The sequence below is a fragment of the Ornithorhynchus anatinus genome, chromosome 7 (assembly GCF_004115215.2).
Source record: "Ornithorhynchus anatinus isolate Pmale09 chromosome 7, mOrnAna1.pri.v4, whole genome shotgun sequence".
NCBI lineage: Eukaryota > Metazoa > Chordata > Mammalia > Monotremata > Ornithorhynchidae > Ornithorhynchus > Ornithorhynchus anatinus.
In genome coordinates this window covers 57169167-57241255 of record NC_041734.1, presented here as the reverse complement: position 1 = coordinate 57241255, position 72089 = coordinate 57169167, and positions in this window count along the sequence as shown.

Here is a 72089-nt window from a genome sequence, read left to right as displayed (position 1 = left end):
AGGAACGTTTCAGGGCCCATTGCCCCCTCCTCCTCCCTGCTGCCCTAAGGAAGGTCCTTTTCCAAACCATTGGATTCTGGTTGAGATCAATCCTTTCTAGGGTTTCCTCATAGCCAGAGACTCCAGAGATGTCCAGGTCAGAAAGGCCCAGAAGGAAAGCCTGGGAGGCCAAGAGGAAGAGTAAGGGGAGTTAACTGGAACATTTCTAAACATTAAGGTGGATGCCAGGGGGACAACCTTTATATGATTTCTCCAAACATCTGGTTGCCATCGTCAGAAACAGAATATTGGGGTGGATGGGTCCATCGCTCACACCAGTAATGGCACTGTTTATGTTCTTATATTCTTCTGGCCAGTCTGGGGTCAATCCTGGCTGAAGGACTCAAGGAATACTCAGTTATTACTAAACCATCCTCTTCCTTCTGTTTAGGGTCTAGGGGCTTGTTTTAAGGATCCCACAGGAAGTCTGGACTGGGCCCCTTGCAGAAGTGACCCAAATTCATTCATTCATTCAATAGTATTTATTGAGCACTTATTATGTGCAGAGCACTGTACTAAGTGCTTGGAATGTACAATTCGGCAACAGATAGAGACAATCCCTGCCCTGTGATGGGCTCTCTCTGAGCAGCCCATAAAGATCCATCTTCCCAGAGTCTTTGGGATGAGAGGTCAGCTGGTGTCAGGCTAGATCCTTAGGGTCTTCTCCTGACTAACGAGAACCAGCCCTGAAGTTCACATTCCTGAAGTTCAGGTAGAAGTGATGAGGACTACCAGGAGGGAAATATGGGTTTTGCTTCTAGCCTACTTTTTAGCTCTGGTTGAGGATTAGTATAAATTCTCCTAGGGCATATTCTCTTTCTGCTGCTGCTGAAAATGTCTGGGATATTTCAAAATGGAAAGGGAGGGTGGAATTTCACAGTAGCAGAATTTGCCCAAAATCCAAAACAACAAGAAGGTGTTCTAGGAGGTGTGCAAAGAGGGTGGCAATCCCTCTCTTCCTCCGCCCAAGCAACAGATGAGAAATCTCTAGTCTCTTACAGGGGAAGGAGGGAGGTGAGGAGACAAGTCACAGGACTTTGATGTGGAACACTGCCAGCTCCCTGATTCTGGCAGCAAATAGTACGCATTTAGAGCAGGGTCTGGAGAGTTGCAAAGAGAAGAGTCCAGCATTTGAGTGATGTGTCTTAGTGATTCTCCAGGACAATTACCAATCACCCTCTAATTACTTCCAAAAACCCCCAAGGGAGTTGCCTGTTTTCTTAAAACTGCTCAGGGGAAAACACGTTGTCCAGCTTTTCCAAGTCAGAGAGAGAAAAGCAGATCACGGGAGCCAAGCGGGATAAATGTTGATTCCAACCATGTTACTCCCAGACTGTCCTCTGGGAACCAATCAATCAATCAACTACATTTATTGAGCATTTAATTTGTGCAGAACACTGTACTAAGCACATTACAACAGAATTAACAGACACATTCTCTGCCCACAATGAGTATATGGTCTAGAGGGAGCTCACAGTCTAGAGAGGCTAGTAAACATTTTGTATAGTTGGCAGATACTTCCAAGGATGGTTTAAAGAGTATGTTGGGGCCATGCTAGCAGATACAGCACATATTTTTGAGAAATGTTAAGCTGACTGAATGTTCATGTGGAACAGGATTGCCTAATGGATAGAGCAAAGACCTGGGAATCAGAAGGGCCTGGGTTCTATTCCTGGCTCTGCCATTTCTCTGCTTTGTGATTTTGGGTGACTCACTTAACTTCTCTGTGCTTCAGCTACCTCATCTGTAAAATGAGGATTAAGACTATGAGCCCCATGTGGGACATGGACTATGTCCAACATAATTAGCTTGTATCTAATAATAATAATAATGTTGGTATTTGTTAAGCGCTTACTATGTGCAGAGCACTGTTCTAAGCGCTGGGGTAGACACAGGAGAATCAGGTTGTCCCACGTGGGGCTCACAGTATTAATCCCCATTTTACAGATGAGGTAACTGAGGCACAGAGAAGTTAAGTGACTTGCCCACAGTCACACAGCTAACAAGTGGCCAGAGCAGGGATTCGAACCCATGACCTCTGACTCCTAAGCCCGAGCTCTTTCCACTGAGCCACGTTGCTTCTTCATATAGTGTCTGGCATATAGTAAATGCTTGACAAATATCACAAAAAAATGAGCCAGATTGGGGATTGCTTGTTCCTCACTTTCAGTCAATCAGTCATATTTGTTGAACACTTACTGTGTGCAGAGCATCAAACAAGTGCCTGGGAGAGTTCAACACAACAATATAACATACACATTCCCTGCCCACAATGAGCTTACAGTCAGCTGCTACATCTCTATGCCAGATAGTGTTTCCAAATAGCAGTAAAAAAAAAAAAAGCAGTTATGATATTTATTGAGCAGCCACTCGATGCAATACCCTGTTCTAAATGCTTGGGAAAGTATGACAGAAGTATGAGGTGGGAAACCAACCTCTGGCTCCTTCTTCAGTCAGTGCTATTTACTGAGTGCTTACCATGTGCAGAGCAATGGGAGTACAATACAACAGAGTCTGTAGACATGATCCTTGTAAACAATAAGCTTAGGGTCTAGAAAGAAGGTTCCTTCTAGGAGGAAGGAACAGGTGAGATCAGGTGAACCCTGGTGAAAGTGCACTGGCTCCAGGTCCTGTATCCCAAGGATCGTGGGGTTAGGTAATAATAATAATAATTGTGGTATTCACAAAGCACTGTACTAAGCACTGGGGTAAGTACTACATAATCAGGTCCCATGTGGAGCTCTCAGACTAAGTAGGAGGAAGAACTGGTATTGAATCCCCATTTCTCAGATGAGGGAACTGAGGCACAGGGAAGTGAAGTGACTTGCTCAAGGTCACACAGCAGACAAGTGGCAGAGCTGGAATTAGAACCCAGGTCCTCTGACTCTTAGGTCTGTGTGCTTTCCACTAGGCCACACCGCTTCTCTACCACTCTCTTGGAGTGTCCAGTGTCAGCAGCTGCATCAGGCAGAGTGCAGGGCTAAGTGACTTCCACTGCACTTCTGCTGTGTAACTCTACTGGTCCCTAGGCCAAAGAGCCCCCTCCCCTTCCCACAGGAGACCCCATCCGGTCCAGTTCTGGGCCCCAGGATCCCTTCCTCCAGGCCTGGGCTTGGGCTGGGAACAGAAGAGGCTTTTCCAAGGAGAAATGCTCACTTTCCACCGTCGGTGGCTGAGGGGAGCGCCAATGACTAAACGCGGCTGTGGCTGTCACTTGGTTGTTGACTATCTGACGGCTTTCGGCTCTGCACTATAAATAAATTATTTTTAAGGCTTATCTGTTTCCCTCTGTCTGCTCTTCAAGTTATTTTTAGATGGCAAGCAGTTTCTGTGTAAGGAGGGGTGTACATTATTTAAGACCCTGTGTGACTTGTCAAAGGGAAAGAAGGTCAGAAGGACCTGCAGCAGCATTAGGAGAGAGAGAAAGGGCCCTGGCAGGGGGTGAGACAGGTTCAGGAATCCAGGACTGATTTTCTGGTCCACAGCAATGGTGAGCCATCCCCATCTCTTGCTTCAGATGGGTGGGTCTGCGGTTGGGGGGAGGGGGCATTGGGAAAAGAGGTGAGTTGTGAGTCCCCTCGATGTAGGGTCCCAGGGGGATGGGGCTGAAGGAAAGTGAAAAGGATCTCAGTGATATCAAATCAGTTTGTTGTGCAGCTCCTCCCTGAGCCCATCTTCACATTCATGTTAAATTCACACAATCACAGGAAACAGGCTTTCTGCCTGCCAGTCACAAGAGTGACTGGAATGGTGATGAAAGAGAGAGACTAGATGCTCCTTCCTCAGTAGTGAAGAGAGTAAAGAGAGGCAGGAGTGGTAGCAGAAGCATGGACTGCCCACTGTCCTGGGCCATCCCAGTTCAGAAGACACACCCTGACCTATTTGGGGTTTTTTTAATGGTATTTGTTAAACGCTGACACTGTATTAGTAGGAGTAGATATAAGCTAGGTTGACACACTCCATGAACTCACAGCCTCAGTCCTCATTTTACAGATGAGGTAACTGAAACAGAATCAATCAGTCAATCATATTTATTCACCACTTACTCTGTGCGGAGCACTGTATTAAGCGCTTAGGAGAATACAACACAACAATATAACAGACACATTCCCTTTCCACAACAAGCTTACAGTCTAGAGAGGGAGACAGACCATAGAAATAAATGAATTCTGGATATGTACATAAGGGCCATGGGTCTGGAGGGGGCGAGAATAAAGGGATCAAGTCAGGGTGATACAGAAGGGAGGAAAAAGGGAAATGAGAGCTTAGTCAGGGAAGATCTCTTGGAGGAGATGAGCTTCCAAAAAGACTTTGAAGGGGGGAGGGTTGCAGAGAATAATTGCCTATCAGATATGAAAAGGGAAGGCATTTCAGGCCAGAGGCAGGATATGGGGGGGAGGTCAGTGCCAAGATAGATGAGATTGAGGTAGAGTGAGTAGATTAGCATTAGAGGAGTGAAGTGTGTGAGCTGGGTTATAGTAGGAGAGTAATGAGGTGAGATAGGAGAGGTCAAGGTGATTGAGAATTTTAAAGCTGATGGTAAGGAGTTTCTGTTTGAAGCCAAATTGGATGGGTAACCGCTGGAGGTTCTTGAGGAGTGGGGAATGTAGACTGAAAGTTTTTGTAGAAAAATGATCCAGGCAGCCAAATGAAATACAGACTGCAGAGGGGAGAGACAGGAGGCAGGGAGGTCAACAAAAAGGCTGATACAGTAATGAAGACAGGATAGGATAAATATTTGGACTAACGTGGTAGCAGTTTAGATGGAGAGGAAAGGGCAGATTTTAGTGCTGCTGTGAAGGTTGAACCAACAGGATGTAGTGATAAAGTAAATATGTGGGTTAAATGAGAGAGAGGAGTCAAGGATAACACCAAGCTTGTGGGCTTGTGAGTTGGGATGCGTGGTGGTTGTGTCTACAGTGATGGGAAAGTCAAGGAGAGGATAGGGTTTGGATAAAAAGACAATGATTTCTGTTTTGGACAAGTTAAGTTTGAGGTGACTACAGGATATCCAACTAGAGATGTCTTGAAGGCAGGAGGAAATGTGAGACTGCAGAGAGGAAGAGAGATCAGGGCTGGAGAAGTAGATTTGGGAATCATCTACATAGAGGTGGTAGTTGAAATCACAGGAGTCAGTGAGTTCTCTAAAGGAGTAGGTGTAGATGGAGAATAAAAGGGGACCCAGGACTGAACCATGAGGCACATCCACAGCAAGGGGGTGAGAGGCAGAGGAGGAGTATGCAAAAGGGACAGAGAATGATGGCCAGAGAGATAATTAGTCAATTAATCATATTTATTGAGTATTTATTATGTGCAGAGCACTATACTAAGTGCTTGGGAGAGTTCAACACAAGCATATAACATTCCCTGCCCATAACGAACTTTCAGTCTAGAAGAAGGAGAAGAACCAGGAGAAGACAGTGTTAGCAAAGCCAAGGTTGGGATAAAATCTCCAGGAGAAGAGTTGTGGTTGACAGTGTCAAAGGCAGCTGAAAGGTCGAGAAGGATTAGGATGGAGTAGAGGCCGGTGGATCTGGCAAGAAGGAGATAATTTGTGACCTTTGAGAAGGAGGGAGCTTTCTGTGGAATGAAGAGGATGGAAGTCAGATTGGAGGGGGTGGAGGAGAAAATTGGAGAAGGAGGTAGACAACTCACTATAGCCTTAAGAGAGAAATGGTAGGAGAGAGATGGGGTGGTAACTGGAGAGAACTGTGGGGTCAAGGGAGGGTTTTTTTAGGATAGGGGAGACATGAGCACGTTTTAAAGCAGTGGGGAAGAGGCCATTGGAGAGCAAACAGTTGAAGATGGTAGTTAGAGAGGGAAGAAGGAAGGGGCAAGTGTTTCGATAAGGTGTTAAGGGTTGAGGTCATATGCACAGGTGGAGGGGGTGGATTTTGAGAGAGGGTGGGAGATCTCCTCTTGAGATACTGCTGGGAAGAAAAGGAGAGTTGAAGAAGGGGCAGTTGAAGGAGGAGGGAGGGACTGGAGAGCTACAGGGGAGATTTTAGGGAGAAGTTAAGTGAGCTGCCCAAAGTCACACAGCAGACAAGTGATAGAGCAGGGATTAGAAGCCATGTCCTTCTGACTCCCAGGCCTGTGCCCTATAATTAGGCCACGCTGCCAGACCTTCCCAGATCCCTGGCCTCTGAAGCTACCTCAAACCTTCTGATGGTTCCCAGCCTATACCTTTTCTTTAGGGACCTAGGTGGCTGGCAGGTCTTTTGGCATTCAGTTCTCTAGACCCACTACGTCAAAGACTGTAAAGTAGTTGTGGGCAGGGAACATGTCTTCAAACTCAATTATACTGTACTATACTAAGTGCTTAGTATAGTGGCCTGCACACAGTAAGTAACTATAAATTCCTCTGATTGATCAATGAGAAAACTGAGACATGGAGAAGTTAAGTGACTTGCTCAAGGTCATACAGCATACAAGTGGCAAATATGGGATTAGTACTCAGGTCTCCTGGCTCCTGGTCCTGAGCTCCTTCCACTAGACCAGGCTGTTTCTGCTAAATTAAGTTGAGTTGAACTATCCCAGAATAACCCCCAATTGTGCTTTACTTCCACTCTCCCAGTCCTGACTGCCAGAAGGAACTTGAGAGAGCTAGGGTCTTGCTGTTGCTGTCTGGCCTTTTCCTCCATCAGAAAACCTCTCTTCTAAATCAGCCAGGTTTCTTCTGGCAGAGCTCTCTGTTCCTGAGTGCCCAATGTCCCCTCATCAATCTGTCTCCTCTATGCTGCCTCTTCGCCATCTTCACGCCCACCCATAGCTGGATTCAGAAGGACAGTTAATTATTCTCACCTTTCTGCTTTTCACCCTCCACTGGCTGCCAGCAGCTCTGATTAATAATTTTAAACGGTCACCAATTTTGTTCAACCGGAGGCAGTGATGGAGATTTAGATCTGAATTAAAATGTGTTCGTTTAAAAGCATCTGCCTACTAATCACTTCCTAAGCTCTAGTCCTTTCTCACCTGTATCCTAATCACACCCTGGCACCCAGGTCTCTCACATCACCTAGAACCTAGTCTGTTCAGTTCCCTCAAATGCAGTTGACTTGCCAGGCTAGAACTTCTGGGAAATCCTTCTCCATTACCAAACCATTTTGCTGGCAGGTGGCTCATTGCTGCTGTGTGTCTCACGGCTGTGTTTCCATATACAGAGTGACAGGCATGGGACATGCTCTGCCTGGGGGAAATACTGGTGAGGGACAGAAAGAGGGGGAAAGGCTTTGGTGCTAAGATAGTCTCTCTCTGCCTCTGGACAGAGAATCCTTTCTTATCAGACAGCCCTGCCTTGCATCTCTGTCCAAACCCATGGTGATTATAGAATGAAAGAGGATTGCCTCTTCTACTGGCCATGCCTGGCTCAGTCAGTGCTCTACAGCCAACGATATATGTTGATGACAATGACTGTTGTATTTGTTAAGTGCTTACTATGTGCCAGGCCCTGTACTAAGCGCTGGAGAAGATGCAAGATACAGGGCTCACAGTCTTCATCCCCATTTTATAGATGAGGGTACTGAGGCGCAGAAATGTGAAATGACTTGCCCCAGGTCACAGAGCAGCCAGGATTAGAATCCAAGTTCTCCTGCCTCCCAGGCAACTCTCTAAGATGATCACACAGCAGGTGCTATCAGCCCTCACATCACCTAGAAGTAGTATGGTGTGATTCTACTAAGGAAGAATGAGGGAAATCTGTGGGCTTTCTTCATTTGCTTTCAATAAATGTGAACTCTTTTGTGCAACCAGAATGATGGCAGATGGAGGTGGGGCCTTCTGGGAGAGATGTGTCCATGGAGTTGCTATGGGTCAGAGATGACTCAACAGCAAAAGACAAGTTATGCCCTTACAAATGTTGTTTTAATTCTCTCTTCTGAGAGTCCTAACTGCTCTCTTATCCTTCTGGATATTTGATATTCCGAATCTCTGATATTCTGATGTTCCAGAAAGGGAATCTGAGTTGGGCTTTCCAAACAAAAGTGGAAGAACTCTGGGTTCAGAAAGAGAAAGCAACATGGCCTAGTAGAAAGAATATGGGTCTCGGAGTCAGAGGAGCTTTGTTCTATTCCCAGCTCTGTCAGTTGCCTTCTGTGTGACCTCGGTCCAGTCACCTAACTTCCCTGGGCCTCAGTTGATTCATTTGTAAAATGGGGATTCAATACTTGTTCTCCCTCCTACTTAGACCGTGCACCCCATGTGGGTTAAGGATTGTGTCCAATCCGATTAACCTGTCTCTACCCTAGTGTTTAAACCAGTGCTTGCCAAATAGTAAGCGCTCAACATTTATTTCATATTTTATATTATACTTATATTTTATATGTTTTTAATTATAATTATTATTATAAGGAAGCCTGGAAAGAAGGTCTTAAAGTGGGTGCTGATCCACTGCTTTCACTGCCACAAAATCTATTATACTAAAAGGAAAAGCCCTGGAGTGTAGCAGAAAATACTTGAATGACGCACTTAAAAAAAAATTCCAAGCTGCGAGGACAATCCAGCCCTGGATCAGTTCACTGAGGGAGAAATCACAACCAACCCCGTTGGATAGATTAGGGACAGTCTCGCCCAGAGGTGGGAGAGAGCTCTGTTGGGTCTAAATGGGTTAAGAGGGAGGAGCTCTCATTGCAGTAGCCCTCTGGGAGTGTAATCCCACAAGGCAGGCATGAGGAGTCTATCCCTCTAAGACTGTAGCTCATTATGGGCAGAGGATGTGTTGGCTAATTCTGTTGTACTGTTCTCTCTCAAGTGCTTCTTACAGTGCTCTGCCCACAGTGAGTACTCAGTAAATATCATTGATTGAGGCTGTCCAGGTGACCTAAATACACTTCAGCAAGGAAAATGTGACTTTTCTGAGCCAGACAACACTTGTGGGGGAAATCAATCCATCAATCCTACTTATTGACTGCTTACTCTGTGCAGAGCACTGCAGTAAACACTTGGGACAGTACAGTAGTGCAGAGTTGGTAGGCATGTTCCAGGTGCACAAGGAGCTTACAGTCTAGAGAGGAGCTTACAATCTAGAGTCTTGCCAGGCCTGACCCTCAGAGGCCATGGGAGAGCAGCCTATTTTCTGGATCATTTGAAGCCAGTGGAGGAGAGGCTGCTCCACCCCACAGATGGATGGTGCACACAGCACTGGAAGTCCAAGGCCTTGTGGACCCAGCTCAGGCTGTCTATTCATTCATTCATTCATTCATTCATTCATTCAATAGTATTTATTGAGCGCTTACTATGTGCAGAGCACTGTACTAAGCGCTTGGAATGAACAAGTCGGCAACAGGTAGAGACAGTCCCTGCTGTTTGACAGTCCCTTACAGTCTAATCGGGGGAGACAGACAGACAAGAACAATGGCAATAAATAGAGTCAAGGGGAAGAACATCTCGTAAAAACAATGGCAACTAAATAGAATCAAGGAGATGTACATTTCATTAATAAAATAAATAGGGTAATGAAAATATATACAGTTGAGCTGATGAGTACAGTGCTGAGGGGATGGGAAGGGAGAGGGGAAGGAGCAGAGGGAAATGGGGGGAAAAGAGGGTTAAGCTGCGGAGAGGTGAAGGGGGGTGGTAGAGGGAGTAGAGGGAGAAGAGGAGCTCAGTCTGGGATCAGCTATGGGAGCAGGTGGCCACAGAGCAGGACCGTTTTGACTTGTAGAACTGGCCCCTGAATGCAGTTAGCCATGAGCTGCAAAAGTAAACATCATTAAGCCTTGCTGCTTGTGGGGTAGGAGACAGTGCTCTTCATTCCACTTCTTAACAAAACCTAACAGAGAGGATTCATTCATTCATTATTTATTGAGCGCTTACTGTGTGCAGAACACTGTACTAAGCTCTTGGAAAGTACAGTTCAGCAACAGAGACAATCCCTGCCCACAACGGGGTCACAGTCTAGAAGAGGGGAGACAGACATCAAAAGAAGTAAATGGGCATTCAATAGCCTCAATATAAATAAATAGAATTATAGGAATATACACATCATTAATAAAATAAATAGAATTATAAATACGTACATATATACACACAAGTGCTGTGGGGTGGGTGGTAGATCAGAGGGAGGGTGTGGGGGTGATGGGGAGGGGAGGGGGAGCAGAGGAAAAGGGAGGTTTAGTCCGTGAAGGCCTCCTGGAGGAGGTGAGTTTTCAGTAGGGCTTTGAAAGGGGGAAGTGTGTTAGTTTGGTGGATTTGAGGAGGAAGGGCATTCCAGGCCAGAGATAGGATGTGGGCCAGAGGTCGACAGCGGGACAGGTGAGAACAAAGCACAGTGAGAAGGTTAGCACCAGAGGAGCAGAGTGTGCGGGCTGGGATTTAGGAGGGTGCAGGGGGATGGAGAGCTTTGAAGCCAATAATGAGGAGTTTTTGCTTGATATGTAGGTTGGTAGGCAACTACTGGAGATTTTTGAGGAGGGGGGGTGATGTGCCCAGAATATTTCCACAGAAAGATAATCCAGTCAGCAGAGTGAAGTATAGACTGAAGTGGGAAGAGACAGAAGTTTGGGAGATCAGAAAAGATGCTGATGCAGTAATCCAGTCGGGATATGATGAGTGATTGCATTAATGATTGGCCACTGGGAACCTTCCAGGACCAGCCAAGAAGCCTCCCCCCTCCACCAGTTTTCTCTATCAATCAATGGTCTTCATTGAGTGCTTACAGCATGCAGAGCACTGTACTAAACACTTGGGAGAATGTAATACAGCGTGTGATTTTCTAATCTTTAACTCCCCTCAGATGTGCTGAAAGACTCCTCCTTATTCCACACAGAAGGACAACAGCAGAGGACAAGTTGTCCAGGGGTTAAAGCCCCTGGAAGGAAACAGACCATGAGCACCAAAGTCAGCTCTGTCACTCATTGTCCCTTTTCACCATGGAAGCCATATTGAGAACTTCAGTGGTTTGCCAGGAAAAGGGCTCCAACACTGGGGACTGCCGTGGGGTGGGTTTGAGAAGTGAGTCCAGATGGGCCGGCAGGAACAAGAAATCAGTGCAAGCAAAAAACAATGCTGGGTTCCAATATCCGCCTCAGCAGCTGGTGGAAGTTGATACTCACAGTCTATGGAGCAGTGAAAAGTCATAATTCTGCCTTTGATGGGGGTTCTCTGGCAATTGCCTTTATGTGACAGTTTGTTTATGCACACTGCTGTGCATCTATGCATGTGTCTGTGTTGGTTCCACAGATTTCTATTTCATACTTTCCTCCTGTTGAGGAAGGTAGAAGAACCTACAGCTGGGCATCTGAGAAGCCTATGTATCAGGAAATATGTGGAGGAGGACTAATGCCAAAGGGTAGACAGCCACAAGGAAACAATGGACCAACAGTACACCTAGGAGATTCATGGGTTGTAAGATCTTAAATCATCCTGATGAACAAGACTGTCCGGGCTTTGTATTGCAAAGCATGCGACAAGGATGAGGTAGTGAAGGAGCCACATTGAAATGCCTCTGGTCAGATATCTGCCATTTCTACAGGGCTTGCCCGGGGACTTCAAGCTACTCAACCCCACTGTGAGACAGAGAGGAGACAGGAATCACTGCTCCCGTTTTAGAGACGGGAAAATAAAGGCACAGAGAGGGGAAGAGGCATACTCAAGGTCATCCAGAAGATCAGGAAATAGAATCGGAGAGGCCTGATACCCAGTCCAGCATTCGATTCCTCCTAAACAGTGTAGTAGCCAGTGTAATGAGACCTGGGTTCCAATCCCGGTTCTGTTATGGACCCACTCTGTGACCTCTCTGAGACTCAGTGTCCTCATCTGTAAAATGAGGGTGATAATGCTTGCCACTCCTTACCTCGTACCCTTAAAGCTAAGATCATTCATTCCATTGTATTTATTCAGCACTTACTTTATGTAGAACCCTGTACTAAGTGGTTGGGAGGGTACAATTCAACAATAAACGAACACATTCCCTGCCCACAACAAGCTTACAGTCTAGAGGGGCAGACATACATTAATTTACATAAATAGACTACAGATATGTACATAAGTTCTGTGGGGCTCGGAGGAGGTATATATATATATATATATATATATATATATATATACTTAACAAATACATACACATACATACGTAGATGTATGTATTTGTTAAGCACTTACTATGTGCCAGGCACTGTACTAAGTGCTGGGGAGGATACAAACAAATTGGGTTGGACATAGTCCCTGCCCCTCATGGGGCTCACAGTCTCAATCCCCATTTTACAGATGAGGTCACTGAGGCTCAGAGAAGGGAAGTGACTTGCCCAAGGTCACACAGCAGACAAGTGGCAGAGCCAGGATTAGAACCCATGACCTTCTGACTCCCAGGCCAGTGCTCTATTCCACCAGGCCATTCTTCTTCCCCCAGTGAATAAAGAGAGCAAGTCTTTAATGACACAGAGGGGAGTGGGAGAAGAGGAAAGGAGGGCTTAGTCAGGGAAGGCCTCTGGGAGGCAACTCATTTGAAAGTACTTAGGATAAGTTAAATCAAAAGGATTGTTTTCATCTGCTTTCTCCTACCAGCCCCTCCCAACTCCAAATGCCCAGAAAACATATGCTCAGTTTGATATCTCCAGAAATCTCTCCTCCAGGAGGTTTGAGAATGGGCCTGAGAACCATGTCTCACTGTGGCCAAAGGATCCCAGGGAGGAAGGGCAGGTTATAGTCCTTCCAATCTAGTCTTCGTTTTGCACATTTGCATTTATTTCAGTCATGAGCATGCTACAGGAGATTGGTGCTAATCCTTCAGCATGAGGTGTCTTTTTCCCTCTGCACATTTTTACTGACAGTACCTCACTATTTACACATCTCCTGATAAGGAACTTCAGTAGTAAGAGAAGAAGGGTTTTGTTCTTCAGCCTGAGACTTTCTCTCTGTCAGGAAGCCAGCTCTCCACTCTCTGGGCCTGAAAGTCCAGTAAGCTTGTAAACCCAAATAAAATGAAACTGCTTCATTATCTGCTGCAGGAAAATTGATTAAACTGGTCTGTACTGGATCTTGCTAGACTGTCTCTGAACTGCGTCTCCATGATCTCTTTCTGGCTGAATTAAGAAGAAAATATTCATCATCTGTGGAATAATTAACTCCATGGAAAGTTTACACTTTCTCTGAAGGCTGGACCACAGAGAAACGCTCCATCAGGGCCAGAATCTAGACTTGCTATGTTTCTGTCCCTTCCCGGCGAAGCTTCATCATTAGATTTGTAAGTCACCAGTCATTGTGAGTGCAGCCTTTCTTCAGGTTCACTCCTCTGCCCCCAGGAGGGGCATTAGGCTTCCGTCCCCAGCGAAGAGGTGTTTGGCAACTGCGTAGAGGGTCTTTGAGATGTCAATGTGCCTAAGCTGGGTGAAAGAGCCTTGATGAGGGAGAAGAGAATTTATAGAACTAACAGGTCAGCCTATAGCCTGGCCTCATTCTTCTCTTGTCTCCATGCACACCTATTCATTTTTCCACTTCAACGGAAGTCAAACGCCCTGAGAGACTGGCAGAGAATGCTGGGGGACATCACCAAACATCCTCCCTTTTCTCTCTGCTTCCTTTCCAGCTCAGTGAACTCAATAGAATCATAGACCAAAGTCAAAGGCATCCAAACAACAGAGCATCAAACTCTTTCTCCTATGTCATGCCGTGCTTTTAAAGCTCTGCTCCCACATTTGTCATTAACGTTTCTTTTCTTCTCTCCCCACCTTGTCCTTCCCTCCAGTATTTTCTGAAACTGATTTGTTGTTCTCTTTTAAGTTCACCCTGCCAGCACTGGTTACAGTGTCATTAATTGAGAAGAAAAGAACAGTGACTCAGCCATAGTGGCCCCGGTACCTGATTGAAATTCCCGACAGATATTTATTGCATAAACATTTCTCTTTATATAACAATTTAATCAGGCTGAGGTATGATAAGAAGGGAGGTAGCCATTAAACAAGACTGTTAATGCTGTGAAATAGTTTCACATTGATGGATGGCTTAGGTACGACCTTTCATTATACATTAAAGTGGAACCAAAACCTATTTGCTTCCTGGTGGCACGGAGCACTCTTGCTATGGCTTAATGTAGCCATATCCCTACCCTATCGTGCTGACATATGTAAAATCAGCTTCATCTTCTAAGCAGAGTGTAATAATCAGGAAATATCACTTTAATATGTTTTCTCCATGGGCATGGACTCTCGACCCCAAGACTATTGGATTTTCTTGGAAATACTGCCTTGAGGAGACAGTGAGTGAGTGAGAAGAATGTTGAGAGGGAGATGAATGGGCATGTTATGGCTTGGAAAAAAATAGAAATAAAATGGTTGTTCTCATTATATCTCTTGTGGTTGGGATGATTTTCCATTCAATATCTCTTCAGTGATTCCCTCTTTCACAGCCCTCCTGAGATGCCATCCTCTTCTCAAAAGGCATCCTGGAAAAAGTGGGCTTGGGAAGAAGAGCTCCTCCTACTGCAGGCCTCATGAACCACCTCATCTCCTTGGACCAAGGAAAAGGCAGAGGAAACCTGTAATTTGAATAGTGACCTGTCTCATCGCAGCCTTCAACCAGATTGTAAGAACCTGGAGGAAGGGCTCTCTTCTTCTCTGGACTCACATTGGCCCTGAATGGCAGAAGTCTTGATTTAAAAGTGATCACTGGGGGAATTCAAAGTCTTATTTAAAAGCACAGCTCCTCCAAGAGGCCTTCCCTGACCAAGCCTTTATTTCCTCTTCTCCCACTCCCTTTTGTGTACCCTTTTCACTTAGATATGCACCCTTCCCTCAAGCCCACAGCACTTATGTACATATCAGTAATGTATTAATTTATATTTATGTTTATATCTCCCTCTAGTCAGTAAGCTCATTGTGAGTATAGGTCTACCCACTCTGTTATATATTGTACCCTCTCAAACCCTTAGTGCAGTGTTCTGCACACAGTAAGCACTCAATAAATTTGATTGATTGATTGATTGACTGATTGAATTGGAGGCAGTGTGTATATAGGGGTGGAAGTCTCAGGCTCCAGAACCCCAGGCTCCCTTGGGCACCCAAAGTCAGTTCCTGGAAGGAGAAACCTCCTCTCCAGATGATGTTAGTAAAAGTAGAAGACTACATGAGAGACTGCTTGCAAATGCCCAGAGGTTGCATGGCAGAGCCCGAAGGATTTTTCAAGATTGGTATATATTTTGGTGTTCTTGGCACCAGGCCTTGGCGGCTGGTCGAATATCCTTTTGACCTGACTTCCCATAAATTGGGTCATTGCTTCAGGGGACGTCTCTTTAGCGTCCTGGCGATCATGGGAACCCGAGAAACGATCTATCAGAATCTCCTGTGCCCTCACTACCTTCCACTCATCTTCCGAACAACTACGAGTCAGCACCATGGACAGAGAGCCCTGGCCCTACAATCAGTAAATCGTGAAGGTAGTTTCTGGCTCCGTGTATCCAAGGGATTAAATTAGGGATTGGAAAAATGTAAGTGCTTTGAAACTTTAGACATACCCTCCTCTTACCCCCATCCTGGGATCTCTTAAACCATCAGGAGCCCAGTAGAGGCAGTGGCAGTATTACAATATAAGAAAAAATCCAGAGGGTATCGACAGCTAAGCAAAGTCAGACAGAGACTTCAGTCAGTTAATGGGATCTATTGAGCATTTCCTGTGTGAAGAGCCCATGTTCTGTGCACTTGAGAGACTTCAATACAGTACGTTGACCTGGCTACTATCCTCAAGGAATTTATAATCAATTGGGAAGAATACTCCTTCCAGCTAAAAAAAAAATACCATGTTGATCATGACAGTCGATTAGGGTTCAGTTCATCATGCTAGGAACAACAACAGTTCGTTAAGCTAAGCGCGACTTAATTTTCTAATGAATAATCTCTTGGGAACCATATTAAAGAAAAAATTTTAGATCACTTCAGTAAGCTTGCCTCTGTCTTTGAGCCTCTATTTTTCTCCAAATTCTATAAGCCAGATCATTCATTGACAGAGTTGCTAATCTTCAGAAACCTCAAAGCTGAGTTGTAAAAGGATTTCCTACGACTGTGACCTCAAAAATCTTCAGAAGCAGTATGTGATGAGTTGATGAGTTGGAAGAGGGAGGGGTCTCTGCCCACACGGCCCCATTTTGGAAGTCTCTATCACCACTAGGTCACTAGACTGTAAGCTCCTTGAAGGCAGGAGTTGTGACTGCCTACTGTATGTACCAAGCCATCAATATGTTGGTATTTGTTAAGCGCTTACTATGTGCTGAGCACTGTTCTAAGCGCTGGGGTAGACATAGGGGAATCAGGTTGTCCCACGTGGGGCTCACAGTTTTCATCCCTATTTTACAGATGAGGGAACTGAGGCACAGAGAAGTTAAGTGACTTGCCCACAGTCACACAGCCGACAAGTGGCAGAGCTGGGATTCGAACTCATGAGCCCTGACTCCAAAGCCCGTGCTCTTTCCACTGAGCCACGCTGCTTCTCCTAAGATCAACACTCCCTCGAGCCGGAAACGAACCAGCGACCTAAGGATAATACAGTGTTCTGCACATACAGTAAGCATTCAATAAATATCACTCGTTGATTGACTGATTGATTGATTAGAGAAGGTTTCTTGGCAATCTGAGGCCCTGTCTAAAGAAAGATAATTTATATCCTCTTCCTCTGCAGCCAGGATGAGGGGCAGGACAGGCCGGAGGGGGTGTGGGTCTGGGGGAGGATAGGTCCTGGGCTGCGAAGAGTGGGGAATAAGTGGTCAGACAGGCTGGGAACCAGGGAGAAATGTCAATGCTGAGAGCCTTTCCCTGAGCACTGAATCTCACAAATATAATTGTGTGTTTGGCAAAGAAAATCCATCAGGAGGAAGGAGCAAAAGTTAAATGGGAAAAAGAGAGTTCTTTGTGAATCTAGCAATCAAGCAAACAATCAATAGTATTTATTGAACATCTCCTGTACTAAACTCTTGGGAGAGTGCACCTGTAGCAGAATAATAATAATAATAATAATGTTGGTATTTGTTAAGCGCTTACTATGTGCCGAGCACTGTTCTAAGTGCTGGGGTAGACATAGGGGAATCAGGTTGTCCCACGTGGGGCTCACAGTCTTGATCCCCATTTTACAGATGAGGGAACTGAGGCACAGAGAAGTTAAGTGACTTGCCCACAGTCACACAGCCGACAAGTGGCAGAGCTGGGATTCGAACTCGTGAGTCCTGACTCCAAAGCCCATGCTCTTTCCACTGAGCCACGCTGCAGAAAACACAGCCCTGCCCTCAGCCCCAGCCCACTCTAGTGGGGGAGACAGGAAGACCTTAATTATTTACAGAGAAAGGGAGCAGGAAGAGAACCTGGATGTAACATGAATATGTTGGGGTGACATAGCCAAATAACTAATAATTAACTATACAACTGCCTCTACATATATGCTTAATTGCTGAGGATGAAAGCTAAGGGTCTAGACTGTCCCCTGTACTAAGAATCAAGATCTAAGGGGCTGCATCCTTACTGGTGAGCTGCTTCCAAGCTTGTACCTCAGAAATATGAGCTTGCTTAAGAAAGAAGGTTAAAAAATAACAGCCATGACCACCTTACTGCCTTTGAATTTTTCACTGTGAGATTGAGGTTGCTGTGAAAATTATAAGAAGTTGAGGATAAATTTTCAGAAGGACTCAGCCTCAAATAGGCACAGTTCCTGGGCCATGGTAGCTGGTTTTCTGTGGGTCAGAGAGAGCAGGGAGAAGGATGTGGGCATGCTCCTCTTCTTTGAAACTACATTGCCTCTCCTATATTTGTTGTAAATACCATAATAATAATTATTATTTTGGTATTTGTTAAGTGCTTTTTTAAGTGCTTACTCTATGCCTTGCCCTGTACTAAGCACTGGGGTAGATACAAGGAAATAGGGTTGGACATTTCCCCCCTATAGGGAGAGAGAACAGATATTGAATGTCCATTTTACAGATAGCAAACTGAGGCACAGAGAAGTTAAGTGACTTGCCCAAGATCACACAGCAGACAAGTAGTAGAGCCGGGATTAGTACTCGTGACCTCCTGACTCTCAGGCCCATGTTCTATCCACTATGGCATGCTACTTCATGTATCTCACATAGATCCAAAGTTGTAAATGGAGTGGGCCATCCTGGAGGGTACATTCATGCACAGACACCCACATGCACAAACACACATACATATCTGTACATACGCACATATCTGTAACTTATTTATTTATGTTAATGTCTGTCACCCCCTCTAGACTGTAAGCTCACCATGGGCAGGGAATGTGTCTGTTATATTGTACTCTCCCAAGCACTAGTACAGGGCTCTGCACACAGTTAGCACTCAATAAATATTATTGATTGATTAATTGATTCTGATTCCCAGGCCCGTGCTCTACCCACTAGATAACACTGCTTCAGCTCTCCCTGTGGCAATCCCATCGGCAGGCTGCTGTCTCCTCTAGGCCTTGGGCCATGGAGCTCCCTGGATCCATCATCTCTGAGTTGGGCAACACCTTCAGGTGGCAACAAACCATCTTCTCCTTGTGCCAATCCACAGAAATGGAGAAAACCAATTAGCTGGGCCCGTGCGGCAGATGATCTGCTGTCATGTTTGACTGACAAACATACCCCTACCCAGAGATTTCCTTCCTATTAAAAAAATATACTCCTCACAGGAGGGCTTCCTATGAACAGCTGTGGCTGAAAAAAAAAACAAACCCCAAAAATATGCTCCTGGCACTCCATACTAATGACACATAAACAACCCTGCAGAGGCCCAGAATGAGGATACCACCAAGCAGGAGTTTAGGGACTTGTGGAAGAAGAGGACAGTGAGAGGAGAAGGCAGTATAGAGAGAAGGGGATGGGAAAGCAGAAGGGAAAGATATGCATTGAGAGTTTAAGTAGGCCTCTCAGGAATAGGGTGTGTGAGTCACATTTCTATGGAAAAGGGCTAGTCAGTTAATCACTTTTTCTAAAAAAAAATTCAATCTGTGTCTCCCTATCCTCAAAACCTTCTATCTATCTCTGTATCAAGTGGAAACTCCTTACCATCATCCTTAAAGCACTCGATCAGTTCTCTCCCCTTCTACCTTACCTTGCTGGTCTCTCTTTTTAATGGCATTTGTTAAGCGCTTTCTATATGCCAGGCACTGTACTAAGTGCTGGAGGTAGATACGAGTTTATCAGGTTGGACAGAGTCCATGTCCCTCATGGATTCACAGTCTTAATCCCCATTTTCCAGATGAGGTAACTGAGGCACAGAGAAGTGAAGTGACTTGCCCAAGATCATACAGCAGACAAGTAGTGGAGCCAGGATTAGAACCCAGGTCTTTCTGACTCCCAGACCTGTGCTTTGTCTAGTAGGCCTTGCTGCTTCTTAGTCAGGAAAGTCCTCCTTACTTACTATTAATACTATCTTACTACATTACACTACTAGTGATGTAGAAATAGTAATTAGCAGTGTAATAATACTAATACTAATTGGAAAGCAGCAAGTCCTAGTGGAAAGATCACAGGCCTGGGAGTGGACTTGGGTTTTAATCCCAATTCCATCTCTTGCCTGCTATGTGATCTTGGCAAGTCACTAAATTTTCCTGTGCCTCAGTTTCCTCAACTGTAAAATAGAGATTCTATACCTGATCTCTCTCCTACTTAGACTGCGAGGTCCATGTGGAAAAGGGGCTGGGACTAACCTGATTAATTTATATCTGCCCCAGTGCTTAGAATAGTCCTTTATACATAGTAAGCACTTTAAAAATACCATAAATATTAATTATAAGAAGGATTTCTACAAGGAGAGGCCAGACCAATTGTCCTCCCTGTCCCCTGAAAATCTAGCAGGATGAAATGGGTTTAGTTGAGTCAGTAGCATCTGCAGCAACAGGAATTATTGAAAGCCTACAGTGTGCTAAGCACTTTGCTAGTTGCTTAGAAAAATTCTATAGCAGTACTCAGTCCCTGTCCTCATTGCAGTACTAACCCTATTATATTGTACTTTCCCAAGTGCTTAGTACTGTGCTCTCCACACAGTAAGTGCTTGATAAATGCCACTGATTGACTGATTGAACTGATTTACCAGGAAGATGGAAGCCTTAGGCAGGAATGCCTGTTGGTGTCCACATTGGTACTAGGAGTGAGAATTCCACACTCCAAAGTCCTGTTATGATAATAATAATAATGATGACATTTGTTAAGCACTTACTATATGCAAAGCACTGTTTTAAGTGCTGGGGAGGATACAAGGTGATCAGGTTGTCCCTCGTGGGCTCACAGTCTTAATCCCCATTTTACAGATGAGGTAACTGAAGCCCGGAGAAGTGAAGTGACTTGCTCAAAGTCACACAGCTGACAAGTGGTGGAGCCGGGATTAGAACCCACGATCTCCAGCTCCTTAGCCCAGGCTCTTTCCACTAAGCCTCCTATCACAGGAGTTCCCTGCAGTTATTTTCCTTAACCAGGAACTTAACATCGACCCATCTTGATGATTTATATAACAATATACTCTCCCTGCGCTTTGTACAGTGCTCTGCCAACAGTATGTGCTCAGTAAATATGATCGGTTGACTGATTGATTTGATTGCCACTCTTTGAAATATTCAGTGGATGCCTAGCACAAGTTTGGAGCTTATCGATCAATGGTCTGTCTAGCACAGCCTGTCTCGTGATGGCACCTCATCTTTCAAGTCCTACTTCGAGAGGGTGATATAATCAAAGAGATGCCATTATTATATTTAAAGCTTAGGGACATCTGTTCTGTTTTCTGCTTATTTGGTAAGTATTAGTAATTGCAAGCTGACGTCTGGCATCGAGCGGAGGTAAACCATTGATATTTATCTTTCCTCTCGCATGCAGTCAGATGACTTCTTCTTCTTCTATTCAAGCATTACTTCTCCCCTAAGCATTGGAATTTCCTGTGAGGGTCAGTTTACCAGACTCCCTGCTGGACATCAGCACTAGGCTGCTGGCATTTCAGGGATGGGTCAGTGGGTACTGCCTGTAAAACAGTTTTGTGGATTCTTTACAATGGGTTTTGCTCTATACTCTGAACTCACTGTGGGCAGGGATTGTCTCTATTGCTGTATGGTACTTTCCCAAGTGCTTAGTACAGTGCTCTGCACACAGTAAATGCTCAATAAATACAATTGAATGAATGAATGAATGAATGCTGCTGTCTACCCACTTGTTCAGTGCACTGAATGCTCCACTGGGAACACAACAGGCAGGCAAATATTCCTCCTCTTACCTAATCTCACTTCTCCCACTGCAATCCCGTCTATACATTTTGCTATTCTTAACACCAGTCTACTTACTGTACCTCAATCTCATCTCTCTTCTCATCTGCCTCTTGCCCACATTCCCCTTCTGATCTGGAATTCCCTTCCCCAGCTTGTTTCCCACATCCTCCCTCTGGCCTGGAACTCCCTCCTGATCTTCAAAATCTGCCTAAAGTCAGTTCTCCTCCAAGAAGCCTTCCCTGACTAACCTCTCATTTCCCCATCCATTATGTTTTTTGATACTCACCCCACCCCCTGCCCCACAGCACATAAATGTATCCTTATACTCTGCTGCTTCCCCTATCTGTCATTTATTTGAATGTCTCTCTCTACAACTACACTGTAAACCTCTTGAGGTTAGGGATTGTCTACCAACTCTATTGCACTATACCTTTAAGGAACTTAGTACAGGGCTCTGCACCCAGTAAATGCTCATTAAATGCCATGGATTGATTGCTGAGGAAACCCCTAGCACTCTAACAAAAACCTCCTGGCATGATGTCAGTCCTCAGGTTTCCTCATTCTGTAAAATGGGTATTAAATCCCTGTTCTCCCTCCTATTTAGACCACGAATCCCCTGTAGGGCAGGGACAGTGTCTGACTTAATTCTCTTATATGTGCCCCAGTGCTTAGTACAGTGCTTGGCATAGAGCAGCCAGCACTGAACAAATACCACAATGTTTATAATAATTATTGAAGTCTCAGGGCTGAAGCTCATCTACTGTTTCTGCAGGGAGTCTTGTGTATAACTGCAATGAAGCCATGCAGATTTCTATCACCTTTTTTTCTTTTTATGAATGTTTTCTCAGTGTAGGAGCATATGGGCTGGTGATGTGGCGAAACACCTTCTCTTCAGAGGCAAACAGAGGTCATCAGCCAGGCACCATTCCCTCTGGGAACATTTAGGATACTTGAGATTAAGGACGGATGCAAATTCAATGTCTGAAAGGTTTTGCTCTGATAATCTCATATCTATCCTATAATTTAGTACAGTGATGAGTACTGGGAGTTATAAAGTCTAGGTTCTAATCCCAGCTCTGCCATATGTCTGCTGTGTCACCTTGGTCAAGTCACTTAACTTTTCTGTGCCTCAGTTATCTCATCTGCAAAATGGGGATGTGTGTGAGCCCTTTGTGGGACAGGGACTGTGTGCAACCTAACGTGTATCTACCCCAGTGCTTAGAACAGTGCTTGGCACATAATAAGTGCTTAACAAGTACCTTATTATTATTATGCACTTTATTATTATTATTCTAATTATTAAAAGACAGTCATTCTAGCAGAAGATGTTTTCAATATCTGTTTTCAGGAGCTGATTTCATTCTGTGCCTCACGATGTGGACTCTCTCAATGGCTGGTCGTCACGTGCAACAAGGACTATCCTTTCCAGGTGCTTCTCAGCATCCTGAGTTGTCAAACCACAGTTATTTTTTTCCTTTTGATTTGTTCATTTTCTGTTTGTTACACAGCTAACGGCACCTGGGGCCATTCCATCAGTCTGAAAAGCTTCTCTGGATCAGAAGGAAGAAAATAGTTTTTTGGGTTTTTGGGGGGGGAGGGGTGGGGGAGGCAGGGAGAAGGAAGAGGAGAAGGAGGGTGTCTATACTCAGGGCTGCTAACCCCTTAGTGTGCTCCAAGAGCAAGCTCCCCAGATGATAAACTAGGTGCTTGATAGGGATGGGTAGCAGAAAATTTTCTCCCCTTGAGCTGATACTTGTTACTCTGAGCCAGGCCCTGTAATAAGAAGATACAAGATAATCAGGTTGGACAGAGTCCCTGTCCCATATGGGGTTTACAATCTAAGTTGGAAGGAGGAGGATTTAATCCCCATTTTCCAGATGAGGGATCTGAGGCACAGAGAAGTTAAGTGACTTGCCCAACATCACACAGCAGACAAGAGAAAGAGCCGGGACCAGAACCCAACTCCTCTGGCTTTCAGGCCCATGCTCTTTTCACTAGGCCACTCTGCTTCCACAATACTGACAACTATTGAATATTGTTGGCAATTGACTATAATCCAGGCTAGCTAGATAATGATTTTAGACAAACTCCCTGCCACATTCTGGGCTTACCCCGCTACTGCCTTAATGGCTAACTAATAAGCAGTTTCAGAGTATCTGCCAGTATTTGCTAAGGACTGCAGTGCTGTTTGAATTGAGTTACTTGGATTCCCACCAAATTTGTTCATAGGTAAATCCAGTAGGTCTTAGGTCTTTTCAGAACAAGAAGAGCAAGAGGATTTGTCAAGCACACCCACACACATCTTCCCTTCATCAGGGTCAGGGCTGGCATTAGGCAAATTATGGTCACCATCAGACCCTTTCCCCTGGGGCCATGACCAGGGTGGGCCAGGGATGGAGAGGACAGTTGAAGAGCAGACCTACTTTTCTGGTCAGTTGTTCCATTCCTAAACCCACCCTGCAGAACTTCTTACCTCTGGAGGTTCCTCATGGGATTTTTTCCCTGATTGTTGGTCCCCAGAAACTGACATCTGAGATGGGTGAAGCAGGGACTCACCCAGGCCTGGGGTCCTGACAATTTCCCGGTCTGCTCTCTGCATTCTGACCCAGATCCTGGTTCCACCCAGAGAAGCCAGGTTGTTCGGGAAGGAGGCAGAATCCAAAAGAGGAGCTGCCGATCCCTATTTCCCAACTTGCACTTTCTGCTCCTGCGGTCATGTGGATGTGTGCGCATGGGAGAAAAAGAGAGAGAGTGAGAAGTCCAGGGTCCAGAACCAGTGCCAGAGGGGCTGGCTGAAACTTTCAGTGAAGCCCGAGTTGTGGCCAATGTAGTCAGTTCTTATTCTTCCTCCTGTGTGTTGAAAACAACAACCACAACATCAGAGAAGCAGTGTTGCCTAGTGGATAAATCACAGGCCTTGGAGTTAGAAGAACCTGGGTTCTAATACGGGTGTTCTAATCCTGACTCTGCCATGTATCTGCTGTTTGACCTTTGACAAGGCAGACTGTAAGCTCACTGTGGACAGGGAATGTGTCTGCTATTGTTTTCCTTCTTAGTAAGTCTCGGGACATCAGGGTCCAAAAAGAAAGAAAATTCAAGGTGGAAAATACTACCAATACATCCTGCTGACTCACTTCTTTTGGAGCAGAAGCTCTTCAAGGGCAAGGATCATATGCCATTCTGCTCTCTTTGACTCTTATTTAACAATCCCCGAGGCTTTTTGGAAATGGTCCCATTCGATTGATATCGAAAAGTCCAGATGGGAATCAGTGAACCCACCTGTCAGTCAATTATATTTATTGAACACTTAATATATGCAGAGCACTGAACTAAAGCCAAGCCTCCCCTGACCTCTCTGCTAATCCCACTAGAGCTCCAGTCTGTTAAACATAGGTAGCTCCTAAACTCCCATAAATGGGCAAGGTTTCTATTAATAGTAATAATAATAATGGTATTTGTTAAGCTCTTATTATGTGCCAAACACTGGACTAAGCACTGGGGTAGGTACAAGATAATCAAGTCCCACATGGGGTTTACATTCTAAGTAGGTGAAAGCACAGGTATTGAATTTATATTGATGTTATTGATGCCTGTCTAGTTGTTTTGTTTTGTTGTCTGTCTCCCCATTTCTGGACAGTGAGCACGTTGTTGGGTAGGGATTGTCTCTATTTGTTGCCAAATTGTACTTTCCAAGTGCTTAGTACAGTTCTCTGCACACATTAAGAGCTCAATAAATATGATTGAATGAATGAATGAATGAATGCCTATTTTGCAGATGAGACAACTGAGGCACAGAGAAGTGAAGTGACTTGCCCAAGGTCACACAGCAGGTAAGTAGCAGAGCTGGGACCTCTGATTCCCAGGCCCGTGCCCTTTCCATTAGGCCTCACTGCTTCTCTATAATAACCAACCAATATCCTTGCAGAATTAATTGGTGGATGATGGACATGGAAGTGACTAGGAAATGAAACTTCTGTGGATACTCAGTAAATTTTTATCTAGTATTTGGGATACTCCTTTTCTTTAAACTCTGAATCCACTTGGCTCAATTTTTTGAGGAAGTCTGCTCCCTCTCCGAAATGAGGTATTTTTCCCATGGAAGGGGAGCCTTCCTTCATGCTCAGGGACTGCTTGATCCTGGGCAAGGCCGTGGCCTTCTGCCCCCTCCCCAACTCCACAGCCCACAGAACCTTTGACCTGTAGGCTGCCTGAGGCAGTCAGGCATCAATCATATTTTTTGAGCGCTTAGTTTGTGCAGAGTACTGTACAATACAACTATAAAGAGACACATTCCCTGCCCACAATGAGCTTAGTCTAGAGGGATATAATCAGATTGGACACAGTCCATGTCCCACATGGGGCTCACAGTCTTAATTCCCATTTTTCAGATGAGATAACTGAGGCACAGAGAAGTGAAGTGACTTGCCCAAGATCACACAGGAGACAAGTGGCAGAGCCAGGATTAAAACCCAGGTCTTTCTGACTCCCAGGACCATGCTTCTCCACTAGGCCATGAAAGGTCTTCACCAGCATTGCAGGGAAAGAAGATGGAAGCGGGCAGGTGAGGGTCACTGTGTGGGTATAGAGAACATCTGATGATGCAGAGGGAGAGGGAGGGGGGGAGAGAGAGAGCAAGCCTCATAGGATCTTTCAGGAACGACTCCGAGAAAGAGGCCCGGACTCTGATGAATAATCCAAGGCATATCGATTTCCTCTGTCCAGTAGCTTCAATATACAACCCAATCCATCTTCCCAGAAGACAAATGGCTAATGACTGTGTGAACCTTACAGGGCACTGGGTGGAGCAGGAAGTTACTGAACATTGTACAGCATAATTAAGGTATGCAAAGGGAGAGGAAGAGAAGGGGCTAAGAAGACGAGAGGGAGCAGTTGGGATGTCTCTGTCACTGCAGTGGGACATAGCTTGCTCTGGACATCTTAGTTCACTGGCTCAGGCTCAGACTTCTCTCCTGCACTTGGAAGTGGGGAGAAGTTGGGTTTAACCTCTGTGTACTGACCCCTTCCCGGGCTGCAAGTCAGCTGGCTGGTCCACCGGTCCCCCAGGGCCCATTCCTATCCAGTTGTATTTACTGCACTAGACCAGAGAGAGCTGCCAAGATCTAGAAGTGCCTCTGGAAAGAGAAGAAAGACAATTCTTGAATGGCTCTTGCACTCTCTTTTTTTCTTTTTTAGAAAAATTTGACAGAAAAGACCTTTCAGTCGACTAGCATGGAGAAGCAAATGTCTTTGGGGCCCAAGGGATGAGCCAAGCCACACTGGAACACAACTTCAAAGTGTCCAGAGCCACTCAGCCATTTGAGCTCGGCCAGGTGGGCTGCCCCTTAGCCCCAAACCTGAATCCTAGAGTCAGAAGAAGTAGCAGATCAGAGGATAAGCTTTCAACACTGTTTGTGTTGGCAAGAAAAACCCAGTCCCTCAGGGCTACTGCCCTCAACAGCTCCCCGGGGAGATAACTGATCATCCCCTCTGTTTTAAGAGGCTACCCTCTCTTAAGCTCATTTTCCTCACAAGCAGCTGCAGGATTAATTAAAGATGTCCAGAGTATTTAAAAGCTGTGAAAGAAAAACCGGGACATATGTTTAGACTAGCCACATGCAAAAAAATTAAATAAGTCCCGAGAAAGTGTCTAATAAAGTTGACATTTTTAACAGGCATATTGGAATTTTCCTCACGTGGTGGTGACAATGATAATAATTTAATGCATACAGGATAGAAGTCTATTAAAAATAGAAATTGTAGCTAAAGCTGTCAAAATTTTACTTCTGATTTTTAAAAATTGCAATGAACTTGAATGACTATTACATTTCATCACTCAGTTCCTGGTGCAACCTCACTTGATTGGGGTGTTTGCGGTTCAGAAAGGAGCATTGAGAAGGATCACATCTCCCCTGAGAATAGGAAATAGGTGGGTAAGGATTCCTGGGAGGGGTGCTCCATCCCAGGAGAGTCTTCTACTGCGGCACTCTTGGCACCCTTTTACCGGGAGCATTCAAATCAGTGGTCAATACCAGTTTGACTAAGCACCTACACCCAATGTTCAACACCAGTCCAGATGGGTGGCCAACACCCAATGCTCAGCACCAATCCAGATGGGTAACCAATGCCAATCCACAGTACCCACATACAGAAGTGGGATAGTTCCCTCTCCCTATTACCAACTGGCTACCTGTTTCTTCCCTTGTACTTTCCCAATCACTTAGTACAGTATCCTGCACATAGGAAGTGCTCAATAAATACCAATGGTTGACTGATTGATTCCCTCTAATCCCATTACTTCTACGTCTACAAATCATGCTTCTATATAATGTTATGTCTGCTGGATTCCACTGTCAGATGTAAACTCCTTGAGGCCAGGGACCATGTTTTTTTCTTTCTAGTGTACCCTCTCAAAAACTTAGAAAAGTTCATTGTGCACAATACTCAATAGATATTATTGATAATGATGGCAAGCCCTTATTTTCCAGTTCTCTTGATGAGTAGGACCTTCCTCTGAATGCCAATATTGAATTCAGATCTGTCCAAACACATAAAGACCCCACCGATCTGAAATTCTGGTTGACACATCAATAGAAATCTAGTCTGTGTAGTTCAGGAGAGTGGTTAAACTTATGAGGAACTTCCCAATGGCCCGGGGTGCTGGACATGGGAATCAGTTATGAAGGGAAGCAGGGAAGAATTCTCCAACAGGAGAGCTTCCACTTGTTGGAGATGGGTCATGGGGATGAACAGTGTAGCCTAGTGGATAGAGCAAGGACCTGGGAGTCAGAAGGACCTGGGTTCTAATTCCAGCACCGCCACTTCTCTGTCGTGTGACCTTGGGCAAGTCACTTCACTTCCCTGTGCCTCAATTCCCTCATCTGTAAAATGGGGGCTAAAACTGTGAGTTCCATACTGGACATGGACTGTGTCCAACCTAATTAACTTGTATCTACTCCAGTGCTTAGTACAGTGCCTGGCACAAAGTAAGTGCTTAACAAATACCATAAAAAAAAACAAGTGAAGAATAATCCTGAACTTTTCAAGTCAGTTCTTTGGGGTAGATGCACTGACTGGAAACATCCTTGCCTAAATCTTGGGTTAAACTTCTGAAATCTGAGTCTAATTTGATTTGTCTTTCTTGTCATCTTTAGAAATTATGGTCACCGTGACTTCATTTTTTCTATTACAGGGTGCAGAATGCACAGTTGCACAAGAGTACTTTATCAGTCAATCAACCAGTGGTATTTACTGAGTGCTTTCTGTGTGCAGAGCACTGTACTAAACACTTAGATGAGTACAATACAATAGAGTTTGTAGGCCCATTCCCTGTCCACAATAAACTTAAAGTCTAGAGGACTTTAGTGTCATTGGTCTCAGAACTGAAGAGTTACTCTCCACCTCCTCGTTCCCCTCCCCCCAAGCCTGGGAACCAGCCATGTGAGCCAGTTGCTTGAAAGCCAGTGTTACCCAGAGAGTAATCCAGAATTTTAGGATTAGATGATTATTTGTGAGCAACTGCGTATAATTTCCCCCATCCAATTACTGGCAACAACATGTACTTGCAGGTTATTTTATCAACTAAGTCTGGACAGCAAGTTACCATGGAAATCAAAAAAGTAATTTGGTGATATTTGTGTCCTGAAAATAAAGTGAGAACCAAGCTGCAAAATCACCATAGAAAAAGGAGAGAAAAGAAGAGAGTTGAAGCTTTTATTATGGAAGTCAACAGCTCATCTAGGGGTTATCAACAAAGACAGGCAGTGTTAGTGACGGGGGAGAAGTTGGCATTTTCTCTCTTCAGCCAAATAAAAAGGACAAATCCTAGAGGAAAAGACAACAAAGCTGGGAACAGGGTTAAACACCAGCCCGGATCTGCAGCTGCCCAGGCAGGAGCCAGAGTCACGAGCCTTCCTTCCTTCCTTCCTGGGCAAATCCAAGGTCACGACAAGGGCTTCCATGTGGGCAATTTATCATTTAATGAAGATAAAAAACAGCAATTAAGTTGGGTCTGGCAATCTGACTCATTAGCATATATCTTCAGTGGAGCCAGGAGGGGATTATGTTTGGGGAAAGCTGGACTCATGGATCATTTTAGCATTAACAAACCCAGGAGAAAATGATTCTCTAATTTGAGAGAATTGATGGATGATTTTATTGATAGTTTTCTGTGAGGAACGATAGGGGGGAGAGTGACAGTTCCTTGAAAGGTTGGCTCTGTTCCGCTCTTGGAAGAGATCCCAAAGTTACCTAACAATAGAGTAAACTTCAACCTAGCCCGGACCCCTGCTGCCGACTTGTTCATCTCAAGCACTTAGTACAGTGCTCTGCACATAGTAAGCGCTCAATAAATACTATTGAATGAATGACTAAAAACCGTTCCCCTCTAGACTGTAAACTTGTTGCAGGCAGGGAACGTGTCTACCAATTCTGTCATACTGTACTTTCCCAAGTACTTAGTACTGTGCTCTGAACAGTAAGTGCTCAATAAATATGATTGACTGATGGATTGCTGGCCTTTTCCACACCTCATCACCTCCTTGCCCTACCCTCTTCAGTTTCTCTGGCCTGCAGCTTTCCTGCCACCCCTCCCTCACCCCCCACCTCCCGCCTCCCCACTCCGCCAAACTGATTCTCTTTCCCTCTTCAAAACCTTACTTAAAAATCACCTCCTCCAAGAGGCCTTCCCAGACTGAGCTCCTCTTCCCCCTCTACTCCCTCTGCCATCCCCCCTTTACCTCTCCGCAGCTAAAGCCTCATTTTCCCCTTTTCCCTCTGCCCCTCCACCTCTCCCTTCCCATCCCCACAGCACTGTACTCGTCCGCTCAACTGTATATATTTTCGTTACCCTATTTATTTTGTTAATGAATTGTACATCGCCTTGATCCTATTTAGTTGCCATTGTTTTTACGAGATGTTCTTCCCCTTGACGCTGTTTAGTGCCATTGTTCTTGTCTGTCCGTCTCCCCCGATTAGACTGTAAGCCCGTCAAACGGCAGGGACTGTCTCTATCTGTTGCCGTCTTGTTCATCCCAAGCGCTTAGTACAGTGCTCTGCACATAGTAAGCGCTCAATAAATACTATTGAATGAATGAATCCTCCTTTGCCTTCCTTGAGCTCCTTTTTCCAGAGTGACTTTTCTTAAACCTTTGCTATTTCTTAAACCGCACTCCTGCTGCTGCCATCACCACTGCTAGAATCCCTGGGGACCCCTTCCCCAGATTACACGCCTTGCCTTTGGGAGAAGCTATATGGTCTAGTGGATAGAGCACGGGCCTGGGAGTCAGAAGGACCGGGGCTCTAATCCCAGCTCTGTCTTCTGTCTGCTGTGTGACCTTGAGCAAGTCACTTCACATCTCTGTCTCTCAATTCTCTCATTTGTAAAATGGGGATTAAGACTGTGAGCCCCATTTGGGACAGGGACTGTGTCCAACCCAATTTGCTTGTACCCATCCCATCACTTAGTACAGTGCCTGGCTTATGCTAAGCACTTAACAAGTACCACAGTGATTATTATTATTATTATTTAGGGGTTGCAACTCTGGGGGTATGGGGCTGCATCAGGGTGCATAGGAAGAGAGCAGGTGGTCGGAATGGAGGAGACTGTGAATGCAAGTTTTCTCCTCCATGGCCCTCCTCCCCTGGGGTCCCTGCCACCTAACCTTTCCCCACCCAACCCTGGTCTAGCCTTGTCCCCAGCTGCACAACTCCGAAAGGTGGGAACTGCAAATCAAGGCAAATGTCTGTGGTAGCAACAGCAAGACTGTTTAAAACATGGAAAAATTTCAATAATAGAAAAGCCATAGGTGAAATGTGTGTGTGGGTGGGTGGGGGGGATATACAGGGACTGCGTGGGGTGGGGGTGAGTCAAGGTGCGAGGATGGGAGATGGGAAAACAATGAGCTGAGAATCTGGTATTAAGGTAGACTTACTTGCCTGGTAAATCCCACAAACCCCAGGCTGTCTTGGAACCAAACCTGCAGAGTCCCCTGCTTCTACGTGGGCCTGGAAAGGTGACCCTACATCAGACCAATGAGCCCCAACCCTCCCCATGAGCAGCAGCATGTAGTCTGCAAAACTACCGTACACACCATGACAAGACCTCTGCTTCCCATTCTTCAGATGCAGCAGGTGTAAGTGCAAAGGAATTACGCACTATGCTAGAAGGTGACATTCTCAGACTCACTTCAAGACCTGGCACTGGATCTCTGGTCTGGAAAATGCCTCAGGAGGTTAACTGGACAAATCACTTTCTCTCCTTTTCTTAAAAATTTTAGGGAAAGAGATTCTATAACCTTCCCAAAGTTCTTCCAACTCTCTAGCCTTACGCTCTCCTGGTGTTGTTCAAACTCATTCGCTCTTGTCTTTATCAAGGAGCGCCCAGTGTCCCCCTAGACAGGGGCGCTGAGAAAGGATCAAGGAGAATCGGTCCCTCCTGGTGGATGAAATGAGGTGCCGTTGCTGGTGGGTAGGTGGGATGCAGCGGGGACCCACATGAGAAGGGGCATGGCCTAGTGGCAAGAGCACAGGCTTGGGAGTCAGAGGACTTGGGTTCGAATCCCATCTCCACCACATTTGTCTTCTGGGTGACCTCAGGCAAGTCACTTCACTTCTCGGTGCCTCAATTACATCCTCAATAAAATGGGTATTAAGACTGTGAGCTCTATGTGGGACAGGAACTAGGTCCATCCGATTACCTTGTATCTACCCCACCTCTTAGTGCAATGCCTGGAACATAGTAAGCACTTTATAAATACCCTTAAAAAAATGTGAGGCACTGGGGTTGGCCACCAGGTAGTAGGATGGGAAGGGGTTAATATTCTAGAAGGCAGCTCTACGGTCAGAGTCAATAATCGTATCCAAGCGTTTTTCCCTTTCCCCATTGCTCACCAGAGCTATGCTGCTGGGAACTTACACTTGCGGATGATTTGACAATGCGCAGAACAGTTTAAAGTTTTATTTTACAAAATAGAATAAATTAAAAATGCATTAGGAATGAGGCCCTGACTTAAATATGGAGTATGCTAATGTCTTACCAGCTTGTGTGCTGGGCTCACTAGTACTTTCAGCACTTAATGACTTTGCTTTAATGTATTTTATTTCTTGAAAAACAATCCCATAAGCACTCGGTTTAGTAGCAAAAACATTTCTAAAATCATTAGACCGCTGCACAGTAAATATTCATCACAACTGCAGTTACCACCTGCTTTTGATGAGAGCATTGATTTTCTTTTCTTCCTTTTTTTTTCCCGAGACCTTAAGCAATGTTTGTGGTTGTTCCCTCCACTGAGATTGTTCTCCAGTGAATGGGAGGGAGAGCTGCTCTGTAATTCAGCTCTGACAGTTGAAGGCGGCTATACTGCTAGTGGAAATGACTGAGGGAGTTGGGAAAGAGCCTAAGAGGGTGGGGTGAAGCTGGGCCAGGCCAAGGTCCCTGTGCGTTTGAGTTTATGCTATTCCTAGGGGCAACCCATCCCCCCACCAAACTAGCTGCTAACTGGCAATGCCTTGATTCCTACTGGGAGACAGTTGTTAAAGGGCTGGAAAGTTGCAGCCCCTTTCTGCAAAATGATTTCTGAAGAAGTTGTTGGACTTGTTGGACTTGTTGGACTAACTGTAGCTAAGATGCCTGCTCATTGCCCAGATGATAGTAATTGTGGAATTGGTAAAGTGTTTACTATGTGCTAAGAACTGCTCAGCACTGGTGTAGACATAAGATAATCAAATGGGACACGATTCCTCTCCCACATGAAGCTCACCTTCTAAGGGGATAGGGAGAACAGTTGTTGAAACTCCAGATGAGGAAACAGGCACAGAGAAGTTAAGTGACTTGACCAAGGTCGCACAGCAAGTGGTGGAGTGGTGGCTCCCGGGCCTGTGTGCATTTTTGTTTTTTTGAAATGGTATTTTTTTAAGCGATTATTGTGTGGCAAACACTGTACTAAGTTCTGAGATTGATAGGAGCTAATCAGGTTGGACAGAGTCCACGTCCCATATAGGGCTTTCAGTCTTAATCCCCGTTTTATAGGACGAGGTATCTGAGGCCCGGAGAAGTGAAGCAACTTAACCAAGGACACCTTGCAGACAAATGGTGGCACCAAGATTAGAACCCAGGTCTTTTGGATTTCCAGGCCCGTGGTCTTTCCCCTAGACTGCTTCAAGGCTGGGAGCAGTTGATAGGGTGAAGAAGGAGCTAGGGGAAGGCAGGTGGGAAGTGACCCTCTCCATGGGATCCGGGCTGCAAGTGTCAAGGGAAGCCTGCAGGCCCAGATATGACATAGGACTGTAGAGATAGACTGAGTGGCTACCTCAATATGGGAGGTCGAAACTCCCAACAGCCCCTCTGCAGCTTTCATCACAAACTCGGGTGTGTGATGCCCTGGAGAACCTGCAACAGGAATAGTTTGGATTATGAAGGTTAAAATCACATGGCCTTGTAGAAAGAGCACTGGCCTGGAAGTCAAAGGCTCCGGGTTCTAATCCCAGCTTCTCCTGCTGTGTGCGACCTTGGGCAAGCTACTTAACTTCTCTGTGCCTCGGTTCCCTCTTCTATAAAATGATGATTCATTACCTTCCTCCCTCTCTCTTAGATTGTGAGCCTTATGGGGGATGAGGACTTTGTCCATCCTGATTATCTTGTATCTACCACAGTGCTCGGTGCATCGTTAGCCCTTACCAAATACCACAATTATCGGTTAGGAGCAGTCTTTCCATTTACGAGGAGGGAAAAGTCAATCTCATTGAGATAATCCCTTGTGGTCAGCAGGAAGCCGATGGGAAAGGCAATTCGGTTCTGAAGCAAAGACATCCTGGATGCAGCCCTTCTCCTCCAGGGCCCTGCCAGGCCCTACCACACTCTGGCCCTCTGCTGGGAACTAACTAGGGGCTGGGAATCTGGGGGAGAGAGTGTCCACCTTGGTTACCAGCAAGCTGACCGACTGACTGACCACACTGCTGCAGACCAGAGCATGGGGGAGTGGAGAGAGGAGAGGCGTAGCAGTCTGTGAATTGCATGCAGAGGGAAAGGAGCTGAGGAAATCTGGTTTGGGTGACTGCAGTAAAGAAGCAGAGACGTAGGTCCCCAAATTTTTGGCTCAGCTCCTGTTTCGTGCACTTTGTCTCTCACAGGCCTATTTCACTGTTGCAAAAACTTAGAACTCTCTGGGAGGGGGACTCAGAGAGACCCCAGATCCTGTCTTTTAAAAGGCCAAGTCATTTCTCCAGCAGCGGGGGAGGCCACAGAGCCTTGGTTTCTAAAAATTGTTCTGTCATCGGGCCAGAGGAACAGGCAAGCTCTGAGCACTACACTCCAATTCAGACCTGGAGGGGGATAAGGGAAACTAAGCAACACATTCCCCTTTGGGCTGAACTTCTAGGGGAATCTGACTTCATTCCCAGGTATGCTGTGCCAACTTTGGAGGATGGTTTTGGAGCAGGTGTGTGTGTGTGTGGGGGGGTGTGTATTGAGAGTTCTGGGGGGAAAGAACGAGTTCGTATCTCTACCATTCTCTGAGACTGTCTTCCAACTCTGCTAGATAGTAAAGCATTTAGTACGGTGCTCTGCACACAGTAAACACTCAGTAAATACCCCTGAGGGCAGGGATTGTGTCTTCTAAACAGTGTTCTCTCCCAACTACTAGGCACCCAATAAATACTATCAATTGATCTCAGATATTGTGCCCTTTCAGAACCAGATGTACTGGTGTATTAGAGGTCAGTCTCTTCTGATCAGTCAGTCAATCAATGGTATTTACTGAGTGCTTACTGTGTGCAGAGCACTGTACTAAGCACTTGGGAGAGTACAAGACAGTAGAGTTGATCAGCTTAGTCTGGACAAAGAAGGTAATATTGAGAGGAACTCAGGTCAAGGGAGCAGGAGAGACAGGCACTATTTCTGCCTCCCTCAGAACCTGCTTATTTCCACCCCTCACACACAAAGGAAATGGAGAGATGGATTTGATTGCCTCAGAATCTGGAATTTCACCCTGATCATTATTTATCTGTAGAGTTTCCTTCCATTTGGAGACAACACAGCTAACAGTGAGATTGCCTCTGTAAGCCCGTCAAAGGGCAGGGACTGTCTCTATCTTTTACCGATTTGTACATTCCAAGAGCTTAGTACAGTGCTTTGCACATAGTAAGCACTCAATAAATACTATTGAATGGAGGTGAGTGCCATCCTGAGAGTCTTCCGCAAACTGTGCCCAGAAAAACTGCAGGGTAACTGTCTGATTCCTGCTGTTCTGAGTGAGCTCTGCTCAGAGATCAAGGGTTAAGAGGGGAAAGATGTGCCTTAGCACAAGCAGGACTCGCCCTAGAGTGGTTTTTGCAGTGATGATCTGCACTGAGCCATTCACAATCTCTGATCTGGTCCCCCTATGCCCACTGGCACATGAATGATGGCCGGCGGGGACTTAGGGGCATACTGAGGTCAAAGAAAAGAATACCTCTGACTTTGACAGCAGTGGGCAACTCTGTGCCCTCACTTACTCTGTAAACTGACACTCAAAAGTAGTGGTCACCATTGTGTCCTCATCCTCTCTGTAAACAATCATTAAATCTGATACTCTGAGTGGCTAGTAAAGGTCAAAACAAGTAAAGGGGAGAAACAAAGACCAAGAAATGGAAAACAAAACAATGAACAACATCAGTCACGGAAAGCGCATAGTTGTCGACCACTAGAAAGCTGCATAAACATCAGAACGTGGCAAAGCCTGTTGAACCCAAAGAGTAGTACAGCATCACCAGACAATTATTATTATTATTTTCTAATAAAATCATTTTACTATTAATAATATGGCATTTGTTAAGCACTTACTATGTTGAAGCACTGTATTAAGCACTGAGGTAGATACAAGATAATCGGGTTGGACACAGTCCTTGCCCCGTATGGATCTCACAGTCTTAATCCACATTTTACAGATGAGGGACCCGAGGGACAGAGAAGTGAAGTGACTTGCTCAAGGTCACAGCAGTCAAGTGGTGGAGCTGGGATTAGAACCCAGGTCCTCTGACTCCCAGGCCCATGCTCTTTCCACACTGCTTCGATTATAATAATATTTGTTAAGCACTCACTAAGTGCCAAGCACTATATAAGCAGTAGGATAGATAGAACATAAATAGATTGGACACAGTCTCCTTCCCACATGGGGTTCACAGCCTAGGTAGGAGGGAGAATAGGCATTGAATGCCCATTTTACAGGTAGGAAACTGAGGCTCAGAGAAGTTAAGTAATTCACCCAAGGCCACATAGCAGGCAAGTAGCAGAGGAGATTTGGAACCCAGGGCCTCTGACTCCTAGGCTCTTTCCATCAGGTCACACTGTTTCTTTCTGCAAAGCCCTTTCACTGAAACCTCTGCTCCGATGAGGAAAGGCCTCTCCAAAACAAGATGTCTCCCACCTCTGCCTCCTTGAGCCATCCTTCATCAGGTCTCAGAGCTTCACTAGTACTGAGACAGTAACTCCACACCCTGCCAGCCCAGGTGCCATGATTGATGCCATCCTTTCAGGGTGTTGACTGTCCTCATCAGTCACAGCCCTGATTGGAAGTGGCATGATATGGAAGTGGCACTTGGTGATAGCAAAGGGGTAAGGAAGAAAAAATTAAAATCCTTAAAATAATAAAAGACCCCCTACCCTGGGGAAGGCCCAAGAAGGTACACATCCAAGAGAAATAGCTTATCCCACTTATCCCCAACTGATGACTGAACCCGCTATGCACCCTATTGCCCAGTGAGACTCCCATACCCGCTGACAGAAAGGAAGTAATTTTGGAAGTGCCTGGAGACAGAAAAATCAGTCACTTAATTAGTGGTATTTATTGAGTACTTACTTGGTGCAGGGCACTGTACTATGTGTTTGGGAGGGTACAATAGAGTGAGTAGCCATGACCCCTGCCCTCAAGGAGTCTACCAGATAGCAGTAGAGACATACATTAAAATAAATAACAGGTAGAGAGAGCAACCGAGTAGAGGGATACATTCCTAAGCGCTTGGTAGGTGGTACCTAAATGCTTAGGGGCATGGGCTCAGGAAGAGGTGACATGGAAGAGAGATAAAGTATGGGGGGGGGGAGAATGAATTAGTCAGGAAGGCTTCCTGGAGGAGATGTGATTTTAGTAGGGCTTTGAAGATGGGGAGAGTGCTGATCTGTCAGCTATGAAGGGGGTGGGAACCCTAGGCAGGAGCGAGGACCTGAAAAAGAGGTCAGGGACAGAAGACACCAGGGCAAGTCACATTGAGTAGTTTGGTATTAGAGGAGCGAACTGTGTGGGCTGGGTTGTAGATGGACTACATCCCAGCCTGCCTGCTTTGCTCCTCTAGTGCTAATCTTCTGACTGTGCCTCCAACTCGCCTGTCTCACTGCCGACCCCTAGCCCACATCCTACCTCTGGCCTGGAATGCCCTCCCTCCTCAAATCCAACAGACAATTACTCTCCCTGCCTTCAAAGCCTTACTGAAGGCACATCTCCTCCAAGAGGACTTACCAGACTAAGCCCTACCTTTCCTCATCTCCCACTCCCTTTTGTATCACCCTGACTTCCTCCCTTTGCTCATCCTTCCTCCAAGCCCCACATAACTTATGTACTTATCTATAATTTTATTTATTTTTATTAATGTTTTTCTCCCCCCAGTCTGGACTGTAAGCTCACTGTGCACAGGGAATGTCACTGTTTACTGTTGTACTGTACTCTCCCAAGTGCTTAGTACAGTGCTCTAGCACTCAATAAATATGATTAAATGAATGAACAACTCCTCATCAACATACCCAAACCTTCACACTCTGCCAGTGGAAGGAAGCAGAGTGTGGAGAGACAGAAAGAGAATGAAACAGAAAAAGAGAGTAAATCACAGGGACAGTAAGCCCTCTGTGCTTGATGCCTTGGGACTGCCTGCAAGTGGTCTGAGCAACCATCTTAGAGAAGCAGCGTAGCTCCGTGAAAAGAGCCCGGGCTTGGGAGTCAGAGGTCATGGGTTCAAATCCCGTCTCTGCCACTTGTCAGCTGTGTGACTGTGGGCAAGTCACCTAACTTCTCTGTGCCTCAGTTACCTCTTCTGTAAAATGGGGATTAACTGTGAACCTCATGTGGGACAACCTGATTACCCTGTATCTACCTCAGCGCTTAGAACAGTGCTCTGCACATAGTAAGCGCTTAACAAATACCAACATTATTATTATTATTTGGCAACATCTGGCCCAAGGTTGAAGGCTGCCTGTCAAGACCAGCTTCCCGAGGGAAGGGCAAGCCCAGATCAAAAAGGCCTCACAACAGCCTCTTTGGGAAGTATCAGCAAGTCTGACCCACAGAGTCCTAGCCCTTCTTAGGTAAGACCAGTCTCATAATAATAATAGTAATTATTATTATGGTATTTATTAATAATTATGGTATTTGTTAAGAGCTTACTATGAGTCAGGCATTGTACTATGCATTGGGGTGGATTCAAGCAAAGTCTCATCTCCCATTCCTCTGCTCAGCGCCAGCCCCACCCTTAGCCAAAACTCCTGCAGATTGAGCCTGAGCTCTGGAGCCGAAGATATCTTGGGGCCCAGGCAACAGGGAATTGAATCCTCTCAGCCCTGATGACTGGGGCACTAGAGTGCAAGCTCTTCCAATTAGAGGATAAGGTTTTTTTGCAGGTTAGGAATATGGTACTTTCAGTTGTACTTTCTCAAGATGCAAGCTAGGCGTCATCAAAGTATTCATTTGTAAAACACTCCCTGGGATCACTGCACTGTATTAAGCACTTGCTAAAGCACAACAGAAGCATGAGAAACCAAAGATTGCCTCCAGTGATCTTACGCTTTAGTGAGAGGCAAATACAAAAATATTTACAAATAGGTAAATCAAAATAAATAAATTGATCGTACAATTACTTCTACACCTAGACATAGTGCTGAAGGAGGGTAGGAATAAATACAGAAGTGCTGATGGGTTGATGCAACTTGAGGTGATGGAAACTAACTGGGGAAGGCTTGTTGGAAGTGGGATTTTAGGAAACTTCTGAAGAGGGAGAAACCTGTGGTCCTGTTGGATTAGGGCAGAGTAGAGGGGATGGAATGAGGGGATGGAGGTGGGAGAGTCGAAAACGAGGAACAGCTAGGTTGACTTAAGAGGAACAGCGATTGAGCTGGAGAGTAGCAAGGGAAAGGGGTGGATATGTAAGAAGGGGAGATTTGGTGAAGAGCCTTGAACTCCTGAGAAGTTTTTACTTGAGGCGAAGGGAAATGGGAAGCCAGTGGAGGGTTTTGAAGAGAAGGAGTTGTGAGATGGTTGACACTTGAAGAAGATGATCTGTGCAGCAGCAGGAAGGGTAGGTTAGAGGGAGACCAGAGAGGCGGCTCGTATAATAGTCTTAGAGCTGAGACAAAGATGGTAGCAACTTGGTGGAAGGACATGGAAGATATGAGAAATGTTATATAGGAAATATTTAACAGCAGCTTACATGGGAGGGTTGAAAGACGGAGAAGAGTGGAGGAGAAGACGACAGTTGCAAAGTTCTGGAACGGGGAAGTCATCAACGGAGATGGGAAAGTTGGAAGACAGAACAGGTTGAGGAGGCAAGATAAGCTGACTCTCAACTATGAGCTCATGTGGGTAGGGAATGTGTCTGTTGTTATATTGTACTCTCCCAAGCGCTTAGTACAGTGCTTTGCACACAGTAAGCTCTCAATAAATATGAATGACTGAATGAATGAAAGTAGTTCCGTTTTGGACAGTACTCTGGGCAGATTTGATTTTCCCCTGCCTCTCAACTTTCTTTTTCTAGAGAAGCAATACGTCTATAACCTCTAGTAGCCTATCTTGTCATCTCTTTTCCAAGGCAGGGCCAAACGGAGAGGCTCTTCCAGTCCCTGCACATCCCCAAGTGTTTTCTCTTTCTTACATCACTTGATAGGGTCAAGGGCTGAACAATCTCTTCAATTCAAGGTACCGATGGGGACATCCAAATGGAGCTGTCCTGGAGGCAGCCCAGCTTGGTCCATTTTTAGGAACTGCACAGAGCCCCACTTGCCCCTGAATCAGAAGAGAAGGGGCCCACAACTCTCTTCTGGGAAAGTTGACCCTGGGCTCAACAGCCCAAAGAGTGATGTCAGAGGCCACGGAGCCCGCAGGAACAAGCCTCCACGTCTCTTCCAGCTTAGCTAGGCTCAGTTAATCAATTAATCAGTGGTATTTATTGGGCATTTACTGAAAGCACAGCACTTTATTATGTACTTGGGAGAGTCCAATAGAATTGGTAGCTATGATGCCACCCCTCAAGGAGTTTACAATCTAAGTGGGAGTGGGCATTAAATATGTAAATAAATTATAGATAAGGGAAGCATCAGAGTGTAAACATCTTTGTTCTATAATTTCCTTCAGTCCAGACTGTCCACCCAGGGCAGGCATCTCTGGTCTGGTGGAGACCCAAACATTTCAGGTGGATTGAACTAAAGCTTTGGACTAGGACAGATTTCCTTGCCCCAGTTTTCCAGTCATCAATGATCCTGGTGGTTTTTTCAACTACTTGACGAAAGCAGAGCCTCAGCATCAGGGAGGAAGGGGGACTGGGCAGAGAACAATTCTCCACCATTCACCCCCTGAAGCCTCCTAAATTTTTAAAGGAGCTGTGTTCCCCAGGCAACTGATTATTGTGTCAGCTACGATTGGTTTTCCCGAGAACGGGATGGCATAATAACAAGTGTTTGTAATACATCATAAGGAGTCTAGTGGGATTCTATTCATATGAATAATCCAAACAATGTCAGCTCAGATATTTCACTCTTTGATATAGAAGAGGGTGTGGAATGAGGTTAGAGAAAAAGGCCTTTACCAAAATAAAATTGTGCATCTAGTTATGAAGCCAGAACAAGACTGTCCAAGCGTGGCTCTGCCCGAGCGCTCGTCCCCAAATGGATTTCAAGAGCGTGTCAGGAAGGTTATTTGATTTGGCCCCATTCACTGTGGGAAGGAGTGGATAAGTCAGATGGGAGCTAGATACTAGTCAGACAGACACTTCAGCAGGTCAACCGGCCCTTGCAACATTCAGCTGGGGAGGCCCGGTTGGAGCTGGAAAGAGAGGGAGAATATGAGAGCAGAGGCTCTGTTTCTACACTACTTCCTGCCTTCTCCTCCTTTTGCTCTCAATAAATGAGCAAGGGGCTCCTCTTGACCAGAGCAGACTTTAGTTAAAATTAGTAATCTGATTCTGGTAGATCACCGAGACTTTCTCTGCCTTGGGGGAAATTTTCCTGAAATCGCCAGCCCACAGTGGGCTGATTCCTGGCTCAGGGGTAGGGCAGAAACCTGGAGGAATCTGTTCTTTGGCAGTGAAGGAAGGACAGGTTATGCTTTCCTCTCTGGGCAGAGGCATGTCTGGCTTCAAGAGACCAAACAACAAAGAAAGGTGGTCTGAGTTGAGGCCCTGGCAGATGGTGAGAGGCTGCTGATCTTTTTATTTTTAATTTTTAACGGTATTTGTTAAGCACTTACTATGTACGAGGCACTGTACTAGTTGCTGGGGTAAACATAAGATAATCAAGTTCGACACAGCTCCTGTCCCACATGGGGCTCACAGTTTAGGAGGGAATAAGATTTAATTCTCATTTACACAGATGAGGAAATCGAGGCACAGAGAAATTGTGAGTGACCCAAGGTCAGATAGCAGACTAATGATGGAGCTGGGATTAGAACCCAGGTCCTCTGATTTCCAGGCCAGTGCTCTCTCCCCTAGACCATGCTACTTCTCTGCTCTTCAGAGGGCAGGGACATTGTACCTAGATGTAGTCAGAAGCAGCATGGTCTAGTGGAAAGAGAATGGGCCTGGGAGTCAGAGGACATGGTTTCTAATCTAGACTCTTCCACATGTCTGCTGTGTGACCTTGGGCAAGTCACTTAACTTCTCTGTCCATCAGTTACCTCATCTATAAAATGGTGTTTAAGACTGTAAACTCCATGTGGGGCAGGGACTGTGTCCCATCTGATTACCTTACGTCTACCCCAGTTTTTAGAACAGTGCTTGGCACATAGTAAGCTCTTAACCAAATGCTACATTTATTATTATTATTCAGATAATAGGTTTAAGGAATTGTCAGCATTCAGAGATGATGGCTCTCCCCAACTCCTCTTGCCTAGGAAGCACCCTCGAGTATATCTTTTTCCAGGGTATTCCATCGGCATCGACAAGGAATGGGGAAATCTTCAAGGATCAAAAAGCACTTTCCCCTCTGCTTCCAAATCCTGGAATAAAAATGAACTTTATAGATGGGTATAGAAGTGACTAATGCTCAGCAGTGATGTTCATTTGTTAGGCTAAAGATGGCCCATTTACTCAGACACTGAACATGCGTGGAAAATCAATAAGGTGTTATGCTACATTAACAATGGGACAACAGCTCAAAGGTTCGGAATTATCCACTGCAATCAGAGGGGAGCTTAGTGCCACTATTAAAGAGAGAAACAGATGTTCCCAGTAGCTCCTGGGCCTGAACTTTTCTGGTGCGGGAAGAGACTCAAAATCTAGTTAGTGAATTAATGGGGAGGAAGTTTGTGGAGCAAATGACCTTTTTCTTTTTAATGTATTAGAATAAGAATGATTCCCCTCCATGTAACTGGCTGTGATCAGAAAAGGAAGGCAGGAGAATTCTCGCAGAGTGTTTCCTTTTCAGGAGGGAGGGGAGTTTCTGTGTGCCCTCTAGAGAACTAGAGCTAGGCTAATTGTAATTGTGCTTTTTCTTAAGTGCTTACTATGTGCCAAGCACTGTACTAAGTGCTAGGGTTGATACAAGATAATTAGGTCCCACATGGAGTTCACAGTCTAAGTAGGAGGGAGAACAGGTGCTTAACCCCATTTTTCAGATGAGGAAACTCAGGCACAGAGGAGTTAAGTAACTTGCCCAAGGTCACACAGCAGCCAAGTGGCAGAGCTGGGATTAGAGCCCAGGTCCTCTGACTCCCAGGTCTATGCTCTTTCCATTAGGTCACACTGCTTCTCCAAAGGTATGGGAACAGATGAGAGGAGAATTGAGTCAGGCTGAAATGGTGTTCTCTATATTTATCCTGAACCAAGACCAGACCAGATAGATTGTCTATTAGCATCCCAGGCATTGCCTGCCATTCATAGTCTGGAAATTGTGTCCTCTGTGCTACTGATATATTTGAAGCACTGGTGGAAAGAGCACTCTCCCTGGTAACTTTCCCCGAGCTGTGAAATGGACACGGAATGCTTGGGAAGTGTCTAAAGGAAGGAAAGATTGAATGTGGCACTCTCTCCCCAAGACCCTCACTCTAAATGGACTCTGATCACTACCAGCCCCAGTTCCTCTGCTCAGTCCCATAATGAGTAAGAATTCTCACCAAACGCAGCCCAAGAAACGATTTCAGAGGATGCAACACCCCTAGAAGTGAGTTCCAGGCTCTTCCAGCTTAACTAGGCTTAAGTGATCAATCTGTGGTATTTACTGCATGCTTACTGAGGGCAGAGCACTATACTAACTGCATGTGAGAGCCCACTAGAATTGGTAAAGACAGTCTCTGACCTTAAGGAGTTTACAGTCTAGTGGGGAAGACAGACATTAAAATAAATTACAGATAGGAGAAGTGACAGAGTTTAAGGAATGGTACATAAGTGCTGTGGACTCAGGGTGGGTACCAAAGTACTTAGGGGATCCAAGGGTGATGCAGAAGGGAGGGAGGATGGGATGGGGAAATGCGAGATTAGTTAAGGAAAACTTACTGAGGAAATATGATTTTAAACAGTGAAGATGGGAACGGTAGTAGCCTTTTGGTTATGAAGAGGAAGAGAGTTTCAGACAGGAGGAAGGACACGAGCATGGGGTTGATGGTGAGAGAGATGAGACTGAGGTAAAGCGAGTAGGTTAGGGTTAGAGGAAGTGTGTGGGCTGGATTGTAATGGAAGAGGAGCAAGGGTACATAAGAGGGAGAGAGCTGATGTACTGCCTCAAAGCTGATGGGGCGAAATATCTACTAGAAGTGGAAATGGATGGGCAACCACTAGAGATTTTTGAGGGGGTATGTGTGCAGAACTATTTTTTAGAAAAATGCTCCAGGCAGAAGAGTGAAATATGGATGGAGCAGGGAGAGGCTGAGGCTGGGAGATCAGTGAGGAGGGTGATGCAGTGGTCAAGGCAAGATATGGCAAGAGCTTGAACCAGCACGGTGGCAGTTTGGGTGAAGAGGAATGGGCAGGTTCTAGAGATGTTGTGATGGTAGAACCAACAGGATTTTGTGACTGACTGAATACGTGTTGAATGAGTCTTGCTTCAATTTCTGGGACGTTCCCACTGACACAGAAACAAAGGATTTGGGTGGTCAGGAGTGGTCCCAACTTTTCCCGAGACCAGTAGGTTGACTTTGTGCTGACCTGGCCCAGCTCCAGTGGCCTGGACCCAGCAGGCGTGGCATAGTGGATAGAGCACAGGCCTGGGAGTCAGAAGGTCATGAGTTCTAATCCCAGCTCTGCCACTTGCCTTCTGGGTGGCCTTGGCCTTCACTTCTTTGTGCCTCAGTCACCTTATCTGTAAAATGGGGAATGAGACTATGAGCCCCACATGGGACAGGGATTGTGTCCAATCCGATTGGCTTGATTCCACCCCAGCCCTTAGTACGGTGCCTGGCACATAGTAAGCGCTTAATAAATACCACAGTTACTATTATTATTATTATTAGCAGGATCCAGTGCAGTGTTTGAAGGCAAAAGATCACTTTGAGGGGCCTCACTGGCCACAGAGGACAGATCTAAAGGTTTATATAGTGTCAGAAGAACTCTGCCTCAGACATCAATAGCATTTATAGAGTGCCCTTGTGGGGCAGGGTGCTGTACCCAGGACCTGGGAACCTATACTATAAGTAAAAAAAAAAAGGCAGTCCCTGCCCTGAAGGAGTTTCCAGTCTCAAATCTGATTATTGAGGAGGAAGCCGACTTTAGAGCTGATGTACCGCTGAGCTTGCTCAGAATCACTCTCAGAAAACAAGAAAATAGATATTTGGGGAGGCTTCACAAAATCCCTCTGAACATAATCTTAGCCAAGAAAATGAGTCGAGAGCAAGAGCTGCCAACTAGCGAGCTGGTCTGAGTATTATGAAGAGAGTATTACATTCCCCCTGGGAAAGACAACTGACACAGCAAGGAAACTTAATGAGTCTCAATATTCTCCTTCCTCTCTATAAGTCGTTTACAAGGATTTGAACACAAATCTCTTGAGCCTGAGAAGTTATTTGATGCAGGGGTAAAAAGCAAGGTGGTTTGTATCAAGATTGGAGTAAGTTTTCTTTGGGGCTTAAAAGGCCAGCAGAGACTTTTGTTTTCAGAAAACAAGAAAGGAAAAAAGTTGTCATTTTCACATCCTGAAGTTTCTCTTTTTTTCTGTTTTCTGACATAGGAGCAAATGTAAGGCCTAGATTTTGGCAGGCCTCCTCCCTCCTCCCTTAGCACTCTTAGACACTAATGATCCATCCCTTGCACGGCACTATTGCACCCAGGTATTACTTCCCTCTTTTGAACTGGAGATAAATAGCTCCAAGACATGGGTGACCCTCCAGCAGTGATCACGTAAACTGCAGGGACAGTGGAAAACAGGCCTCAGAACCTGTCCTCAAGAAGAAAGTCTGTAGGGTGAGGGTTGGAGGAGGGAAGGGGGGAATTAGAGTTGTATTCAAATGATTTCCCCAGTTTTTGAAGAATCACTGAATCCTTGAACTAGAAGGAATCTCAAGAGACCATCTGGTCCAGCCCCCTGCCTCCAAGCAGATGGATGTCTGATTCATCTAGGGCAGATGGCTGCCTATTCCCGTTTTTAAAGAACTCTGGAGTTAGTTTTTTACAACCTCTGGTGGTTCCCTGTCCAGTGTTAAACACCTTTGTCAGTCAGGAAATTCTTTCTCAAGTCCAACCCAATTTTCTCACTGTCATTTCAGGCCACTTCTTTTTGTTCAAGCCTCCATGGATGGAGAGAACAGTGGGTTGGCATTCTCTTCCTAAGAACCTTTCAGTTCATGAAGACAATTTTTAAGTGAACACGTGACTGTTCTCTTCCCTCATGGCACAGGTTTGGAAATACCCTAACTCATCTATTCCAAAGAAACATAAAAAGTTGCCCCATCCATGCTTTTTCCAGAAGTAAAAGAAGCCAAGTCAGTCTCCTTCACCACTCATCCACCATTAATCACTACTCACCCAGGGCTCATGGATGGATAACATTGCCCGTCTCCTCTGTATAGTTTTCTTCCTTCTCCCCAGGAAGCGACACTACCTTTGGAGCCAGCTAGTCTTTACCAGGTCATGAAGATAAAGTATTTGGGATCTAAGAAATCTGTTTCTACTTACAGAATTGTAAAAACCTGCTAGGAAAAGCAACTTGTCTACCACTTGCTGTGCAGAATAATGTATTTGCAACTTAAACGCCCCCCCGCCCCCCCCCCCCCCCCCCCCCCCCCCCCGCGCACTGTTATCTACCCAAAATAGATGGCCCAACAGCTTTCCCCAGTTGCAGAAACGACGACGTCACTGACTGTGGAAGAAACTGAGACCACGAGAGTGATAGCCCAGGCAGCCACATCTCTTCCCAGCCACTCACCTGGTATTCTTCTCACTGTGGAAGCTGTGATGCTCCAAAGAGGCTGCTGCTTCATCTTTCATTGTGGTGACAGTTTGAGTTTATTAAGAAGAAAGGCTGGCAACTCCTCTGCCAGGCTCCTGAAAGCACTGGATTTGATTAATGAGTGTTAGGCAAAGGACGGGAAAGAGAGAGAGCGAGAGCCGTTACCGTTGTGGTCCCGGTAGGAAAATTAGGCCGAATGCCATGGAAATACATGAAACTAGATATCCCAAGCTATAAAATTCTTCATCCTTTCCCCTATACATCTTCTTTACGATGAGGTTTCCCACAGGACTTAATTTAGGCTGGACTTTTCTGAAACACAGCTGTGAAACCTGTGGGCAGATCCTGTCACTCTAAGCTGCCTGGGTGCAGGAATGTCCCTGAGGTGGGAACGGGACCCTCAGACCTGAAAGCCCAAGTGGTCCCATTCCTCAAACTCCCCATCTCAATCTCTCTCCCTCCCACTTTCACTTGACTCCAAGCATTCTGACTGAGAAAGGACTGACTCGGCAACTGGTCAGGAGGCCAGTATAGGCATCCTAGCTCCCTTCTCAGGACTGAGTTCTGTTTTTTCCAAGTCTGTGTGGCCTATTGGAGACTTAGATTCCTCGAGGGCAGGGAGGATTTGTGTAGCCCAGCACCAACAGCATGATGATACTTAAATAGTGATAATGGCCAGGTTGATTATCTGTTTTCCTCCAAGGCTTCCCTTGTTCAGACATCCTAGCTTCTACCTGCTTCTGCAGAGACCAGGGGAATATCACTACTGATTAGGAATATAGCATCCTTTCAACACAAGGACACAGGGGCCTTAAAAAAGACCCAGTATTTGTTAAGTGCTTACTATGTGCAGGCTGGGGTAGATACAAATTAATCAGATTAACACAGTCCATTTCCCATATGGCACTCACAGTGTTAGTCCCCATTTTATAGATGAAGTAACTGAGTCACAGAGAAGCTAAGTGACATGTCCAAGGTCCCACAGCAAAAAGTAGCCTTCTCTCTGCCTTAATGCAGACCTGACTCTAACCCAGCCCAGATAGATAGGGGCCTCATCTTCCCTTAAGGACTCATTAATGGAGCCTCCATAAATAGAGATCTTTAAACTAAGAATAGCTACCAATCTGTCCTATGTGGATTAATGTTCACTGTCACAGAGGCAGGGGGTTGGATTAGATGAACTCTTGTGAGCCCTCCCATTTTGGGGATTCAAAATGACAGGGCCTCCCCCGGTAGCCCACAGATCGGCATGTGTTCTTCGGAAGGAAAGGGTTGTCCAATTTTGAGATTACTTTATATAAAAGGAGTGGAGAAGACACACCTCCAAATTCCTTTAGAGTCTCCTCTGAAGGAAATGGATAATTCATGGAATTGATGAGAATCAGTTTTTTTGTTGTTCTTTGGAATCTGAGCTATCATATACTAAGCTGGTGCATTAGGGACTCTTGTCTGTGCCTGAGTCATGAAGACATCTTTACAGAAACTTCACTTGTGAGAATATGCTCTCAGCTTTCTGCTGGCACACCAACCCCGTCCTTCCTTCAGGAGAAGTTACTGCAGATAGTCTGTGCTTGGAAACACCATTTCTAATTAGTGATTTTTTTTTTCCCCATCACCGGCAGCCCCCTAGTGGAATGAAGTTAACTTTAAGAGTCTTTAATGAAGTTCGGCTTTCAGCCATGAAGCTTACTGCTCTCTGCTGGGTTGGGGCCATAGTCTCTTGGTGTTGACTTTTTAGCACAGAAAGAAAGAGGGTAAAGATTAAGAGCTCTGGGAAGTCATCTCGTCTCTCCCCCTTCCAAAGAGACAGCCCTCCTCCAGACTTGGTAGGTAGGGGGAGGGAGGTGCTATCGTTTTCTTGATGATCTCCAAGAATTATATTTTATCCCTTCCTCCAGGCTGCCTCAACGTGTCAACCGCTTCTCCGTGAGGCAATCCTCCAGCTTCTGCCATTCAGAATTCTAAGCTGCAGAGCTGGGGACTGAAATTATTATTAAGAACCAGAGCGCTGGAGCAGTGCGGTGGTGACCAAAATACATTTAAAACATTGTCTTCTAGAGCAGGAATTTCCAAGCATTGTGTTCTGCAACTTCACCGGGTTGCCATGTAGAATTTCAGGGCATTTGCAAAATAGTCCCTAATGTGCTGGTGCCCAGAATTGGTGTGTTTCTCAAGGGAAATGATTGGGAAACTTTCATTTGCCAGTCAATCAAGGACTGCCACACACCTTTTAAGAAACAACACGGCCCTATTTACACTTCTGAGGGATGAAGATGGCTCCAGTCTCAGCCCAGACAAGGAAGGAATCCTGAAAACATGCCAGTACATTTCAATATTCTCCAGAACACCCCTTCTACTATCAAAGATGAGGATCTGCAAAGCACAGAGAAATCTACCAACAGGTGAAATATGGCCCTCGTCCCTGTTGGGGAAAAAGTCACCCTGGCAGTCAAGAGACACACCTGGCTTAGTGGCAGAGCTGCTGTAGAGGAGATATATCGCCTAAGTTTTCTTCAGTGTCTGGAACACTGATCAGGTTCCAGAGGATCTCTCAGAATTGCCACCATCATCCCATTTCCAAGGTAATGGTGTAAAGTCAGACTGTGGAAATGATAGTGGCAGAACACGACTAGCTAGCGTCCACTATCATTGCCTGCACACTCCCAGGAGAGCAATCTGATTTCAGACCACGGCCCAGCACAGCAGACGTGTTCTTCACAGCAAATCCCACAAAGGAAAAAAGAGTGCGGAGAAGAGCCCTGACACCTCGACACAGTTCTCGGGAATCTTATAAAAGCATCTGATGCATCAGGATATCCAGGCTCTGGCAATTGCTTAATACTGTTTGCCCTGAGGAGTTCATAGAGACTCTGAGCCTTTTGCACTAGGTAGGCATAGTCATGGAAAGAACGTGGCCAGGGACTCAGAAGACCTGGGTTCTAATCCCAGTTCTGCCAATTGCTTTCTTTGTGACCTTGGGCAAATCACTTAAATTCTCTGTCAATTCCTTCAACTGTAAAACAGGGATTAAATACCTGTTCTCCAACCTACTTAGACTTTAAGCCCTATGTGGAACAAGGATTGTATTCAACCTAATTAACTTATACCTACCCCAGTGCTTATAACAGTGTTGGACACATAATAAGCGCTTAACCTCTAAAAATAAAAACTAGGGGTGCACTGTCTGATCTATTCCCCATCGGCACTGGTGTATAGCAGGGCTGTGTGAATGTGTAGTATTTTTTATGGTATTTGTTAAGTGCTTACTCTGTGCCAGGCACTATACTAAGCTCTGGGGTAGATACAAGTTTGGACACAGTCCATGGCCCACATAGGGCTCACAGTCATAATTCCCGTTTTACAGATGAGGTAACTGAAGCAAAGAGAAGTTAAGTAACTTGCCCAAGGATACACAGCAGAGAGAAGCAGCGTGGCTCAGTGGAAAGAGCCCGGGTTTGAGAGTCAAAGGTCATGGGTTTGAATCCTGGCTCTGCCACTTGTCAGCTGTGTGACTGTGGGCAAGTCACTTAACTTCTCTGTGCCTCAGTTCCCTCATCTGTAAAAGGGGATTAAGACTGTGAGCCTCACGGGGGACAACCTGATTACCCTGTATCTACCCCAGTGCTTAGAACAGTGCTCTGCACAAAGTAAGCGCTTAACAAATACCAACATTATTAAGTGGTGGAGCTGGAATTAGAACCCAGGTCCATCTGACTCCTAAGCCCGTGCTCTATCCATTAAGCCATTCTGCTTCTCTGCAGACAGGCTACTGAAAGCAATGGGGAATCTAGACTTGGGCATTAGAATATGATTCCATTCCTCCAGGAAATTCTTCCACCTCCAAAGTCTGTATACCTCACTGAAAGTCCACAGAAAATAATTCAAGTGCTGCTATATGTGGATGACTGCTCCTTAGACACCCATCTGAGAAGACACACAGGTGATTAGGGACCACTACTCTGCAGCAGTGTCCTTACGCTACACCAAGGACTGATGAAAAGTCTGAGGAAAACCAAGATAATGTATCAGTCTGCATCAGGGAAGCTCTCAGATAGCCAGAGGTGTTCACTGCCCACACAAATATGAATAATGTGATGGCCAGAATTAACAGAATTCCCAGGGGAAGGAGCACAGGCCTGGAAGTTGGGGACCTGAGTTCTAATCCTAGCCCCCAAACTTGCCTGCTGTGTGATCTTGGGCAAGGCACTTCACACGGACAGAGAATACTTGTCTCTCACTTGTCCCTAGCTGGGGCTCTTCCCTGCTTCAGAATCAGCTTTCTTACTGTGCCTTGCTCTTGATCCCTTTCCCCCATCCAGAACTTCCCCCAATATTCAAGTCTTCTTGATCATAACCCTTTCCATCGTTGATGTTCTCCTGACAGGCCTGTTCCAGGAGACCTTCCCAAATTCATTTTCACCTCTCCAGGTCATATCATCCCAACTGCCAACCTTGGTACTTGTGTACATAAAGCATTGTATTGACTTACCAACTATGCTTTATTTATCAATTTAACCTTATATCTTGCTATATTAGTTATCATTATAAAAATGATGATGATGATGATATTTGTTAAGCACTTACTATGTGCCAGGGACTGTACTAAGCACTGGATTAGATATAAGCAAATAGAGTTGGATACAGTCCCTGAATTACGTGGGACTCACAATCTCAATCCTCATTTTCAGATGAGGTAACAGAAGCCCAGAGAAGTGAAGTGACTTGCTCAAGGTCACACAGCAGACAAGTGGCAGAGCTGGGATTAGAACCCATGACCTCTGGCTCCCAGGTCCATGCTCTATCCACTATACCTTGCTGCTAAGTAGCATTATTATTTTGGCATTTGTTAAGCACTTACTATGTGTCAAGCACAGCTCTAAGTGCTGGAGTAGATACAAGTTAATCAAGTTGGACACAGTCTCTGTTCCACATGGGGTTCATAGTCTTAGTAGGAGATGGAACAGTTATTGAATCCCCATTTTGCAGATGAAGTAACTGAGGCACAGAGAAGTTAAGTGATTTGCCCAAGGTCACCCAGCAGACAATTGGCAGAGCTAGTATTAGAACCCAGGTCCTCTGACTCCCAGGCCTGTGCTCTTTCCACTCAGCCACCCTGTTTTTCCTCTGTTCGCACTATCTTTAATTAATTATGCCTGCTTGATCCCCAAAGTAGGAATCATGTCCTTTCTGCTATTATACTCTTACACACAGCTTAGTACAGTGCTTTACACACAATAGGTGCTCAGTAAATAAATACTATTTTGGCTGATTAAAAGCACAGCACAGTGAAGCCTGACAATGTAGCATCACAGCTGAAAACTGGGAAACAACTGCAAACAGGCAGACCAGCTTAGCTCACTTCAGCTGAGGAAGGAGTGGCTGTTTTTCAGTAGAAGTTACAAAAAGAAATATGAGCTGTAAGCTCCTCCTCTAGTCTTTAAACTCCTGGTGTGCAGGGATCAGTCTTCCTACTCATACTCTCCACAGCATTTAGTACAGTGCTCTGCATTCAGTAAGGGCTCAACAAATAACATCGATTGATCGACTGATTGTGAGACAGAGGCAAAAGCAAAAATAGCAACCAGTCACTGCAAACAACAAATGCTCCACAGTTGGAATGTGTAGGACTCATGTCAGTTTTTTTCAGTTGCATAGCCATCCATAGATAAACTTCTCCATCACTGGGGTCATCTTTGGCATGTGCCATGAAGGACAACTATATATAGACTATAAGAACATCATGTCCCTGTCCCTCTGGTTCTCCTGAGTGGAGAATTGTCAATTGTTAGTCTCTTGGTGACTGGTAGCTGATAGCACCCTTCCCACTCCCTGCTCACCCCTGCCTTCCAGTATTTTTCCATTGAAACCTTCATCACTGAATGCTAATGGAGCAATTATTCTTACCCTCTTCACTGGCCCCCAACCCCAAAACCAGAAACTAGACTCTGTACACACTATTTGTTTCCATTTCCTGTAATTACCTTATTCCTAGTCTGCATGGTTTTCCATGGGTTTAGTATTTTGTTGTCCTCTGTGTCTATGTTACTGTGGTGGGTTTGGTCTTGGAAACCTCTAGGGGACACGGAGGTACTGTGTCGGTTCAGTTTTGACTTGTATTGTACAGCACCTTAAGCATGGAAGCTTGGGTTGCCTCTAACCCCATTCCTGGTTTGCCTCCTAAGTCTTCTTCTACCCTGAACTTCTACCATGCCCAGGGCAATGGGGTTGCTTCTGGGAATGTTAAAGAGCTCAATCCCATTTCCAAGGGCCAGAGCCAGCACCAGTTCTGGGCTCAGGGTGCGGAAACATGGGTGAAATCAACCCAAATGAGCACTGGTGCCAGATTTCTGTGCATTTCCAGAGCGCCGGGGCTTCCCATTCCAGCCACACCAAAATCCCGTCCTCCCGGCTACTAAGGCAGCACCAACACCCTCCCTGTCTCACAAGCCCATAACATGTGCAGTGTACTGGACTCATCTCTCTCACTTTTCCCACATATTCACTGTCAACAAATCCTGATGGTTCTACCTTAACAACATTAGTAAAATCCACCTTTTCCTAGAGAAGCAACATGGACTCGTGGAAAGAGCACGGGCCTGGGAGTCAGAGGACCTGCATTCTAATCCCAACTCTGCCACATTTCTGCTGTGTGATCTTGGGCAAGTCACTTAACTTCTCTGGGCTTCAGTTACCTCATCTGTAAAATGGGGATTGAGATTGTGAGTCCCACATGGGACAGGGACTGTATTCAACTCCATTTGCTTATATCCACCCCGGCGCTTAATACAGTGCCTGGCACATAGTAAGTGCTTAACAAATACTTTAAAAAAAAAACTTTCCTCTCCATTCCAACTGCTATTATGCTGATTCTACCACTTATCCTACCCCACCTTCACTATTGCATCAGCTTCTTTGCTGACCTCCCTGCTTCCTTTCTCTCCCCATTCCAGTCCATATTTCACTCTGCTGCCCAGATATTTTTTCTAAAAAGCTGTTCCATCCATGTTTCCCTACTCCTCAAGAAACTCCAGTGGTTTTCCATCCACCTCCGCATCAAACAGCAACTTCTTACCATCGCTTCAAAGCACTCAATCAGCTTGCCCCTTCATATTTTGTCTTGCTGATTTCCCACTACAACCCAGGAGGCTCACTTCGCTCCTCTAATACCAACCTACTGGCTGTAACTCAATCTCTTCTATCTCATCACCAACTCCTAACTCACATCCAGCCTCTGATGTGGAATTCCCTCCCCCTTTGTATCTAACAGACCACCACTCTCCCCACCTTCACAGCCTTATTAAAATCACATCTCCTCCAAGAGGCCATCCCTAACTAAGCCCTCCTTTCCCCTACTCCTTCTCCCTCTGCATCTCCCTTGAACTTGGATGTGTATCCTTTATTCACCCCCACTCTTAGCCCCACAGGATTTATGTATATAACTGTACTTTCATGTCTCTCTCCCCCTCTAGACTGTAAGCTTCTTGTGGATGGGCAACATGATTATCAAATCTGTTATATCATACTCTCCCCAAGTGCTTAGTACAGTTCTCTGCACACAGTAAGTGCTCAATAAATATGATTGATTGATTAAGGCATACCTTCCTTCTTCATCACCTGTTTGCTGCACTTCAAGCGGGGCTGGACACTCATCCCATGGGAGCAGTGATCCCCACAGCCAGTTTGGAGCTGGATTCCCAGATTAGATCATCCCACATTTCTGACAGGACCTGAGGGTTTCCAACCAGGGTCAATAAGAACCACAACGGTGGCTTTCAGGCCTATTACCTCTCTGAAGCCTGTCTCCTCTCAGTCCAGCATGTCATAAAAACCCTGCCAGTTTTTTCACCTCTGCAATCAAAATGAAAAGTTTTCATAACTGGATCATGCTTTTCTAAGGCTGCCATGGAGTGCTGCTCTCCTGGCTGGGCCATGGAGGACACCAGTCTCAGGAAACTGCGATGAGGCACGTACTTAATTCAATGGCAAATTGTCAGGTAAAATGGAGGTCTGCTAACCTCCCTACCTGCCTCACTTTAGTCCTTAATCACGTTCCTGTCTCCTCCCTCCCGCAAACCACAGGCTTACTGCTTTTTTTTTTTTGTCATTCTGTTGCTTGCAATTTTGGGTTGCAGCCCCTGTGACATCTGGAAATTCAAAAATCACAATTTAAAAAAATAAAAAATCCTTTAAAAATAGTTTCCCAACACAGAACATCTGGATCCCCTAGAAGCTAAAACACTATTTGAATAAACCTGGAATGATATTCACTCCACTTGATATTCACCCCACCCTCAGCCCCCCAGGACTTATGTACATACTCGAAATAACTTGGTAATTTGCTTATATTAATGTCTGTCTCCCCCTCTAGACTGTAAGCTCTTTGTGGGTAGAGAACCCGTCTACCAACTCTGTTGTACTGAACTTTCCCAAGGGCTCTGCACATAGTAAACACTCAGGAAATGCCACTGATTGGAGTACAGGGTTCGGGTACATTTGTCCTTTCACCAGGAGTGGCACTCCCAAGAGTTGAGTGTGGTTGCCAAGGGGATCTCTGTGGGCAGGGATTGCATCTACTAGCTCTATTATATTGTACTTTCCTAAGGACTCAGTACAGTGCTCAATAAAACTCAACAAATACCACTGATTGGTGATCTTGCAGCCTTACCTGCTCCAAGTGGCAGAAGGACACCTACATCAGATCTATGATGTGGATAGCAAGATTTAGCCTAGACATCTCAGCACTTTGGAATAAACCTGATTATGACCTTTCCCCCTGTTTTTCCTCCCCTCAACTGCCTCTCTCCACATGATGGTTAATGCCACTTCCCAATAAGAAGGTGACCTTACATTTTGGCTCCCCTTATTATTTACCAGACCATTTACCTACAGAATACATTTTTCCTTTTTTCTTCTTTCTGTAAATAATTCTATGGCTGTCTCCCCACTATATTGTAAACTCCTTGAGTGGAGCAATCATGTCTTCAGTTTTGTACTCTCCTAACTGCTTAGAACAGGTGCTCTAGAGAACACCCTGGACATTTTTTAGCCACCAAAAATAGTTGATGACTTACTCCAAGAGCACAGGGGTTTGGTCAACTCCCTCATTTGGTGAACTCCCTCCCTACTTCAAGCACAAATCTTTCTCAATCCCTTGCCCCTCATGACTCAGTGAATGTGCCATACACCCCATCCTTCCTGTACTGGATAATCACTGCCAATATGGCTCACAGTCCAAGTAGGAGGGAGCAGTATTGAATCCCCATTTTACAGTTGAGGGAACTGAGGCCCAGAGAAGTGAAGTGACTTGCCCAAGGTCACACAGCAGACACGTGGCAGAGCTCAGGTCTTCTGACTCCCAGACTCGTGATCTTTCCACTAGGCCAGACTGCTTGCCAGGCTTGCTTAGAGGGATCCAATCAGCTTAATTTCTCCTGCTTTGGGCTGGAGGCCCAGCTCCCAGAACAGGGACCTTCCCTAATGGAGTCCAGGAAGGCAATCTGCAGGATGGACAGAAGGAAGGGGAAGGAGTGGACAACACCTACATGAGCATATTTGTGTTTGAGAATTTACTTCTGGTCCCTGCTCTACCTCAGGACTAGACACAAACTTCCAATCCTCTGCACCGGGTAGGGCTTGCTTTGGTGTGGACTCTATTTCCCAGTGCCAGAGGGAATGAGCGCTATGGTAAATCACAGGACAGGACGTCCCTTGAAGCTGCTTTCTTGATTTCTCCTCCTCCCTCACCTCATTGCGGCCCTTGATGACTAGGCAGGAGTAGCACTCAATAAATATGATTGATTGATGGGATAATGGAGACAGTGGATTTGTCACCAGCTGGACTGTCACAGGAATAATGGGGTTGGGGGAAGCCGTAGGCCTGAGCGTGAAGCATTTTAAAAGTTAAAGCTGAAAGTGTCCGTTGGATCATCTTGTCCAATCCTCTGCCTCCCAGCAGTAGAGATGAAAAGGAGAAAGGCTGACCTAGGCCAAGGCTTCAAAGGGGAAGTATTCCTCTCCGGCTCTTGGATGGGCTGCCTCTCCCCTGCATATGGTGTCCCCGAGCCCTCAGGGATAGCAATGAATGTAAGACTGGTAAAGTCATCCATGTCCCATCCCTACCCCACTGGGCAGCTCCGGCAAAAATGGACATGGTGGCTGTTAGGGCCTAGGAACTCACAGCCGGACAGATGGACCCTAGAGTCATCTCAAGCTCTGCCCCTGGGGCTTAGGGCCAGGTGCTGGCTGAGGGGGTTTTCAAAGGGAAAGGCTCTGGAGAGGGGGCAGTGGAAGATCAATAACTTATTTCAAACAACCTGAGCGGCCTCCTGCCTTTTCATTTCCTGGACCGCTTTCTCCTCCTCCCACTTCAATCAATAGCTTAAAAGTGTTTTTGCTCTGAAAATTGATGGCTAGATCCAGGGTGTCAGGCCGGGAGAAAGGCTGGCACCACAAGTTACCCAAGGGCTGAAGGAGGGGAAGTGATCAACCCCAGACTCCAACCTCTAGCCCCCAGCCACCTGGGCCAGAGGTAAACGTTTCCTCTCCCTTCAGAAGCCTCAAGGGCCCAGTCCTCCCTGCTTGGTCTTTTACTTCCCATCAAAAACCAGATCACGAGGCAGATCAGGGAGGAGCCCCAACTGCCACACCAAGGAATCGCTTCACTGTGACCTGGAGGAAAGAGCACAGGGCTGGAAGTCAGGAGATCGGGGTTCTAATCCTGTCTCCACCACTTGCCTGTTGGATGAACTGAGGCAGGTCACTTTTCTCCATGTCTCAGTTTCCTCATCTGCAGAATAGGGATTCAGCACCTGTTTTCCCTCCCGCTTAGACCAAGTCAGATCTGATGATTTTGTATCTACACCAGTGCCTAGCAAAAGTAATTGTCACCTAGTAAACACTTGAAAAATATGGCAATTATTATTTCCTCATCTGTAAAATGGGGTTTAAGTGTCTGCTCTCCCTCCTTGACTGTGTCTTACTGTATTTACCCCCAGCACTTAGCACATAGTAAGCACCTAACAAATACCCCAGTTATCATTACTCTTAATCAGTGGTATTTACAGCATGTATGCACATATCTTTAAATTATATAATTTATTATATTAATGTCTGTCTCCCCCTCTAGATGGTGAGCTTGTTGTAGGCAGGAATGTGTCTGTTGTTATACTGTACTCTCCCAAATGCTTAGTACAGTGCTTTGCACACACTAAGCGCTCAATAAATGCAACTGAATGAATGAACAGTAAGTGCTCAACGAATGTGATTGAATGAATGAAGGAAGGAATTATGGATGGGGAACTTGTCTGCTAATTCTATTGCACTGTGCTCTCCCAAGTGCTTATTACAGTGCTCTAGTACATAGTAAGCACTCAATAAATACCAAATTATATATAATTTAAGGATCTGTAAATGAGTGCCATGCAGTTGAGGGTGGGGCGAGTATCAAACGCCCAAAGGTCTCAGAACCAAGTGCAGAGGTGACACAGAAGGGAGAGGTGGGTGGAAGAGGGCTTGGGCTCCCCCTATCCCTTCTGGGGCCTCCTAGCTCAAACCATCAGGCTGAAGCTAGGAGTTGTTGGGGGGAGAACCCAGGGCCCCCACTGGCTAGAACCCCTGGGCCTCATCTGCAGCTGGGCGGGAAAGTCTTTAGCCATGACTCAGGCTGAAGGAGATGAGGTGTTGAACAACATCAGGTTAATCGTTGGATTTATAACATGAAGGCAACTCACCTCCCTGGAGACCTTGAAACAGGAAGAGGGGAGGGTGGGAGAGAGGGGAGAGGTAGAGATTCTTTGCTCCCCACTCGGCAATCCTCCTCCCTTGCTGCTCCCCCAGATACCCTTCCCAGCCCATAGACTCGCCTCTTACTATCCCGTATAATTTCCCGCAGATGTGATGGATTGACAAAGCTTTTCTGCCCACCTCTCTATTTTTGCCTGCTGCGCTCACCACTGACTCACCACTCTTTTTTCTCTATCCTGTAACATCACTGTGGGCAGGGAATATGTCTGTTTATTGTTGTAGTCTCCCAACTGCTTAGTACAGTGCTCTGCACACAGTAAGCGCTCAATAAACACGATTGACTGACTGGCTTTAGACTGTAAACCCAAAGTGGGCAGGGATTCTCTCTATTGCTGTTTTATACTTTCCAAGTGCTCAGCGTGGCTCAGCGGAAAGAGCCCGGGCTTGGGAGTCAGAGGTCATGGGTTCGAATCCCACCTTTGTCACTTGTCAGCTGTGTGACTGTGGGCAAGTCACTTCACTTCTCTGTGCCGCAGTGACCTCAACAGTAAAATGGGGATTAAAACTGTGAGCCCTGTGTGGGACAACGTGATGACACTGTATCTATCCCAGCGCTTAGAAAAGTGCTCTGCACATAGTAAGTGCTTAACAAATATCAACATTATTATTAGTAAAGTGCTCTGCACACAGTAAGTGTTCAATAAATATGATTGAATGAACGACTCCCAGGCCCACCCCTTGGCCCAGCCCCAGCCCTTGCCCCAGCCTCAGTCCCCTCAGACCTCACTTATTTACAACATTCAGATTAAACACCAGTGCCCCAGCCTCTGCACCTTCTCCCCTTGGTAGTCAATGCCGAGAGCACTCTGCAAACATTGCCCAGGTTGCCTCCAGATACCCAAACAGGTGGGTGAGGATCAGCCACTGCTGCAGATGGGATCTGTCCCTTCTCCAAACTCAGAGCTGCCTTCAAAAGCCATGGGGGAGGATCATAAGTATTCTGGATGCATTAAAATCTCTGGAATTTATTTATGTTGCCTGTTCTAGTGAACCAGTGAGGAGTTGCAATGATTAAGTAGGGGTGAATTTGCCCTTCAACCAAAGCCTTCCTCCTATAATTTTCTCCCTTGTTTATTTTATCACCTTGGATGTTCCCCTAATCCCCTTCATTCTTCCAGGCCAGGCTCACTGTCTTTGCCCAGTCCATATCTTCTTTAAAAACTTGATCCTCTCTGTCAGTTCCCCTTGCCTAATCAGAGGATCATCCTTCTGGTCAGGGAAGGAGACCTCCTAACACTCAAACACTTTGCAACTTTTGGCAAAGTGATGTCACCGCAGCTTTACACCCAGCCCATTGTCTTAGAGGACTGATAATAACTGGGCTATTTTTAAAGCACCATGTGTCAAAGCACTACACTAGACACAAGATAATCGGATTGGACAGAAACTCTGTCCCACAGGACTGATGGAAGGAAAGAAAGAATTTTATTCCACTCCTAAAGACATTCTCCTTCTCCCCTCCTAGATTGTAAATTCGTTGTGGGCAGGGAATGCGTCTGCTACGTTAGTACAGTGCTCTGCACACAGTAAGCACTCAATAAATATGATTGATAGATCCCCATTTTACAGATGAAGAAACTGAGGTAGAGAGAAACTTAGTGACTTGTCCAAGGCCACCCAGCAAAGACTAGACTAGAACCCAGGTGGCAGATCAGAGACTAGATCCCAGTTCCCCTGTCTCTCAGGACTAAGACCCTTCCACTAGGCCATGCTGGAAATTAATGATCGGTGCTCTATAAAGGGAGAATAATATTGAACTCATTTGCAGAGCCAGGGGGGCAACAGAATACATTTCTGAACTGGTGTAAATTTTGATTGTATTTATAAGCCTGGGTTAATGTTTATTTTCTCTAAGCCATAGGCCACCTAGACAGATCACTTTCCAAAGAGCAGGAGATTTATTTTCTCTCCCTTAACTTCTCTTCCTTGCCAAGCAGCCACACAAAGAGGTTTGAGTCCAAAACCCTAAAGAAATCATAGTGGGTATAAAGAAAATCAGATTGGGGACCTGTCAGCCCTATCTGCAAGGCTTCAAAGCCACTGGTGTTCATGAATATAAAAGAACGTGTTAATAGTATATAACATGTACTTTGAAAAGCAGACATTTAATGATCACTCATCAGTGAGAGTCCTAAGGGATAGACTTGAAACTCTGCATGGCTAACCTGTAGAGTAAAAGAGGCCTTCAGAGGAAAAAATATATCCTCAAAAATCTGAAAAGTTTATAAGTGAGGAGCACAAGAAAGCACAAAGAATATCAGGTCAGGAGAGCATGTGAAATTGTCAGCCAAAAAAGAGTTCAACGAAACTCTTGCAAAGGAAACCAAACTGATAATAAAAGATTCTTCATCAAAAACGGGAAGCAGCTATGGAATCAGAGAAGCCACTTGATGATCATAGGGTAAAAAATGCACTGAGAGATGAAAAGGAGAAAGTTGAGAGAGGTCCAGTGAATTATCTAGTCTGGTCTTTGCAGCCAGGAGCCTGAAAACTTCCCTTTATTCCAACAATCAATCAAGCCATTTGTTGAGCACTTACTGTATTCAGAACTTAGTGTTTGGAAGAGTAAAATGGAATAGTTAGTAGGCAAGTTTCCTGCCTGAAAAGAGCTTAAGGTTTAGATAATAATGTTGGTATTTGTTAAGCGCTTACTATGTGCCGAGCACTGTTCTAAGCGCTGGGGTAGACACAGGGGAATCAGGTTGTCCCACGTGGGGCTCACAGTCTTAATCCCCATTTTACAGATGAGGTAACTGAGGCACCGAGAAGTTAAGTGACTTGCCCAAAGTCACACAGCTGACAAGTGGTAGAGCCGGGGTTCGAACCCATGACCTCTGACTCCAAAGCCCGTGCTCTTTCCAGTGAGCCACGCTGCTTCTCTAGAGGAAGCAGTACTGCAACTTTTGTTATTCTTGATGTTTAGTTGTTATTTCATTGTTTTTGCTTCATCATATTATTTCTTTCCCATGTATCTATCACCAGTTTCCTAGGACTGCTAGATTCTAAGCTCCTTGAGGGCAGGGATCATGGTTAATAATTCTATTTTGCTCTCTTGAGTGCTTAGTACAGTGCTCTGTACAGAGTAAGGGCTCAATAGATATTAGTGATTGATATGTCACACAGAATGTTTCAGAGCAAACTGAAAACTAGTTATAAACACAGTTGGTGCCACTGAAAAGTTTTGAAAGCACTTGAAGGGGAAGTTGAGGAACTCCTGACTGGAGTGGGTAACCTACTTTTACAAACGGCTTCACGGTAAGGGCTCAATAATACCACTGATTGATTGAAATGGCTATTATACAGGGAGATTGACAGATTCCCATTGTAATTCCCAACAATAAAGAAGGGTTCCAGAAGTAATCCTGGAAATTAGAAAGCAGAAAATCTCTCCTTGATACTTAACTGATTGTCGTCAATAAGTACTTCAAGAAAAAAATAGCCTGTCATGCAGAGTCAATGTTAACATTTCAGTGGCCCTTAGAAAACTGAAATTTTGTGTCTCTAGACCAGTGGGAAGCTGGTTAAAAGAGTGAAACTATCAATAGTTTTGCTCTTGGCATCCCTCTGCCCATCTTGCTCCTTTACCCCAGATTGAACCCAGGAGCCATTATTTCTGAGGTGCTACATTGCCTGGAGTTCAGTCTTAGGGCTGGAACATTCCACTACTTCTCTGCTCTGTGACCTTGGACAAGTTGCTTAACTTCTTTGTGCCTTGATTACCTTATCTGTAAAATGGGATTGACTGAACCCCATGTGAGACATGAGCTATGTCCAACCCAATGAGCTTGCACCTATCCCAGTGCTTAGTAAAGTGCCTGGCAAATAGTAAGTGCTTAACAAATACCCTTTTTAAAAAAGAAGCAGCAGTTTCACTGTAGTAGAAAAAGTAGTTCCACTGTCTAACCACTTCCCTTCACATGTAAAAGGACAGCTTGCCTGGAGTCGCCAAATTTGGTGAGTCTGTCAGCACTAGGCCATTATGCATTAATTTTCCCTGTCAGAGATGGCTTTAATGACAGCCTTGGCAGCCATCCACTCCATGTGCCCTTAAAACCAGCTCTGCTACTAAGCGACAGACAGCTCGATTTCTTTAAGGGAAAAATCCTGCCTCCTGAATCTGCTGGTGCTCTTTGAAAGAGTCAGTGGGCACGTGGATAGAGGAAACCTGTGAACTTGATCTATTTAGATTTTCAAAAGACCTTTGTCTAGATTCCACACCAAAGGCTTTTTAAAAACTGAGTAATCGCAGGATTGGAAGAAATGTTCAATCACGGACAGAAATCTGGCTAAAAGATAGGAAACCAAGGGCAGAGGCAAACAGCCAGTTTTCAAGATAGAACAGTGCTAACACGTGTTTTGTTTAGTGTATTTATATGTTCTGGAAGAGAGAGTGCACAGTGAAATGTCTAAGAAGCTCTTCCAGGTGATGATTGCCTACGGATGGGGAAAAATTACAGGAAGAATTCATAAAGCTCAGTAAGTGCATTGAAAAATACAAGATGAGCTTTACCATGAGCAAGGGCAAGGTAATTCCCTTAGGGAAAAATAATCCAAATTACAACTGCATCAGGGTGGACTTTGAGCTGTCAGTCATGACTGAGGAAAGAGTTCTCAGAGTCAATTGATTGCTTTTTAAATCATCGTTTAATTTGTACCAGCAGCCAAGTGGGCCAGCCAAAAGCAGGGAATCATCAGGAATGCCCTAAGGAACAAAAGGCATAGTTTCACCCACTCTACAAAAGCATGGCATCCCAGACATTCCGATAACGCTTGAAGGTATGATTGCTCCATTTAGGAAGGGCATAGGAGGCCTGAAGGAGATACAGAAAAGGGCAGCCAAGATGATCAGTGATCACTGAAAGCACTAGAACTTTTTAGTCTGGAAAGTTGTAGACCGAGAGGAGCTAATAATAATGTTGGTATTTGTTAAGTGCTTACTATGTGCCAAGCACTGTTCTAAGCGCTGGGGAGTTACAGGCAATCAGTTTGTCCCACGTGGGGCTCACAGTCTTTATCCCCATTTTACAGATGAGGTAACTGAGGCCCGAGAAGTTAAGTGACTTGCCCAAAGTCACACAGCTGACAAGTGGCGGAGCTGGGATTGGAACCCATGACCTTTGACTCCTAAGTCTGGGCTCTTTCCACTGAGTCACGCTGCACAAAATTATGGAGTGTTCAGCAGCGTATGCTCAGAATTACTGTTCACCAAATCCCACATCAGGGCAAGGAGATAACCAGTAAGGCTTGAAGATGGCAGATTCAAGACCTGCAAAAGGCAAAATTGCTCTCCAGATGCTCTTCAGAGTAATGAGGAAGGTTAGAAGTTGTGTACCTTCATTCATGTAGACCTTAAACAATTAACAAAACATATAGTCAAATCTGCCTTTAGTCCATGGCTAAATTGCTTGAGTTCGCCTGGGGCTAGAAAGCTGGGGACAGGACCAAGATCCTATCTTCCTGTTATCAGCCATTCAGCCCCAAACACCCCAGTCGCTGAGCCCCTAACCTCTTGCCCATCAGTTGATCTCTCAGAAACTTACCCTGGTTTTCATTCTCAGTGGAAAACAAACTCAAGATGGAGTGGATCTGCCACAGAAGCGATAAGAATAGAAATTTTGGAGGCTGCTTCCCAGGCACAGGTTTAGCTGCTGGACCCAGTGCCTGAAGATGGAGCCCAGGCCCCAGAACCTCAGTTCTGCCTATAGGTCTTGCCTACAATAGGTGCAATAGTGGTGATTGCAGAGACTGCTTTAATTTCTTATCTGCATCTGCTGCAGTTGGTCACCTGGAAAAAGCCCAAATCCTGGGAGCCTCAAATGAAGTTTTCCCCCTTTTCCCTCTGCTCCCTCTGCTGCCTCTCTACCCCCTGCTTGAGCTCCCTCAGCTAAGCCCTCTTTCCCCCCCTTCCCTCTGCTCCTCCCCTTCTCCCTTCCCCTCCCCACAGCACTGTGCTCATCCGCTCTTTTGTATATATTTTTATTACCCTATTTATTTTGTTAATGAGATGTACATCCCCTTGATTCTATTTATTGCTATTGTTTTAATGAGATGTACATCCCCTTGATTCTATTTATTGCTATTGTTTTTGTCTGTCTGTCTCCCTCGATTAGACTGTAAGCCCGTCACTGGGCAGGGACTGTCTCTTTTGCCGATTTGTACATTCCAAGTGTTTAGTACAGTGCTCTGTACATAGTAAGCGCTCAATAAATACTATTGAATGAATGAATGATTGAATGAAGTGGGCAGGGGTAGAGACAGGAACAGGAACAGATGAAATAGACTCTCACAGCCAAAATAGATCCTGAGTCTGGGATCATCTTCCTTGGCCTGTCCCTTCTGCCCTAGTACATGCAGTCTGCACCCTGGGTGGGCCCAGGGAGAAAGCAAACCCAACTGAACTATATTTCTTTATAAATAGGGCAAATCAGTCAATGTTAAGTGTTTGGGAAAGTTCACTAATGAGTCGGTAGACATTTCCAGCCTGAGAAGCAGCGTGGCTCAGTGGAAAGAGCACGGGCTTTGGAGTCAGGGCTCATGAGTTTGAATCCCAGCTCTGCCACTTGTCGGCTGTGTGACTGTGGGCAAGTCACTTAACTTCTCTGTGCCTCAGTTCCCTCATCTGTAAAATGGGGATTAAGACTGTGAGCCCAACGTGGGACAACCTGATTCCCCTATGTCTACCCCAGCGCTTAGAACAGTGCTCGGCACATAGTAAGCGCTTAACAAATACCAACATTATTCCAGCTCACAGCAAGCTTACACTCTAGGAGGGGGATGGAGATAAGCCACTGATGACGAATGGCTCCTCAAATCAGAGTGAGGTTGAAAATCTATCTGCAATTGGTCATGCTCAATTCATGCTGCTGCAACCAGCACTCTGTGAGTAATAGTTTTGGGACAACTGGCTCAGTATCCCAAGGGAAAGAAGATGACTCTCCTCTGCTATCTGACCTTTTCCACTACAAGCAGGCTCATCCACGCCAGGCACACATAAGAACCATTCTTCGATCCGTACCTGCACCTACAAGCAGCACATGCACTCATTTATGTGAATGCAACTCTTGCAAAGGAAGAACCCCCTAATGCTAATTGCTGATTATCGAGTTGGTCTGTCTGTTGCTGGGTCCTCCAGCAGGCACATCCATACCACATATGAGAAAAGCAAGGAACTTGTCGATTCATAAGGATTCAAACAGAAAAAGATATTTATAATATCTGAGATGTATAAATTGTAAGCACAGTCACCTGTGGAGAAAATACTGTTTAAAATTTTCCTTGCCTGTCTCTCTTCTTCAGCTCCTTCCCACCTCCCCACTCCCCAGCTCTCCACTTGTTTCATTTGATGTGAACCACACTGACCCTCAGTGGAAATTCCCTCCTGTTCTTTTTCTGAATCTGCATTTGCCACTCCCTTTCAAAATCTTTTCCTCAACTTGGTTGCTGAGGCCAAAATATCTTGGCATTGGGAGGATTGGCCCGTGTAGAGCAAAGCTCAGAGCAGCTGTTCTCCAGCTACGTCCTTTGCTTGGATTCCCCACTTGTTAATGGAGCATTCATTTGTGAACTACTTGCTCCAACAGTGTAACTCTGATCTTACAGGCCTAGTTCTCTATATAAATATCTATAACCATACTATCACTATCTTCCTTTTCTCCTTGCTCTGCCAGAAACTTCTGTGTTCAGGGCAACTCCCCTGACTTCCACTTTTCCAGCTTCTCTCTTCAACCTCGACCCCCATCCCTTGTCCCACTAACTAATCTATCTGCAAGAGGCCATGTTCGATTCATGCTGCTGCAAACAGCGCTCTGTGGATGATCATTTTGGGAGAACTGGCTCATTGTGCCAGGGAAAAAAAGATAACTCCCCTCTGCTATCTGCCCTAATTGCCAAGAATAAATGAGAATAGAAGCTTTTAGAGTTGTCCTGCAGCTATTACACTGAAAACCAAGGGGTTTTCTCTAAATCAGTCTGCCAGGCTCATGCCGTTGTTGAAAAAACTTCTAGCCCTTGCTGACTTCCAGTCCTTATCAAAACAGTTTGGATTTTTTTAATGGGTTTTTTCATTGAAAATTTGCTACTCCTCAAACAGTTACCACTTAGCTGTTTGGTAGAAATGAAATTTCTCAGCAACAACATTTTGGCTGAACCAAGTTCTGAAGGCATATCAGGGAGAGGAATTGATTAGCTTTCTCTTTCCTTCCTGGTTCAATCCTGATCATTACACATTATACAGGCCCTTTGGAGGGAAGTCATTGTAGCCTCTCTTTTGCTATGGAAGAGGCGATCTCCCCTCTTCCCAAGGATGAAAGACCAGGTTTTCTATTTCCTGTCATTTAGAGCTCACAGCCCTTATAAAGTGTTTGGTAGGCTAGGGCAAATCAAGGCCACTACCAAGTGAGGGACCTTACAGATGTAGATCTGCCTGCCATAGTGGAATATGCTAATCAGGACTCACTTCTGCTAGGGAAGTCTTCTCCTCGCCCTTGATCTCACTTTCTCTGCTCCCCTCCAGCAAACTGTCTAACTGGATCTCACACTCCCCTCTTCCACCTCCGTCCCCTCATCCCAACAATGTTCCCCCCAGTCTGGAACTCGCTCCTTTCACAAACCCCACAGACCACATTTAATGCCTTCCTAAAATCCTCCTCCTCCAACAAGCTTTCCCCAGTTAGTTCTCAGCATATCATATCTATTCACCAGCAATCCCTGGCATTATGTGCTTTTTTCTATCTATCCTGAAACTATTGTTATTCAATTGTATATTTAATTAATTAGTTTGCTTGCTCTATTTGTAATTTTTTTTTATGCCAGCCTCCCCTATTTGAGTTTAAGTTCCCTGAGGTCAGGGAATCTATCATTTCTCAGTTTTGTTCTTCCTAAGCACATCGTACAGTGCATTACACTCAGATCTCTTTGGTCTCATAATGAAGAGTATAGGAAAGAAGACTTCCTTCAATTATTACATTTAAAGATCAACTCACAGAGAGGACTGGGGGCTGAAAGAGAGAGAGGAGGGAGGAAATATTCTTGCTTCTTTAACTGCTTAATGAATAGTAATAACACTCTATAAGCACTTACTATTTTCCAAGCACCGTGGCATATACAAAATCATCAGGTTGGACTCGATCTCTGTCCTTCATCAGGCTCAGAGTTTAAGGGGCAGGGAGAAGAGATATTTAATCCCCATTTTACAGATGATGAAACCAAGATCACATAGCAGGCAAGTGACGGAGCTGGAATTAGAACCTAGGTCCTCTGTTTCCTAGGCTTGTGCTCTTGCCACTAAGCCTCACTCCTTCCACATCAACAAGCAGAAGTCCCTTCTTGCAGTACTCTGGTGACTCTGGGAATCAATAAATATGTAAATCCATTTTTGTTAAGACATTAAGCTCATAAGAAATAAAAATTAATTACCATTAGCATGTTGAATCACTTAGGTGTCACTTGCTAATGCCTCTAATTGACATTTAATATGTCTTGATATCTAATTTACTGTGAATTGCATTAAATGTTAATTAATTGCTTAATTATTCTTTATACAATTACTATATGTTAGTATGTATTTAACAACTTATTATTTGTATAATCCTTGAAATTGCAAACAGGTTAGCTAGTAATTCCAGTTCTAATATTTAGCAAAGTACCAGAATTGGTCTCTTAAATATCATCAATTATTAAGTCAATTAACATAATTTAAAAATCATTGAAAAAATAATTATTCATTTAACACACCATAGTTCCCTCATTAAATCCATGGTGCTTACTGGGTATGTTTAACAGCAATACATTTACTTAGCAAGCTGTACCTTCTCAGCAACAATCCCAGTGTATTTAAGCTATGCCCTAGCTTCAATAAATCAACACCTTCCCCTCATTAACATTAACATTATATTGGATTTTACAATTAAGATTGGTTAACAGCTTCAAGACTGCCATCATGAGGAATGACTCGCTAACCCCAATATGATGGGACTGATAGAAAGTTTCACATGTGACTTCAATTTTAAAAGCAGTCCCTTTGCCCCCACACCAATACACTGGATTAGATTATGATCTTTATGTGGCTTTGAACATCATCTCAAGCATGCCAGGGGAAATTGGGTTGGTTCCTGTGTCAAACAAAAAGAACATGAACTAAACAGTAACTTCCTTTCAGGTGTCCTTCCCATCAGTGCAAGTTCAAGGCAAGCTTCATTTGATAAGATAGGCTTATCCACTTAAATTACTTATCTTTGACAGGCTGAAGGCTGAAAGATATGAAGGAATCACCCGGAAGGCAAGTAAACTTAATGAAGTTTGTAATAGACTGAGAGAATATCATCTCAGAGATCAAAGCAGAACTGAGCCACAAGAAACAATTAATTAAGACTCTCCCTTTTCCCATCTTCTTCCGTGTGGCAAGAATGACTTTAATTGTTCTAAACATTTAAGAGATGCAAAGCCTTCTTTTTTTTCCTCCCAAATTTCAAAGTGGTGTGCAAGTCAAGAATCTGAGAAATTCAAAGCTGGAAAATCCAGGCTTTCCAGCTCTTCCATCCGGAACATTAAACGGTGTAACTAAGCGACAGAGAGAACCAAGGGTTCTGCCAGCCCAGAGGTAGAGGGGCCTATAGCTAATTAGGCACTGAATCTGAAATGTTGGGAGGCTTCAAAGCCTTTCTTAGATGACCTGGTATCAGACTTGTTCCTCTCAGGAATTAGTCTAGACCCTCTCCTAAAACTGTTTTCAGCAAGCCTTCAGTCTGCCTTCACTAATCCCAGCTCTGTCACTTGCCTGTCGTGTGACCTTAAGGGAGTCACTTCCCTTCTCTTGTCTCAGTTTTTTTACCTATAAAATGAAAATGAAAAACAGGCTCTCCCTCCCTCTTATACTGTGATCCCCATGTAGGGCAGGGACTATATATCCAAGCTCATTATCAGACCTTAGCACAGAGCTTGGACCATTCTAAATGCTTAATAGGCATCATCATCATCATCAAAACCGAATCAGACTGAAGGATAGATATGGTCATTCTGACCTCAAACATCTTTCTCATCAGCTCCTCCTTGGATTCTCTAAAAGTCTTTTCTAGAACATTTGCTCATTTCTAATTTCTGCATACAGATTGTCATTCTTTCCAACTGCCCAATGTTATGCTGTATCTCACGAGATCTGGCATACTACATATATGCACACAAACACACACACCGCATGCACCCCCAGTGAATATCCATATTTCCTAGAAAGGTATATTCATGAAGCTTTGGGAATTACCAGGAAAGTAGCCATTTCTAAAACACTCACTATGTCTGTCGACTTTCTAACCCTGGCAGATCCTTCTGCAACAAGGATGCTAGGGAGAGAAATAGCAAGCAGAGCTCTTGGTCTAATGTATTTCCAATTTATTGGGAGACAAATAGGATAGAAACAACTCCCCTCCACTTGCCCAGACTCAGCAGCAATGGCATCTTGCCTGATGGTTGAAGGTGGCTTAGAAGGAGCAGAGCCAGGACTATGAGTTTCAGTTCAAGGCCTTTGGTCATTTGCAGAAATTCTTCCTTGCAATGTCTGCCTGACAGCATGGAGGACCTACCAATAGTTCCCAAAGGCCCCAGAGTAGCAGGGTTTTTTGAAGGGGAGGAGTAAGGGTGGTAGTTTTCGGAAAAAAACCTTTCAAAATGAAAACATATAGGGATAAAACCAAGTGCCTGAATATATTCTTTCAATTGCCATTTGCACCCTACAAATTCTACAAGCCCGTTGCAACCCAGTAATCCGTGAAGTGGGATTCTTTATGCAGCCGGGACGGACCAGATGTGAGCTCACCTCAGGAGCAGTGCTGTCAGATACATGTCACGAAACCTTGTTTTCTTTTAAAATAATGAAAGAAGATATCGTCTACCTTGCTGCCGACTCCTCACCAACATCCTGCCTCAGGTGTGGAATTCTCTCCCCCTTCATATCCAACAGACGATCACTCTCCCCACCTTCAAAGCCTTATTAAAATCACATCTTCTCCAAGAGACCTCCCCTAACTAAGCCCTCATTTCCTTTACTCTCTTTCCCTTCTGCCTCACCCTTGCACTTGGATTTGTTTCCTTTATTCATCCCGCTCTCAGCCCCGCAGCACCTATGTACATGTCCATAGTTCATTTTTATGTCCCTCTCCCTCTCTAGACCATAAGCTTCTTGTGGGCAGGCAATGTGTCTACCAAATCTGTTACATTGTACTCTTCCAAGTGTTGAGTACAGTTTTCCGCACACAGTAAAGTGCCCAAGTGATTGACTGGATGAGAACAAAAACGGTGGAATGGAGTTCATACTCCCAAACAGGCTAAATAAAACCTGATAGAAAAAGTTATGTGGTCACAGAATTACATCACTGATTCATCTGTTGGAATGAAGAGAAGTGTTATGTTGTATAAATGTCATGGTAAGTCCTTAATGTAGTAAACATAGTTTTATGATAAATAATGACTGTCAATCAATCAATAAAATGTATTGACTGCTTACTGTCAATTAGATACCATTCTAAGTGATACAGTAAAAGGAAAAGACATAATCCCTGCCCTCAAGAAGCTTACACTTAAACTGGCAAGGCAGACTCAAAATGATTTAGTTAGGAGGGGAAAGATAATGAAAAGAGGAATAAGTAAATAATTAACTGTCAAAACAGTGGAATTTGCAGTTATTTAATGTTATCATCAAAAGCCTAAAGAACGGCATTATGACGAATGATTTTAGTTAGAAACTGTTAAGTCCATCTCTATCTGGGAGGTAAAGAGGTACCAGCTTCTACCTTCACTCCATCTCTGCCAAGCCTAGTCTTCTTGTTCTTTCCAAAGAATTACTAAATCTGAATACCCATGAACTCCTGCCTTGGTTAAGTCCTGAAATCACCCAGAGACATTAGACTCAAGTTGTCAGAACTCCCACACAGAACAATACAGCACAATGCAACGGCCAGTAATTCTTTTTCACTGTTCTTTGGTCTTATAAAAAATGTTTTTTTTCCATGTGCGTGTTGCTCCTGCTTAGACTGTAAACTCCTCTAAGCCCTAGACGATTAGTCCCCTCCACTCTGTACGCCCATTAAGACTGTCCTTTGCTGTGCTGTTGTGTTTGCTACCTGCATTACCTGGTACTGTTCTCAGTTCTGCCTCTTGATATCATAATCTTCTCAATCCTCAACTTTAATTGCTCTAACTCTCCATTACTGTATGCCTCACTGGTCTGTCTGCTGCTGTTTACTAGCAAAACATAGCTATGCCATGTTGTTTGATGATATGCTTCACTGTGTTTTTAAAATGTTTCTGCTGCCCTCTTTATTTTACATTCCCCCACCACACAGCTGATTGCCATTTTTGTTTTAGAATACTACCTGAGCATCCAGGTTGGGATAAAAAAGGTGGACCAGGCTCAGGATTCCCAGAATAGGGTGACTCACCCTCTCCAAGTTTGGAGGGCTCTTCTGACCAAGGAACCACAGCCCCCTGGCAAGCATGG